Source organism: Erigeron canadensis, chromosome 8 (assembly GCF_010389155.1).
Source record: "Erigeron canadensis isolate Cc75 chromosome 8, C_canadensis_v1, whole genome shotgun sequence".
Taxonomy (NCBI): Eukaryota; Viridiplantae; Streptophyta; class Magnoliopsida; order Asterales; family Asteraceae; genus Erigeron; species Erigeron canadensis.
The window spans coordinates 3,635,156-3,707,244 of record NC_057768.1 but is presented as its reverse complement, the minus strand read 5'-3'; the positions used below and the strand labels follow the sequence as shown (position 1 = coordinate 3,707,244).

General features: G+C 35.1%; 6 protein-coding genes across 7 annotated transcripts; 2 read left to right on the top strand and 4 right to left on the bottom strand.

The window, feature by feature from the left end:
- The first annotated feature begins 21,553 nt into the window (after positions 1 to 21,553).
- LOC122579611 (tRNA-dihydrouridine(16/17) synthase [NAD(P)(+)]-like) lies at positions 21,554 to 27,836 on the top strand. Its single transcript, XM_043751813.1, has 3 exons — positions 21,554 to 22,195; positions 22,292 to 22,398; positions 26,806 to 27,836. Exons 1-3 carry the CDS (start codon positions 21,794 to 21,796, stop codon positions 27,491 to 27,493), a joined length of 1,197 nt encoding a protein of 398 aa, XP_043607748.1. The 5' UTR covers positions 21,554 to 21,793; the 3' UTR covers positions 27,494 to 27,836.
- Positions 27,837 to 33,819: 5,983 nt separating this feature from the next.
- On the bottom strand, positions 33,820 to 36,060 carry LOC122610111. Its single transcript, XM_043783105.1, has one exon. It carries the CDS (start codon positions 36,058 to 36,060, stop codon positions 33,820 to 33,822), a length of 2,241 nt encoding a protein of 746 aa, XP_043639040.1.
- A 2,095-nt stretch (positions 36,061 to 38,155) lies between these two features.
- LOC122578419 (probable 2-oxoglutarate-dependent dioxygenase At3g50210) lies at positions 38,156 to 42,165 on the bottom strand. Of its 2 annotated transcripts, XM_043750376.1 has the most exons (12): positions 41,954 to 42,142; positions 40,947 to 41,062; positions 40,717 to 40,835; positions 40,573 to 40,636; positions 40,400 to 40,467; positions 40,225 to 40,283; positions 39,951 to 40,116; positions 39,785 to 39,804; positions 39,659 to 39,705; positions 39,173 to 39,253; positions 38,994 to 39,083; positions 38,156 to 38,549 (listed from the first exon to the last, which is right to left on the bottom strand). In XM_043750376.1, exons 1-12 carry the CDS (start codon positions 41,985 to 41,987, stop codon positions 38,421 to 38,423), a joined length of 993 nt encoding a protein of 330 aa, XP_043606311.1. In that variant the 5' UTR covers positions 41,988 to 42,142; the 3' UTR covers positions 38,156 to 38,420. The 2 variants fall into 2 exon arrangements, with proteins under 2 accessions (XP_043606311.1, XP_043606313.1); XM_043750378.1 differs by lacking the exon at positions 38,156 to 38,549 and having other exon boundaries at positions 39,010 to 39,099; positions 41,954 to 42,165.
- Positions 42,166 to 45,144: 2,979 nt separating this feature from the next.
- On the bottom strand, positions 45,145 to 47,801 carry LOC122609874. Its single transcript, XM_043782814.1, has 5 exons — positions 47,698 to 47,801; positions 47,492 to 47,596; positions 46,975 to 47,080; positions 45,872 to 45,989; positions 45,145 to 45,340 (listed from the first exon to the last, which is right to left on the bottom strand). The coding sequence occupies exons 1-5, from the start codon at positions 47,719 to 47,721 to the stop codon at positions 45,145 to 45,147; spliced, it is 549 nt and encodes a 182-aa protein (XP_043638749.1). The 5' UTR covers positions 47,722 to 47,801.
- Positions 47,802 to 50,269: 2,468 nt separating this feature from the next.
- LOC122579527 (protein IRX15-LIKE-like) lies at positions 50,270 to 51,412 on the bottom strand. Its single transcript, XM_043751711.1, has one exon. The coding sequence runs from the start codon at positions 51,362 to 51,364 to the stop codon at positions 50,411 to 50,413; it is 954 nt and encodes a 317-aa protein (XP_043607646.1). The 5' UTR covers positions 51,365 to 51,412; the 3' UTR covers positions 50,270 to 50,410.
- Positions 51,413 to 53,991: 2,579 nt separating this feature from the next.
- LOC122579028 lies at positions 53,992 to 61,695 on the top strand. Its single transcript, XM_043751109.1, has 10 exons — positions 53,992 to 54,351; positions 54,450 to 54,512; positions 58,621 to 58,705; positions 58,814 to 58,882; positions 59,116 to 59,188; positions 59,374 to 59,419; positions 59,551 to 59,642; positions 59,734 to 59,803; positions 59,896 to 59,981; positions 60,952 to 61,695. The coding sequence occupies exons 1-10, from the start codon at positions 54,049 to 54,051 to the stop codon at positions 60,995 to 60,997; spliced, it is 933 nt and encodes a 310-aa protein (XP_043607044.1). The 5' UTR covers positions 53,992 to 54,048; the 3' UTR covers positions 60,998 to 61,695.
- Positions 61,696 to 72,089: the final 10,394 nt, after the last annotated feature.

Below are 72,089 nucleotides of genomic sequence, written 5' to 3'. Positions count from 1 at the left end.
ATAATGTCTCAATCTAAACGACATATCAAATCTAAGTTGCTGTTGTCACATCAACGTGCATCTAAACTGGACATGCATGTTCGTAAGTTATAACTTATATTCTAAGTTTGTAACTTATAAACGAAATCTAAGTTCGTTTGGACAGAAACTAACTTCGTAAGCATTGCTAAGAAACTAAGTTCGTTAAGCCTTGCTAAGTTCGTTCCTTATCAACTAAATTCTAAGTTCGTAAGGCATAATCGAAAGCTAACTTCGTTTCTACCAAATCTAACTTCGTTCAAACTAAAATCTAAGTTTGTTTTCACAAATCTAAATTCGTTTGGGTAAACCAGTTTAATGATCACAAGAATATATATATAATCAAAACGAATCAAATCGAAGATATATATAAAACCTAGATCGTTTTTGTGGACGAAAATAAGATCAAAAACTTACTTAGATCACGATTTGCAAAACAAATCAAGGAAACGAAGTAAATAGAGAGAAAAGAAATGATTTTGGGGTTTTTTAGGGTTTTGGTCGTGTGAAAATAAGAGTAATTTTCGTTTGTGAAAAAGAAACGAAGAAAAACCCCTTTATATAGTGAAATAAAAATGGGTTAACTATGGGTCGGGCTAAAATCCATTCACGAAGTTATCCAAACGAAGATAGCCTTCGTTTGAACAAATTAATTTCTAACTATAAGAACGAAGATAACAGTTATCTTCGTAAGAACAAATCAAAGTTAGAAAATATTCCAGATTTCAGCTAAGTTCCTGAAAATTTTTCAGATTTTCATCAAAGCGATCTTCCAAAACACGACCCTTCATTGCAATCTGTACATAGCAAAAACTCGTTAGTAAGTAACCTGTTCATGCCTTGTACTAAAAAGTGCTATCATCCAAATTCATCATCATAATGTAAGTATATAACCGAACATTATAATCTTGAATAAAAACCCATGGTTTAAACACTAACCATCAACAAACCTGAAAATAATCAATTTATATATGAACCTCATTACCAATGACGATTATGACACCGAGAACTTCCTTTGATCATGGATATGCGTGACGGCAAACCATCTTGAAACACTTAAGTCCCATACTAGATGTCGTCTACAAAACTAACAAACAATGAACAATCCAACAAAAATTCACTGAAGAACTTAGTAAAGTTTCCAAAAGTATGTCATAAATCACAGCATGAAATTCAAAGGAAGCTAATATCAAATTTGATTATTTTCATTAAATACATGAATCATAAAGTAAATAACTACTCCAAAAGCAAGTTCATGTATTCATCCTTCACATGCTCAAATCTGCATCACAAATATTATCACTACACACCAAGGATCTTATCGTCATGATATCATCCGTATAAATAACAATGTATTAACAGAAATCAGCACTCCAACTTTATCTTCTTAACCTGAACACTGCACACTTACTACAGAACTCATTAACGCATTGAGAACAAAATAGTATAATGCAGAAAGTTCAAGCTACAAACACACTCAATCAGGGTTAACAAATATGAAATAACTAAAAATCTAACAAAAGATCAAGGGAGGTCATTTCTTGTCAAACCCTAAAATGTCACTAAGTTATTAATCAAATTCTTAACTTGTTACAAATTAAAATTGTGAGATTTCAAATAACTTTGACATTTCACATAACACTTGAAAGATCATTTTCTAAACTTAAACAAATTAATGTCCATATTAGAAAATCTTCTTTGTAAACAAACCACACAATCTCATTAAAAATTCACATGAAGGAATTCAACAAAACATATACTCAGAATTTGAATAGGATCTCTCGTGCAATAAGAACTTATAAAAATACTACTTTGACTCAATAAAAAGAAAAATAACTCAGAATAAAAATTGCAGAATAATAAACTAATCTAAATTCTAATTAACTTGACTTTATACATTATTCACATTATGCTTGATTACTGCTGATTAGATCAGGTATTGTGCAACAGCAATGTTGGTTGAAGAGGAAGCCATTGTTTAACGAAAATGGATGTGAGAAACGAAAATAGTTTTAAATTCGTAAGAGGAGTTGAAACGAAGATAGTTGCTAAATTCGTTAGTTGAAACTTAACGAAAATAGATTTAAATTCGTTTGAAGGAATGGAGCGAAGATAAGGCTATCTTCGTTTGAAGGAATTGAACGAAGATAAGGCTAAATTCGTGAGGTGAAGGTGAACGAAGATAACTTTAAATTCGTTAGAAGGAACGGAACGAAAAAAGCTAAATACGTTTGAAGAGATTGTAAATGAAGATGAGGTTAAGTTCGTTTGCTAAATTCATTTGAGAAAACGAACTTAGTAACTGTTAGGGTTTCGGGAGGTTTTTGAGAGAAAATAATCAAACAAACGATCTCGAACCTTCGATAAGATATCGATTGGATCTGATACCACTTGTGAATCCCTCAATAGCTACAGATCGCTCTCGAGATCGTCTATTGTTATGTCGTGAGTGCAGAATCCTCACGAGACAACTAGTTTGATTAGTTATCGTGTATATCGCTAATTATCAAGTAAATAATCAGCCGTATGATGCTATATTCGTTTCTATAAGCTATAGAACGAACTTAGTCGCCTGGTGTATGTGTATGTCGAATGTGATACCTCAATTTAGGGTATTCATTCGTATATATATGTTTCAGATCGAAACTGGGCTTGCTGGGCTTTGTTCTTATGAACTTAGCAGCCCAGCCCATGTAACGAAGATAAACTTCGTTGTACCAAACGAAGTTTATCTTCGTTTGCCTCTAACCAAGATATTCCTTATCTTCGTTAGATGTAAGACTTGGTTATATTCCTAAATGTTTCATCAACAAGGAATCCTAACACATCTTATGTTGTACTTGTATAACACACAACAAACATCATACATAACATATATATAACACCAAAACATGTAATCGATCATTACCAAAACATAAAGTCCATAATCTATCAATTACATATATATAGATACGACATAAAGTAACATAATGTCTTAATCTAAAAGACAGATCAAATCTAAGTTGCTGTTGTCACATCAACGTGCATCAACAGCCTTCCCATGATAGTTCCTTGGATAGCCTTTATTGAATCCTCCCTGGTTTTGGCCACCTTGGTAATTCCCTTGGTTATAATTTCGGCCTTGGAATGGTTGAAATGGTGCTCCTCCGGTTTGGTTATTTCCTTGAAAATTCAGGTTGAGTTGATTTGAAGAATTTCCATACCGAAGGTTTGGATGGTTTCTCATTCCCGGATGATAAGTGTTGGAGTTCATGTCAAATGGTCTCTTTTCTCCATACACTTGATTAACTTCTTCAACTTGTTCCGCGATCAATGGACATTGCAAAGCCGTATGTCCAAGTTCATTACAACTTTCACAAATCGGGTATTCTTGAGAAACTTGAGCAACACCTTGACTTTCAACTTTCCCCAACTTAGCAAACTTCCGTTCCAAAGCTTCAAGTCGATCTTTGGTGGCTTGATCACTTATAGGTGATGAAGAAGCTATTGGATGCCTTGCTCTCCTATTCGATTGAGCTTGCCTTTTCGAACTCACACTCATTTTTTCCAAGAATTCCCAATCAACATCTTCGGGATTTGTCAAGAAAGTTCCATTGCTAATTGAATTCACATCTCTTTTCTCTTCCGGTAGTAAACCATCATAGAAAGCCGTGATCAACTCCCATTTAGCAATTCCATGATGTGGACAAGTTCTCAACAACTCATTAAACCTCTTGAAAGCTTCATGAAAAGTTTCACCCGATTGTTGCTGAAAAGTTCTTATTGAAGTTCTTGCATCACTAGTCTTTTGCATCGTATAATACTCATCCAAGAATTGTTGTTGCATTTCAGCCCATGTAAAGATACTACCCGATGGCAATGATAAAAAACCATTGCTTTGCTTTATCCTTCAAAGTGAACTGAAATAATACTAGTTTAACTTCGTCCGGAGAAAATACTTGACCTCCAATGGTACCACAAATAGCCTCAAACTCCGACAAATGCAAATAAGGCTCCTCCGTTGCTTTACCATAGAAACTTGGTAAAATACTCAAACATTGAGGTCTAACTTCAAAAGCTCCACCCCTTAACACCGGTGGTACTATAGGCGAAGCATTAACGGCTATGGCGGGTCGGAATTGACTATCAACTCCTTGTGGTGGAGGTTGATAGTTCATATTAGGAATGACACGGTTGTGTGGTTGGTTAATGGGTGGGACTCCACGACGGTAGTGACGTGGTGGTGGTCCTTGAGGAACTCTTGGGTTGATGTATTGAGGTTGGTTAAATTGAGGATATTGAATGTTTTGTGGTTGCCCATAATCATCTCCATCATTCCAATCATATCCATTATCATGATTATCAAACCTCCCATCATTCCAATTATCAACCCTTTCATACACCGATTCCGTATATCGTGATCTTTCTCCAACAAAGGTTGGTGTTCCAGTTCGGTGAGGAGTTGTGAATCCGCTTCTCACGGATCGGGGTGGATGTTGTTGTTGAGGTTGGTTTTGGGGTTGGACATTTTGTTCAAGGTTAGGTTCTTGTTGGGTTCCGGTTGGTTGAATGATTGGTGGTATATTTCCGGGATTACTCATGTTTGCACGGTGAAATACTCGGTTTCTCCTAGCTGTTTTCTCAATTTCTGGATCAAACAACAAAGGTGATTTCTTCTTTGAATACCGCGTATGCATAAACAACCTGTAACCTACACAAATAACACACCTAGCGTAATTCGGAAATACAAAAATGCAAAGAAAATAAACAAACTAATAACAAAACTAAACTAATTCTTTTTGTATTTTCTGAAAATTTTAACAAATTGAAAGCAACTTTAACACTTTGCACACTGATTCCCCGGCAGCGGCGCCAAAATTTGATCGTTGTCGTTGGACCGATCAAAAATAAAACTAATTACCATTAATTAGCTTGAGTAAGTCGAGTATCGTATCCACAAGGAATCAAGGGAAAGTGTTAAACAATTTACAAAGTTAATTAAACTAAACATAAACTTAAAATTGATTGATTGATTGATTTGTTTGATTAAAACTAAAGTTGAGCATAAACTTAACAAAATATTTCAATTAACAAAGTAGACCATTCTCATGCTCCCAATTATGCTTTCAAATATGTAACCTAACTTATATTCGTTGGAAATCACATAGACATGATTCGTTATAATGTTTGGAATGAATGAATTCAAGAACTAAAGTAATCGGTTGTGATGATTCACGATAACGAAAAACCGAGGAATTGACACAACTAGATTTTCAATTCATTAACATAGAATTACAAGTTCATGAGAGATTCTTTCAATAATCCATGATTAACAATAATTTGGAACCAAAAGATGGATGAAATTCATTCAAAGTCATAAACATGTAATCATTCATTCAAATCCAAACAACATTAGATGCAAAACATAATTAAGAATTAAACATCTAATCCAACAAGAATATGAGAAAGGTTGAACATAAAAGTCTTACATAATTGTTCACATGAGAATGATCAAAGAAAACCTAGCCTATAATCTTCATCATTGATTCTTCAATTAAGGCTTTGATCTCCATGAAAATATGAATTGATGATGAAATTGGGGTGTTGTGTGTGTTAGGAAACTGCCCAGGGATGAGAAAATATGAAGTGGTAACTTCCAAATTCGTGTATGAAGGTTATATAAACTGAAAATTAATAAAACCCTTTAAATTCGGAATTTTGATGCAGCTATGGCCATCCCAGATGGTCACCAGGGTGTCCCAGACTGCCTTCCAGAAATGGCAGTTTTCCAGATTTTTGCTTTGACACTTCTTGACTTGATTCTTGACTTTGCTTGACTTCTTAATGATCCATTTAACTTCAATTTGTCACCAAAGACCTGAAACACTTAAACAAACATAAAAACGCCCTAATCGTCTATTAACATTCACAAAACATGTTCGTTTTCATACTTTAAGATTAGACGAATTAGGAGTTTATCACATTCCCCAACTTAACTCTTTTTCGTCCCGAAAAAGACATTCATCATGTGACAAGTCAATTTACAACCCCATAATATATCCTATCACCAAAGAAACACCATATAAGAATTATATCGATTATACATATTTGTAAAACTCAATCTTCAAGCAACCTTCAAAGTACATTTGGGCGAAACTAAGTAATGCAAACCAAACCACATAATACAACCAACTCACAAGACTTACAACTATCAAAAGATTTATGACTAGCAAATAGAAATATATGAATGTGCAATTAAACCTAATAAACCTCAAATTCGCCACAATACATGCATCACACTCTCACAATGTGCACTCCCCTCGGTTCATATTTGAGTGAATTAGCAAAAGATGTGCAAATATATATATATATATAGCTCTCAACTCATTATTGCACACTAAAAGTCATAGGCTAGTACACAAATTGAATCAAGACCTCCTAACTCAAACTATTTCTTCGATATTCATGCAAGATTGATGGAAATATGGAATGAAACACGGTAATGATTCTCAATTGAGCGATTTACTAGAATGATTTTGGAACAATTCACTTTTGGTTCCTTTGAATCAACTTACATGGATAATTGAATTGGATTTCACTTATGACCATATACTTTGACTTTCTTAACCGGATTTTTCAATTTGACTTTGATTTTGTTCTTTCTTTCGATTCATCATCATAAACAACACAACTTTGAACTATTAATGGATTTCATGACGAAGTGAAGTGAACTATGGAGTGATTTGTATGATCGTTTTATGATTTTAAGCACATAATTCAAGCTAGAGGTCTTGACACGGTAAATGCACTAGTTCTAACCTAATGTACAATAATGGTTCACACAATATGATAAGGATCACAAGAACAATGCTACGCTAACAATTTAAATCAATCGTCGACGAGGCGTTTTTTCTCATGAAATTGAAGGATATAACGGATAAATAAGTGTGATACATGCATTGCGACTCACAATTGGCATATTACCCTTATTTGCACATTTTTATGTTTTTACTTGCTAGCAACTCTATCAAGCGGCTCATAAGTCAATCATATCATGCAATCTAGCGTACACCACCTAACCCCACTTACATGTACTCATCCAATCACAAGAAAACCTCATTTTACAAACATATATAACTAATATAACTCGAACATTTTGTCTCTTTGATTCAATTCAATATTACAAGAAAGTAAATCAACATCTAAACTAGAAACATAAATGAAATTAACTAGAAATTAAATCTACCTACGAATTGAAAATGCCAAAAAATATAAAACAAACACAGAAAAGCACATAGTCATACAAGAGAAATAGAAAAATGGATAGAAGGTACCAATCACTGGCGTGGACCCTGAGGTGGTCCAAAGATGGACTCCATCAAACTCCGATACAAAGACTGGCCATCAAATGAATCATGAGCAGCAGTAGAAGAAGAAGCTGCAAAAGATGATGCTGGGGGATCACTCGGACCAGTCTCCATCCAACCTACAAAAGACTGTTGTGGTAACCACTCAGAATCGTGGCTCTGAGGATAAGCGGGATGTTTCTCCTCCTCCTCATAATCTCTTATGGTCTGAAAGTTATAAACCAGAGGAGTCTCGATGAAAGGAAGTCCCGCAGTGTGATCCTCGTGATAGGAATCTTCTCCTGATCTCCAACTCATGAGCATATGCCATTGCTCGCGCATAATCTCTCTGCTCTTGTCGCCTAATTCTTTCTTCTTCAGCTTGTTGAGCAGCCAAATCCCACATACTCTTCTCAAAAGAAGTCCATCGATGGTAGTCATTAAGCCGCTTAATCCCAACATTCGGCCTATTTCCTCCTCTTCCTGCATCTAACACACCAGCACATATCCTTGGTGGTTCTTCCTCATTCCCCACATTATCACCACTAGGCTCACCATGCTCGTCAACATCCATAGGCCCCACCAGCTCCAATTGCGCCTCAACCTCCTCCAAAGTTAATCCATCCTTAGGAGCTATCAAACGCCTCATTGACTTCAAATCCTTTAAAATCCTACATTGAGGCCTATCCTCCAAAGCCCACTCAGTTCCATTCAACAATTTCTTCATGGAAACAACAACTTGATTAACCGGAATTGTGGGTGAGTCAATTGTAGCGGCTTTATGACTCAAGATTAGGCGAGTAATGAGCCTTGGATAAGGAATGATCAATTTAACCTTCTTATTGCGACCCTCCCAAATGTTTGTCATGATAATGTGTCTAAGTGACAAATTCAACTTTCCCGTTACCAAAGCATACAACACTACAACTTCTTGTAACCTTATTGAACCCTTGTCACTACTTCTTGGACAAATATTCCAACTAATAATACTCATGATCAAACGAGGTAACGGTTTCAACCTAGCACGACTCAAGTTCTTGTTTACATTCAAAGCATCTCGAGGATAGGTGAACAACTCGGCTATCATCTCTACCAAGTTCATATCCGGGGCTACCCCATTTAATACATCATCAGACACAAAATCGAATGACTTTTTTGACTTAGGACCTAAATCAAACTTCACTATTTTATCCAAAGTTTCAAAAGACATTGTGACATCTTTACCATCCACCTTACCGACTAACTTGGTGGTCTCGGGAGGTTTCTTACCATCAATTTTTTTCAACGTACCCAACCATTCCATAATACCTTCTAAATTCACTTCGGGATCATCCTTATTATTCCATACTAAGACATTTTTCCAACCAATATTTTCAAAAGCTTCAATGAACCCAAAACCCCTAAAATCTTTCAACGAAACTTTTCTTTCACCCAACAATTGTTTTTTCATATTTTCGCCCGTACCCATTTTATCTTTAAACAATTCACATTGCCATTTATAAGGTAAAGAAGATAAGGGCTTACTACACAGCCATTCGGGCTTTTCTTCTTGTTGTTGAACTTCCATTGCTTGTTCTTGAGTTGTGTCCTCTTCTTCATCATAATTAACCATCTTTCTCCTCCTTTTTTGTTGAGGTTGATTCAAAGAAGTAGGCTCGGTTGATTTGGCTAGAGTTTTCATCAATGCTCCTGCTTTTTTCTTCATCCTGTTAAGAAAAATAACCAAAAAGTTACAAACTTTATTAATGGTTCACAATTAAAAGCAAAAAACAAGAAAACTCTAAAAATTCGTTTCTTGACTCACTTAATTCGAAAAATACAGGTCGAAATTGAACAAACAAAGGTAAGGGTTTTGTAGCTCTCGAAAAATTATGCACTTTTGAATCAAGAATTGTTTGATTTGGTTGAAAATTGAATGAGATATGATGATTTGAAGTTCTAGGGTTTTATAAAAATTAAATGGGGAAGAAAGTATTTGAGAGGGAAAGAGATCGATCGACAGAGAGAGAAAGAGAGAGAGAAACGGTTTGTGTGTGTGACTATAATTAAAAAGGGTTTTTTTTATATATTAAACTACTTAAATAACAATAAATAAAACAAAATAACATAATTAGGTCATTTGACCGGTCAACTTCCAGGCGACCCGACCCAGTTTCGAACACAACCCGACCCAGCATGCTACCAGATTGTCTCCCAGATTCGCTCAGCCAAACACCCTGCACGACCCGACCACCATACCAGATGCTCCGACCCAGTCTAAGCCACCATCTTGCACGCTAACTATTCTTGAAAGGCCGTCGCACACGTAGCACTGCCACCGTCCCAGACGGTGGCCTGGGTTTTGAAGTTCAACCGTCTAGGGACTGTAAGACAGGGGAGGAGGCCGTCTAATGAGCGTGCAGCGTTTCAAGACAATCTGGAGGGCCGTCTAAGATGGTGGTTGACCGTCCCAAGCAGTTTCTGTTCTGGAGCCACCGCCCCGCACGCCACTGCCACCGTCCCAGACGGTGGCCTGGATCTTGGTGTTTTGGCGTTTAGTAGCCGTAAAACAGAAAAGAGGGTCGTGTAGGCACCGTTCGACATTTCAGCACCAATTAGAAGGTAGTCCAAGACGCTGGTCAACCGTCTGACACGCTGACTTTGACTTTTTCTTCTTTTTTTTAATTAAGTACAGCCACAAAACGTATTATATTTGAAACAAGTTTATTTAAAACATATGTAACTTTTAAAAACAAATTTATATTTGAGTAATTTGAAACTTATTTCAAAAACTTATTTCAAGACAATTGCAATTATATAGAAAAATATGAACTCCCTTTCCCAACTTAATCGTACGTTGTCCCCAACGTACACATAAATTAGAGATAAGTTAATCGGCTCAATTAATTGCAAAAACGATCTCATTTTTCACCCAAACCGACCTTCCCCAACTTAATTCTCAAGTGTGAGTTCCGAGAATTATCTAACATGTATAACTATGCGATAAAACAATAAAATGATTAAATAAAATTGCACAAAAGTGAAGACATACTGAAAATGAAGATATAAAACAAACAAACAATGGGTTGCCTCCCGTTTAGCGCTAAGTTTATTGTCCTCAGCCCGACATTACCTCAAATGATTTAAGCAACCTCATATGATGGTGGACTTGAGATGAAGTTCACCATTTCCTGTGTAGCTCCATTGATGTCGGTTGCATCCAAATACGGCTTCAAACGGTGTCCGTTGACCATTTGCTTTACTCCAATTTTCGGATCTTCAATTTCAACTTCACCAAACTTTCCAACTCTTGTAATCACATACGGACCCATCCATTTGCTCTTGAGTTTTCCTGGAAAGAATTTCAATCTTGAATTGTAAAGCCAAACCTTTTGGCCAACTTCAAACACCTTTTTCTTCAACTTTGCATCATGAACCGCTTTCATCTTGTCTTTGTATGTTGATGCACATTCATATGCTTCATTCCTCAATTCTTCCAATTCACATAGTTGCAACTTTCTTTCTTCGCCTGCATTCTCAAAATCCATGTTAACGGCCTTAACGGCCCACAAGCCCTATGTGCAAGCTCAATTAGAAGATGACAACCCTTCCCATAAACCAACCGATATGGTGTGGTTCCAATAGGCGTTTTGAAAGCGGTACGGTAGGCCCATAAAGCATCATTGAGTTTGGTAGACCAATCTTTTCTATCGGGCCTAACCATCTTTTGCAAAATTTCTTTAATTTGCCTATTGAAAACCTCAACTTGACCACTCGTTTGTGGGTGGTAAGGAGTAGCAATTCGGTGGTTTACGCCATACCGTTTGACAAGTTTGCCAAATTGAAAATTTTTAAAATGAGATCCCCCATCACTTATGATCACACGAGGGATTCCAAATCTTGAAAAGATGTTGCTTTGAACAAACTTACACACAACAGTATGATCATTGGTTTTAGTGGCTATGGCTTCTACCCATTTGGAGACATAATCTACGGCCACTAAAATGTAGTAATTACCAAAGGAATTAGGGAAGGGACCCATAAAATCAATGCCCCAAACATCAAAAATATTAACAACTAAAATTGGTTGCATGGGCATTTCGTTCCTCTTGGTTATACTACCTAGTTGTTGACACCTAACACACTTTTTAACAAATTCAGCGGCATCTTTAAAGATACTAGGCCAAAACAAACCACACATAAGAACCTTATAACCTGTCTTTTGGCCGCTGAAGTGACCTCCACATGCAAATGAGTGTGCATGAGTCAAAACCTCTTGAATTTCTTCTTCCGGAACACATCTCCTCACTAATTGATCCGGGCCAACTTTGAACAAATCTGGCTCATCCCAAATGTATTGCTTTGCTTGTGCCAAGAATTGTTGCTTCTTTCTCTTAGGCCAATGTTCCGGTATCTTACTTGCGGACAAAAAATTTACAAAATTTGCATACCAAGGAACAACAGAAACGGTTAGTAAATGTTCATCCGGAAACGTTTCATTGATCTCCTTGGTTGATCCATCATCCATTGATTGAATTCTTGACAAATGATCCGCCACCACGTTCTCACTTCCTTTCTTATCTTGGATTTCCAAATCAAACTCTTGTAGAAGCAACACCCATCGAATTAGCCTTGGCTTGGCATCCTTCTTTTCCATCAAATGCTTCACCGCGCTATGATCTATATACACAATGACCTTGCTACCACAAATGTAAGAACGAAACTTGTCAAGTGCATAAACAACAACAAGCAATTCTTTTTCGGTGGTCGTATAATTCAATTGGGCATCCGATAAAGTTTTGCTTGCATAATAAATCACAACGGGTTTCTTGTCTACCCGTTGTCCCAAAACAGCCCCAATTGCAAAGTCACTTGCATCACACATAATTTCAAAAGGCATGGACCAATTAGGTGATTGCAAAATGGGGGCTTCAACCAATTTCTCTTTCAAAGTTTCAAAAGCTTTTAAACACTCTTCATCAAAAACAAAAGGTACATCTTTTAGTAACAAATTACACAAAGGTTTTGTAATGACACTAAATCCCTTGATGAACCTTCTATAAAACCCAGCATGTCCAAGAAAAGAACGGACACCCTTGACATTGGTTGGAGGGGGTAAAGTAGAAATGACTTTGATTTTGGCTGGGTCAACTTCCATACCTTTGTTTGAAATCACATGACCCAAAACCGTCCCCTCTTGAACCATGAAGTGGCTCTTTTCCCAACTTAAAACCAAATTTGTCTCAACACATCTTTTCAAAACTTTTGTAAGCTCATCAAGACAATTATCAAAGGTTTGGCCAAAAATTGAAAAATCATCCATGAAGATTTCTAGTGAATCACCGACCATATCTGAAAAGATACTCATCATGCACCTTTGAAAGGTGGCTGGAGCATTACACAACCCGAATGGCATTCGCCTAAAGGCAAAAGTCCCATATGGGCATGTAAATGTGGTCTTGTGTTGGTCATCGGGGTGAATAGCAATCTGATTATAACCTGAATAACCATCTAGAAAACAATAAAACTTCTGACCTGCAAGTTTTTCGATGATTTGATCAATGAATGGTAATGGGAAATGATCTTTTGAAGTAGCGGTGTTCAACTTCCGGTAGTCAATGCACACCCTCCACCCGGTGATGGGTCGAGTTGCAATTTGCTCACCACTATCTCCTTTCACCACTTGAATTCCAGCTTTCTTAGGTACCGTTTGTGTTGGACTTACCCATGTGCTATCCAAAATTGGGTAGATAATTCCAGCATCCAACCGTTTTAGTACCTCTTTCTTCACAACTTCACGCATATGAGGATTCAACCTTCTTTGAGCATTACGTGAAGGTTTTGCTTCAGAATCGGTGATTATCTTATGCATCACAATTGATGGACTAATGCCTTTCAAGTCGGCAATTGTCCATCCAATGGCCGCCTTATATTCCTTGAGCACTTTTAACAATGCTTTTTCTTGCACTTCTTCCAAATTAGATGCAATAATCACCGGCAAAGTTTGTTCTTCTCCCAAAAATACATACTTCAAATGAGATGGGAGTTCTTTCAATTCAACTTGTGGTGGACTTTCAATGGAAGGTTTGAGATGAGTATCAATGTGATCCGGTAGACTTTCCACCAAATGAGTCCATGGTGGTCTACCTTCTTGAATTGCCATGATCTCCCAATCCTTCTCTTCCTTCTTCAGTGTCTCACTATGCTCCACAATTAACCTGTCAACCAAAGCACAAGACTCCCGTGTGTCTTCCTCACTTTCATGAGAAATGCACTCGTCAATGACATCCGCCATAAAGCATTCGTCTCTAACTACGGGGTTAGGAACACTAGCAAAAACATTTAATCTAATCTTACGGTTGCCAAAGGTCATTTCAACCGTACCCCGCCTACAATCAATTAATGCATTAGCGGTGGCCAAAAAGGGCCTTCCAATGATGACATTGGGCTGCCTTACATTACCGCTTGGTGCAAAATCAAGAACCAAAAAGTCTACGGGGTAATAAAAGTCCTCCACCTTCACTATGACATCTTGAACAATTCCTCTTGGAAGTTTTAGTGACAAATCAGCCATCACCAAGGTGGTGTCGACTTTTTCCAATGGTCCAAAGTCATATTGATCATACAACATACCTGGTAGGATACTCACACCCGCTCCCATATCCAAAAGTGCCTTATTCATTTTGAAATCACCAACTTGAATTGTAATTAAAGGCGCTCCCGGATCTTGGAGTTTAGGTGGGAGTATACCCATCACAACGGCACTAACTTCCTCATTCAAAACAATCTTCTTTGGAAGTTTATGATGCCATTTTTGGGTACACAACTCCTTAAGATATTTAGCATAGGCCGGAACTTGTTTAATAATGTCAATAAGAGGTATATTGATTTTCACTTGTTTAAAAATTTCCCACATTTCTTCCTCATGGGGACCTCTTTTCTTAAGTGTAGGCCTAAGTTTTGGATCAATCAAAGCCAAAGGAAAAGGAATGGTATTACCCTCCATATCCTTTCCTTGTTTTTCAGAAAATTTTTCACTAGACCTATTGTTTTCTACCTCTTTAAAAGACACTTTTTTACTTGGTTTAGGCAAAACAAATTCCGGTTCATGCTCACTATCTTGGTCATCATCAACATCCTCCACCATACCATCAACAAGTGATGATGGAGGCACAACTTTATTATCATAAACTTTACCACTACGAAGAAGACTTACATTGTTTATCTCCACATTCTTGACATTCTTCGGACCACCACTTTGATGTTGTGAATTGATCTTCGTGTCACTTGGTAGCTTTCCCAGATTCTTCCTCGATTCGGACACCTCTTCCGCCAATTGACCTACTTGCTTTTGCAAACTCTCAACCGTCTTGTCCCGAATCTCATTCTTCCTATCCATCTCTTTCAAATACTCCATAATCTCCCCGGTTGATACTTCATTGCTTCCCGAAGGTCCACCTTGGATATTACCTTGTTGATAGTTCCTTGGATAGCCTTTATTGAATCCTCCCTGGTTTTGGCCACCTTGGTAATTCCCTTGGTTATAATTTCGGCCTTGGAATGGTTGAAATGGTGCTCCTCCGGTTTGGTTATTTCCTTGAAAATTCGGGTTGAGTTGATTTGAAGAATTTCCATACCGAAGGTTTGGATGGTTTCTCATTCCCGGATGATAAGTGTTGGAGTTCATGTCAAATGGTCTCTTTTCTCCATACACTTGATTAACTTCTTCAACTTGTTCCGGGATCAATGGACATTGCAAAGCCGTATGTCCAAGTTCATTACAACTTTCACAAATCGGGTATTCTTGAGAAACTTGAGCAACACCTTGACTTTCAACTTTCCGCAACTTAGCAAACTTCCGTTCTAAAGCTTCAAGTCGATCTTTGGTGGCTTGATCACTTATAGATGATGAAGAAGCTATTGGATGCCTTGCTCTCCTATTCGATTGAGCTTGCCTTTTCGAATTCACACTCATTTTTTCCAAGAATTCCCAATCAACATCTTCGGGATTTGTCAAGAAAGTTCCATTGCTAATTGAATTCACATCTCTTTTCTCTTCCGGTAGTAAACCATCATAGAAAGCCGTGATCAACTCCCATTTAGCAATTCCATGATGTGGACAAGTTCTCAACAACTCATTAAACCTCTTGAAAGCTTCATGAAAAGTTTCACCCGATTGTTGCTGAAAAGTTCTTATTGAAGTTCTTGCATCACTAGTCTTTTGCATCGTATAATACTCATCCAAGAATTGTTGTTGCATTTCAGCCCATGTAAAGATACTACCCGATGGCAATGATAAAAAACCATTGCTTTGCTTTATCCTTCAAAGTGAACTGAAATAATACTAGTTTAACTTCGTCCGGAGAAAATACTTGACCTCCAATGGTACCACAAATAGCCTCAAACTCCGACAAATGCAAATAAGGCTCCTCCGTTGCTTTACCATAGAAACTTGGTAAAATACTCAAACATTGAGGTCTAACTTCAAAAGCTCTACCCCTTAACACCGATGGTACTATAGGCGAAGCATTAACGGCTATGGCGGGTCGGAATTGACTATCAACTCCTTGTGGTGGAGGTTGATAGTTCATATTAGGAATGACACAGTTGTGTGGTTGGTTAATGGGTGGGACTCCACGACGGTAGTGACGTGGTGGTGGTCCTTGAGGAACTCTTGGGTTGATGTATTGAGGTTGGTTAAATTGAGGATATTGAATGTTTTGTGGTTGCCCATAATCATCTCCATCATTCCAATCATATCCATTATCATGATTATCAAACCTCCCATCATTCCAATTATCAACCCTTTCATACACCGATTCCGTATATCGTGATCTTTCTCCAACAAAGGTTGGTGTTCCAGTTCGGTGAGGAGTTGTGAATCCGCTTCTCACGGATCGGGGTGGATGTTGTTGTTGAGGTTGGTTTTGGGGTTGGACATTTTGTTCAAGGTTAGGTTCTTGTTGGGTTCCGGTTGGTTGAATGATTGGTGGTATATTTCCGGGATTACTCATGTTTGCACGGTGAAATACTCGGTTTCTCCTAGCTGTTTTCTCAATTTCTGGATCAAACAACAAAGGTGATTTCTTCTTTGAATACCGCGTATGCATAAACAACCTGTAACCTACACAAATAACACACCTAGCGTAATTCGGAAATACAAAAATGCAAAGAAAATAAACAAACTAATAACAAAACTAAACTAATTCTTTTTGTATTTTCTGAAAATTTTAACAAATTGAAAGCAACTTTAACACTTTGCACACTGATTCCCCGGCAGCGGCGCCAAAATTTGATCGTTGTCGTTGGACCGATCAAAAATAAAACTAATTACCATTAATTAGCTTGAGTAAGTCGAGTATCGTATCCACAAGGAATCAAGGGAAAGTGTTAAACAATTTACAAAGTTAATTAAACTAAACATAAACTTAAAATTGATTGATTGATTGATTTGTTTGATTAAAACTAAAGTTGAGCATAAACTTAACAAAATATTTCAATTAACAAAGTAGACCATTCTCATGCTCCCAATTATGCTTTCAAATATGTAACCTAACTTATATTCGTTGGAAATCACATAGACATGATTCGTTATAATGTTTGGAATGAATGAATTCAAGAACTAAAGTAATCGGTTGTGATGATTCACGATAACGAAAAACCGAGGAATTGACACAACTAGATTTTCAATTCATTAACATAGAATTACAAGTTCATGAGAGATTCTTTCAATAATCCATGATTAACAATAATTTGGAACCAAAAGATGGATGAAATTCATTCAAAGTCATAAACATGTAATCATTCATTCAAATCCAAACAACATTAGATGCAAAACATAATTAAGAATTAAACATCTAATCCAACAAGAATATGAGAAAGGTTGAACATAAAAGTCTTACATAATTGTTCACATGAGAATGATCAAAGAAAACCTAGCCTATAATCTTCATCATTGATTCTTGACTTTGCTTGACTTCTTAATGATCCATTTAACTTCAATTTGTCACCAAAGACCTGAAACACTTAAACAAACATAAAAACGCCCTAATCGTCTATTAACATTCACAAAACATGTTCGTTTTCATACTTTAAGATTAGACGAATTAGGCGTTTATCAAGTATCTTAATATTAATCTTAATCTTAATATATACTATAAGACAGTTGAACTAATGATTTATTAACCAATTAAATCGTTCAATTTCATCAAACCGACTCTCGCTTATGTCATCATTTAGATTAACATAAATTAAAAATTTTAATAATCATTATCCAAATATATTATTATATTAGTATTTATATTAATTTGCAGAAAAAGTTTTAATTTACACATTTTTGTTTTTTATCAATAATTTATACTTTTTAACTTTGAAACTTAATTTATATTTATTTTTAACCATCAATTTGAGAGAATGAAAATTTGTGATTTGTGAAATGACTACGGTAAACAATTCCATCAATATGTCTCAGTTAATAATGACAGTGATGAACCTATGATCATTGTACTATAATTTGCAAAATATAACACTTAGAACTGTACATCTTCAAAATTATAAACTTTTATGATTTAAATGTATGAAAATCTAATATTGATAATATCGTAAACCCCGTGTCCAGTGTTAGACACTGGTCTAAAATCTAGTTAATTATTAAAATAAAGGTTTAGAGTGTAAATTAATTTATTAAGGGCAAATTTGGTATTTTATAAAAACTCTTTCCAGATTGGGTGTTTATTAAGGGTAATTTAGTAATTCCGTATGTAACTATTGTGTAACTATTTCTAGAAATAGATGGTGCGATAATTTTTATAAAGGAGTATGGATATCCATTTCTATTTCTTTTCCATTCCTTTCCGCGTAAGAATATGAATAATTTACCACTTTCTTTCCTTTTTCTTTTAGTTTCCATATAACTAAAGAATGTAGATAAGACAACTATTTCTCTTTTCTTTAACTCTTTATTCTCTTCCTTCCCTTCCTTTTCTACATACTTTAAACTCGACAATACAGTGATAGGGATTATGACCTCTGAGTGTAACTAAATATGACAAAATATCTATGTAATGATCTCGCAAAATGTTTATTAATGTAATTAACTACTAATTTTGTCCGAAAAATATAATGGGTGACTTGCTAAAAAGGTTGCAGGTTACCATTATATTTTTATTAATTTTAAAAATCTAACATGGCTGCTAGGGGTTAGCAAAAACCGAACCAAAAACCAAAAAGTCCATAAACACCAAAAAATCCAAACCGAAATATCCAAAAACTGAAAAAACCAATGGTTTTTGGTTTTGGTTTTTTGAAACCGAAAGTTATGGTTTGGTCATATCAAAAACCGAACCATAAAAACCGATCGAAGCTCTGGCACCGCTATATTTACCGGAAAAACATAAAAACATTTTGGCAAGCACTTTTAGTTACCGGAGAAATAATGAAGAAACATATAGCAAGACATATTTAATGCCCCATTTTCAAAATATCGTATTTTGTTTTTAGTATGGTGTGTTTTCTTAATCCTTTATAAATTTTATTGTGGTACGATTGCGTAGATAGACATTCCAATTAAGAGCATTAAAAGTGAGAACAAACGTGAGAGTTTGAATATTGAATTTCTTGGATTGGGGTTGTTGGGATTTATAATGTGTTTGTTGTTTTATGCATGTATATACATGTGGTGGTATGTGTTTTGTGTATATGGATGTGTTATGTCCCAGAGGTGTAACAGAATACCAAAGTATCATGTACACAAATAGTTGTAGAGGGGGGGGGGGGTGAATTCAACCTTTCGTTTTTCCTTAACTAATTTTTAAGAAAATGGTTTTAGAGATTCAGAAAGATAGATATAACTTAATGCAGTAAGTAGGAATCAATAAAACAGTAAAGCAAAATAAACATTCTTGAACACAAATTGCGTTTTCAAATGTAATCCTTTATTAAGATTTAATCTATACAAATAGTTACAGGGTTGTTGCGGAAATAAGATAACCTAGAATATCTAAACAACCCTATGAAATGACAAACAACAATCAGAAAATTCTGGCTCAAGAGAAGCAGCCTAGGCTGACTTCTCACAGACGAAGCTGTGTATAAGAGCACAGAGAACTTTTGTGAAGAAGATTTAAAAGAAAAATGTGCTTCATATGCCTTCAAGTATTGAAGCTTTTATAGGCGAAAGCTTCAATTACTCTTGGTGTCCAAATATGCCACATATATAAATTTTGTTGGATGATCAGGGAATATTGGAACGTGCCTTCATCGTACTTGTGGTCCCCAAAACCTGCATCACATCATTTTGATCCTCCAATGAGAGTATGGACATGCATATGTAAATAAACCACCAACCCAGATTCTAGGAACCTTCCTAGTCACGTCATACGTCCTTATCAACAAATCCAAGCTGTAATCTTCACTGATTGTTAGATACAGATTGCTCGTTTGTCAAGAGCAAATTCGTCTAAGTGTTTCCAAGCTGACTACTAATCCCAAGCTGTCTTCCACCTACAACTTGATCTTCTATCTTCAATCCTCCTCTTTGACTTGGACTGAATGCTATGACCATTTGATGCAGCTTGAATAACACTTGCTTCCATAAGATATGACAATTACAAAGTATGAAGCGTAATCTGGGTCAGTTACAGATCGCAAGCTGTGTCAGCTTAGTTTGACCCAGATTAGATTACAAGAACCAAAAGATTACTAAGTGTTTATATATCAGATTTGTCATCACCAAATTTACAAATAGCATTGGGACTCAACAAGATGGATGATCAAAGTTCTAACAAATTTGTTTTTTTGGTGGTATTTGTTGATAGAAGTTTTGATGATGATAATATATATATATATATATATAGTGAATTGGGTGGTAAAGATGGAGATGAGTTAGCAGGGAAACATAAGTAATTTTTTCCAAGTCAGCAGCCATATTTGATTAAATGGCGAGTCAGTGCTGCTACGTAAGCATTTTGACCGGTTTGGCCGGTAGCTTACATTGCTTACACATATTTTGTAGCTTGATTACATTGCATAAATATTTTACAAGATTGTTACATAACATAGACATTTGGTCAGACTTAGTAGCATTCACAAGTAATAATCTCTATCTTTTATCTTGTACATGATGGAGTATGCTTCAAATTAATGGTCCTAGAGACCTCTTATCTACCTCAAAAGAAACTAATCTTACACATAAAACCTTTAGAAGCATCTGAGGATATAATATTCAGATTTTCATATTATGTGGAGTTATATTTCTAAGTAAGCTCTTAGGTCAAGGTAGCAGTACAATTTCATAGAAAGTATGTATTTATGTATGTTCCCTTGGTATGGGTTCCACTGTTGATGGTGGTCAGAGATGCTGGTCTGATGAGAGACGGTGGTCGCTGCCAGAATTGAGAGAGAAAAAGATTGTGCGTGTGACTGTGAGTTATGGTCGGGTGGGGGAAAGAAAAAAGATTGCGACTGTGTGAGATTGATTTTTTTCTTTTTTACCAGAAGACCAAAACACCCCTATGGGTATATTTTTTTAAGATGGTAATATCAAATCTAGACCATAGATTACTTTTATCTAATGACCCAAAAATTATCTCTTGATTTCCACATAAATTTTGATTTGTAAATGAATACACCATATTATTTCATTCACTCAAATTTGAGCTTTCACACTTTTAATTTTACCAATTATGTTCATCTCTGTGACACTTGCTACAGGTTTTTGTTTACTTCGAATGACAACCAAGCTAACAATGAGCTTATTCGCGCTAAGTGACAAAAAAAAAGTGATGAGAAAAAGATGTATTGTGTAAGCATTTCAACCACGGAACGAATTAAATGATCAGATGAAGTATAAATAAGAGTATAACAACCTTAACCTCAATTTAGAGATTGTCCTTATACAATCCGTCCTATTCTCGATACCAACATAAACCGATCCCCAAAATACCCAAAACATAGTATCAATCCCATTCCCCAATGATACCTTGATACTACTTTAATTTGGCACACAACAATTGGGTCGGACTCGGTCCAACACAACAATTTTGTAACCCTTTTTTGCCTCCAAAACTCATCACTGGGGCGATCAAAGTAGATCAACTTTAAATGATGAGAACAAGTATAAATCAAAGTAGATCAACCTTAACCTCAATTTAAAGATTGTCGTTATACCATCTTTTACTCATCCTGATACCAATATAAACCGACCCTCAAAATACCCAAAACATAATATCAATCCCATTTCCCAAATGGTATTATATCTTGATACTACGAGGAACGTGACAATACCCGAATAGAATTTGGTGCTCATCTCTACTCTACTTTAATTTTCTAAACACAGGGACACAGCAATTCGGCTGGACCCGGTCCAACAACATATCACATTCTTCATCAACAGCCCCAAACCGTTGTTTTTTAACCCCTTTTTTGCCTCCAAAACTCATTACGGCGGCGATGGGCGTCACCACCACCACCAAATGAAATTCAAATTCATTTTCAAATCCCCGACCACCACAATATCCCATCTTTCCACCAACCACCCACTAATCATGCCTTTCTCTACTCTAACCGAAACCCTAAATTCCGTCGCCAACACTGCCGACAATCTCTGCTCAGAAACACCCCCTCCACCACCTGAACAACCTCCATTTCTAAACCCAGTTATGACCCGAGAAGACCGGGTCGAAAAAGCCTGGTCTCAGTGGCTAAAAATCGGTGAACCCAAATTCATAGTTGCACCAATGGTTGATAATTCCGAACTTCCGTTTCGTATTTTGTGTCGAAAATATGGAGCTCAAGCTGCTTATACACCTATGCTTCATTCTCGTATATTTTCCGAAAACCATAAGTATAGGTCTCAGGAATTTACTACCTGCAAGGTAGTGACTCTGACTACATTTTACATTTATGTTAAATGTTTTATGTTTTTTTGTATGGTGTGGTTTGTTAATGTAATAATGTTGTTACGTATGCAGGAAGACCGACCGTTGTTCGTTCAGTTTTGTGCTAATGATCCCGAGACGTTGTTAGAAGCAGCGCGACGAGTGGAGGCTTATTGTGATTATGTTGACATCAATTTGGGGTAACTTATATCAGTTTCTTTTTCTTATCTTTTTTTTTTGTAATTAGCTCAATTTGAAGTATGATTTTGTTAGACTTTGAGTTGAGATTTTAACCCGACCCATATTGGAAGTTGCCTAAGTAGAACTTCAAATGCCCTTGCAGTATGGACAAGTTAGAATTCTATTGTTCATAGGCCACAACCCAGTAGGTCTTTTTCTGGCGTATTACCCTTTTTGGTTATTAAATATTCGATGCCAAGGCCCAGTGGATTCGACTAGTCACACCTATCGGCAATCAAAACATTTAATAAAATTTGCTTTGTTGCATAACACATTTAAATATATAGGCCATAGGCGACTTTTAACCTCTTTAACCCGGTTATTTTTAATTTCTATTTTAGGCATTTGTGACCATTTTGAGAATAACATCTCAATTTTAACATAAATGTTCTGAAATGGCCATCTCTAGTTTTCATATGATTACCTAGTGAAAAGTGTATTTCTCTAAGATTTTTTATTGAACAGCATACTTTATATATTAAAAACAAGCAGGAAGCTTGATATACAAAGCTTGAAACTAAAAACTTTGAATCAAAAGTTGCAGAAAGTTTAAAAATTAAAAGAAGACCAATCATTTCTATCCAAGGATCCAAACTTTGATCTCGTAGACAACCACATGACGGAGATATCTTTGATTTCTTCAAATATCCATTGCCCGGGTCGGTTACACCGTTAAAAATGCGATCATTCTGTGCTTTCCGTATATGCCAACATGCACAAACAATTATGAGTTGGATAGTATTCCGTTTTTTAGGCGATGATTGTAAGTGATTGTGAATCTGCAAAAGGTCTCGAACTTGAAAGGCATAGATTTGGGGTATCCTGCACCAGCAACTAATGAAATTCCAAATCTGAGAGGCAAATGAGTAGACGATCGGTAGTCTCTTCTCTTTCTCCACAACATGAGCAAGAAATGTCAAGTAAATGGATGTTTTGGGTTTGAAGGGCTGTTTTAGTTGGGATTCTGTTCATCTCAGCCCTCCAAATGAACACATTTGCTTTTAGAGGGATCCATTTATTCCATTGAAGTATCCAAGTTGTTGGGCCTATTCGTGATTCTTGGATAGCCTTTCTAACCGACTTCATTGTAAAAAGCCCAAATCAGCTTTCCATTTCCATTCATCACTTTCTTCTGAGAATTGTACAGTTGAAATAAGGCAAGAAAGTTGTGTAAACTGTGATATTTCTACATCCGAAGAGAGCGCAGTTGCCCATCCCCAATTCCAATGGGCTGATTGTGCTTAGAGAGGACGCCAGTCTTTAAGTAAGCAACCTTTATTGGCTTCAAGAAGGAATAATGCTAAGTGTATCCAAAAACGTATAAGACTCCCATCTTGGGGGGTACCTGTAATGTTTTTTTATGAACCGAAAACAAATAACTTATTTATAAGCTAAGTGTAGAACTCACTCTCAAAAGCTAGCTCAAAGGAGGAGGGACACCTTGACTTATAAACCACCAACCAATCTCATACTTGGCCGATGTGGGATCGTAACATACTCTGAGAGCGAGCCATAAGATTTAATTAAACTATTGTGGCCCATGTACCTAATGTCTTTCTAGCAAGAGGTAGTAGTGAGCTGTCTCTAGAATTAGAATGAATTGATAAAACAACTCGGCACCACAAACTATTTGGTTCGGTTTTTAGACCCCACCACCATTTACTCAAAAGAGGGAGATTGATATCCTTTAGCTTACCCAACCCCAATCCGAGACCTCCTTAAGATATGGGATTAGTGATATGATCCCAAGTAACCCAATTGATGTGACGCTTTTCGGAATTACCATACGAAAAGAAATTCCTCCTTATGGCTTCGAGGGAGTCGAGTACCTTTGCTGGAGCTTTGAATAGGGAAAAGAAGTAACAGGTAAGTTATCAAGCACAGACTTGATTGAAGTGATTCGGCCACCAACCGAGAGTTTGGTTGCTTTCCAACGTGATAACCTTTTTACAGAGGTTTGTATCACCAGTTTCCCATTCCTTACAGGGTTCATCTTTCCCCCGACAGTTAAGCCTAAATAGCTAAAAGGTAAAGCTCCAACTGAAAGTTTGAGTGTAGAGGCTGTTGTTTGAACTCGTAATTAATCAACCCCGAGCCGAAGTAGGCTTGATTTGTTCAAATTTATCCTAAGGCCCGAAGCAAGTCATGAGTCTGAAGATATTAGTGATACCTGTTTCTGACCATCGCCCCATAAGCAACACGTCATCAGCAAATAGTAGGTGAGATAGAATTGGTCCGTTTGAGGGTAATTTTAGACCGGCGAATATCCCCATAGTGACAGCCCTATCTATCATTGCTGCAAATGACTCCATGACAGGAATGAATAGGAACGGTGACAGTGGATCTCCTTGTGGTATGCCTCGCGAGCAGTTAAATTCCTTTGTTGGTGCACCATTGACGAGAATAGATGTACAGGTGGATCGAAGGATTCCTCAAATCCAAAGGCGCAACCTGTCAAGGAATGCCATTTGCTGTAGAACAGAATCGATAAAGGACCAACTGATTGAATCAAAAGCTTTCTCGAAATCGATTTTAAGTAGAAATGTATCTCTTTTTCCCTTTTTTAATCCAAGATAAAGATTCATTCACAATTAAAGGCCCGGTCAATATGTTACGCCCCGATAGAAAAGCTGATTGGTTCGGTGATATTAGCGATCCAATAACTGATTTCAGGCGGTTTGCAAGTACTTTAGAAATGACTTTTTAGATGCACCCAATTAACGTAATAGGCTGAAAGTCATCTAGGGTTGAAGGGTTTGAGGTTTTTGGGACAAGAGTCATGAAACACGACCCACAACCATTACTGATCTGACCAGTATGGTAGAATTCCAGTAAAACTGCAAAGAAATCAAATTTAAGAGTTCCCAGTAGCGTTTTATAAATGAGAAGTTGAAACCATCCGGACCCGGGACACGGTCGCTGCTGCAATCCCATGTGGCATTTTTAACTTCATTTATGGTGAAAGGACTAACCAGATGGTCCGCAGCTGACTGGTTAAGGGTTTTTATATCAAAACATCTCATATAAGGTCTGCTGGTCATTTGTTCAGTAAATTTGGCTTCAAAATAGTTATGAACCTCCGTTTTGATGCGCGTGGGATCTCTTCACCAAATATTGTTGATTAGCAAACCATTAAACCTTGATTTTGAGACCCGACTGTTTATAAAACCATGGAAGAAGGCGTTTTCATCCCCCTGTCGTGCCCACTTGTACTGTGTTATTCGTTTTTCATCAGAGAGTTTTGAGTTTTCCATTCTCGTTAGAGCTTCCTCTAAATCAAACCTTTCAGAACTTTCAGAAATTGTCAGAGGCCGTTGATCCAAAATATCTTCGAAAACTTTTAGTTTGTCTTGGGCTTCAGTAAGATCCTTCTTCTCATCTTGTACCTTTTTGATCTAATTTTTTATTTGTTCCATTAGCTTTCCTAACTTTTGGGCTAGAATTTGATCTGGCCTTTCATAAAAAATGCGTCCTGAAAGGTGGGAATGGACCAGTTCAACGAGTTCCGGTTTAGCGAACCAAGAGTTAAAAAATCTAAATGGTGACGGCCCGAAATCAAAAGAAGCTTTTTTTTAGTATAATTGGGCTATGGTCAGATTCTTCTTTAGGAAGAACAAAAGAAGAAGCCTTTGGCCATTTATTGATGAATTCTGATGAGATGAGTGCTCGATCAATTTGACTTCTTTTTATCCCAGTTGCTTGTGATGTAGGTGGATTACCCCCATGACATATTCGTGCAAGTTGTTGAATTCCGAGCTATACCTTTCATCTAGGTTTAGAACAGAATTTAAGTCGCCTATAAAATCCATATACCTTCGTTCAAGTTTTTTAGTTCAGCAAGTTTTTCCCAAAGAGCTCTTTTAGAAGGTATATCTTGTAGAGCGTAAAATGTTTATGGGATCTGGGCAGCCACAAATTGAACCAGAAATGTGAAGAAAATTTTGGCTAAAAGATGAAGAATATTTTATGAAGACGGATGGATCCCAAATTATTAAAAGCCCACCTGAGCGCCCGTTGGAGTTGACTCATTGATGCTCAGAAACATAATTTCCTCAAAAATTTCTAATAGTAAAGTTGGTACCATTCTGCTGTAAAGTCTCTTATATGTACGCAAACTGAATATCATTAGAATGCACAGGATTCTTAATATACTTGGCTTTCTTAGGATCACTCGTGCCCCGAATGTTGATGGAAAGAAAATTCATTACTCATGGTTTGTATCCCGGTTTGTGATTACAATTCCTTCAGTATCTTTAAAAAAGCCATTTAGTTGGAACCCGGCAAGTTCCCCAACCAGATACATTTATTGATTGTTTTTGTACAAATGTGTTGAAATTCTCACCAATATATGTTGATCCGATATGCAGGTGCCCTCAGCGTATTGCCAGGCGGGGAAATTATGGAGCCTTCCTAATGGATAATCTTCCTGTTATCAAATCCTTGGTGGAAAAACTAGCCGTTAACCTTAGTGTACCTGTTTCTTGCAAAATCAGAATCTTCCCAGACTTGCAAGACACTCTAAACTATGCAAAAATGCTAGAAGATGCAGGTTGCTCTCTTCTTGCAGTCCATGGACGCACTAGAGATGAAAAAGATGGGAGAAAAATTAGAGCAAATTGGGATGCAATACGGGCAGTTAAAATGGCTCTTAAAATCCCGGTTCTTGCAAATGGCAATATCCGTCATATGGATGATGTCCAAAATTGCTTAGACCAAACTGGTGCTGATGGAGTACTCTCAGCCGAATCTCTTCTTGAAAATCCTGCTCTCTTTGCTGGATTCAGAACTGTTGATTTGCTGTCTGGTATTCAAAATGGTAATCATGATGGGAATCTGGATCAGGGTGATTTAGTGGTTGAATATTTGAAGCTATGTGAGAAATATCCTGTGCCATGGAGGATGATTGCATCCCATGTTCATAAGATGTTGGGAGAGTGGTTTAGGGTTCATCCACATGTAAGGGAGGATCTTAATAAACAATCCAAACTAAGCTTTGAGTTCATGTATGATATGGTTAATCGTCTCCGGGATCTTGGTGTTACAAAACCTCTTTAGGAGGCAAGTTCGTTGGAAAATGTATCTGCCAACAACGATTGCTTAGAGAGGTAACAAATGCTTAATATTGGTCTACGACTTCCAATACTGGTATGCGACTTCTAATACTTAACTTCACCATCTTGGGTTGGTTTTAATATTTGAGCTGGTGGTGACTGTCTTATTGTAGTTAATATTCATAAGCAGAATATGTATTTACTGGAATCACACAACATTTTCAGTTGAGGGTGAATTCCGGTTACAATTTTGTCCATTTCTTACTTATACATGATTTTAATGTATTAGATATGATTACAGAAGAAACTGTTACTGGTGACATAATATATAGTTTGTGTTTGTGATACTGAAAACATTCATAAGGACCCGATGTAATGTTGAGTCATAAAGAATTCATAAAGACCATTTGTTAGAATCTGCAATTAAACAATGCGTCAGAGGATAATTTGTACTAGAGTTTAGCGCGATAAATTATCCAGAGAGCATCTAAAGGTGTTGTACATAGTTACAACTTACAACATATTACCGATATTGCAGATATATGCGTCTAGGTATACGCCAAAAATGTTCCCCTGACCTTCACAAAGTCCAGCGGTAATAGTCAAAAGTAATTGCAATTGGGCGTATTAAGCCATAACAGTTATAATTAGATCACATTTCTGATCCAAAATTAGCGTTCCGAAATTTTAGTTGATACGAACAGGGAGAAGACGACCTTGCTTTCAAAAATCAAGTAAGCGAATGTTTATATTACTACACCATATACACATGTGATTATGAAATGAAATGTTCGTTATGTGATATCACTTCCCGTTAAAATAATGAACATGTAGTTTTTGACATCCCCTGGGTTATATATTCGACAATTCTATGCATCCGTTGATTTGGGTTATATTTATGTGTAACAAATTAATTACTCGTAATACCAAAATAACACGTAATCGATCGGTACTTGGATTGAAAGCAAATACTGTATTATTCTTAATTTTGTAAAAGAAGTTATATAATTAATATGATCAGTTGTAGAGAAGTAAAAACTTAAGCCATCCCACATCGTCCAAAGGAAAAACAAGTTACATGTTTTTGGTGAATCAAAATTGCCGGGCTTGGTAGCGTGAGCCTATGACCCGAGAGGGGGCATCAAGGTTATATGAAGGTTGAGGAGCTAGGGGCCAGCTTTTGAGGCTCGAGCCTTAATTGGCTCGTGGAGTCTGCAAGGATTCCCGATGAGATGACTTTGGTGCTCTTGTGCTTGGTGCGCATAGCGTAATGCTTTGTGTTCACATGTGGTCTTCACCGGCTTGGTTTAGTTATTGGCTTCCGGTATGTGACTAATGCTTGCCCTCGCTCATGATCAAGGTTGAGACCCCTTCCAATTCTAACAATAATCTTTTAATTTTTATTATCACTGCTTACGATAGTACAATCAAACAACACCACTTTGAAATTATTTAGCTCTCTCTTGGAAAAATGTGATCAACGAAATTGCCACCATAATATATGTAGATGAGATATGCAGGTGCCAACGTATTGAAAGCTGATAGCCAGATAGGCGCGCAAACTATGGAGCCTTCCTAATAGATAAACTACGTGTACCTGTTTATTATCATTATTATTATTCATTGTATTATTATTTTTACTATTTATGAAAGTGCTTATTATTATTATTATTATTATTATTATTATTATTATTATTATTATTATTATTATTATTATTATTATTAAGCAGCATGGTTGGATCAGTGGTAAACACCCGTGCCTCTGGAGACAGAGGTCATGGGTTCGATCCTCATCCCATGCAAAGGTTGGAGGGCCTTACTGAAAGTAGTCTCTCTACTTAAGTAGAGTTAAGGTCTACCTACATCATAACCTCCCCCATACACCGTCGGGGTATTGGGGCTCAAAACCCGCGGAAGGCGGCACTGAGCAGTTACTTACTTATTATTATTATTATTATTATTATTATTATTATTATTATTATTATTATTATTATTATTATTAACATTGTTAATTCTGTGAATTCATCCAAAGTTCAATTCTAATTCTGTGAACTAAAAATTAAACTGACACGTCAGCAGGTTACCAGGTCAAATGTTATTTTTTCTGCTAATAAACAAAAGATGATTTCTAAAAAGTAAAACTTTCAAAGTATATTGCTAATTTCGTGAAATCGATGAAAGTTCATTTCTATTTTCTGCAGTTATCCCTTACAAATGCGTACCTATTTGATCCCGTAAATGCCGTAAACAAACCTGTTCATGTGAAATCCCATAACCAGAACAACAGCAACAACATAAGTAAATGACTTGGATTGGAACCAAAATTGTGTAATCATTTTCGGAACAAACCAAGTCATTTACTTATGTTGTTGTTCGGGTTACGGGATTTCACATGAACAGGTTTGTTTACGGCATTTACGGGATCAAATAGGTACGCATTTCTAACATATCCCCAACAAAGAACAAACCAATTTGGTGGTAATTTGATTCCGTTTTGTGTTTGTAACTTGTTCGTAAGTTGCGGTTTTGGTTTTGAATTTTACGATTGAACATGGCATGTTAAAAATTTCCAAGCAGAACCCATGCAATTAAAAATTTGAATATTCAATTGAAGTTTCCGTGTAATTAAACCTTTAATGTATTTACGGTATTGTGTTCAAAATTTATGGTGAATGGGTTGGATTTGGAATTTCAAATCACACAAAAGTAGTTCCCTGTGGACAGAATTGGACGAAGGAAGTCTCACTTGAACATTATCAATTTGGAATACTAGTTTTGATTAGTTTTGTTGGTTCGCCATGCTCGCCTTAGATGTTATCTGTGAAATTGTAGCGTTATCATTGTTGATGAACACTAAAATAGATTACATTGTGGGACACTTTAATGAATTGGATAGTCTGCATGACTAAAAATCAATTCATCGAAATAAGGTTCCAAGTAAATTGTGGTGTATATATTTGAAAATGCATATTCAGATTTGTTAATTTATATTAATATTAAACACATTTTAATTATCGTAAAGTGTTAACAACATTTGTTGTGCATGACCGAATAGGCATATGGTTTTGTGTGCGGAATATTAGAACATCACTTTAGTTCGGTTTCTATATCGATTATCCTTCAGATTTGACACTTTGATTTAGAAACACAGTTTTGGAACAATATTGATGTTCGGAACAAACGGATTTTCAGTGGATTTGTTGCGAACTACATTTCTGGGCTCATTTTGAAGTTGTACAAATCCTTATTGACTAAATGTTGAAACATTTTGTGGTGTAATTCAAAATGTAGGTTATATGGATTATGCAATTTGGTTTTGGTTCTTTAAAGCCTTTTGCATATTTGGAGTTAATTATTTTGAGATCACTCCACTAATCTTTTAAATCTGTTTGATCCATTGACTACGAGAATACTATCGTGATTGTCAAGTACGTTTGACAAACGGTAAAGTTTGACGGACAACGTGTCAATTTTTGAAAAAGGAAGATGTACTTCTGCAAACGACTTGAAAGAAACATATGGTATGTCTACTTTCATGTACATATGAAAAGGTATTTCAAGTAAGAAATTTAAATTTCTTGTCACATTATAAAATGTTTTATTTGCACAACATGATCTGAAATTGGATGAGTCAATTGTGGTATCATAAGATGTTGGGAGTGGCTTAAAAAGAAATCCAAAACTGAGCTTTGAGTTTATGTATGATATGGTTAATCGGCTCTGGAATCGTGCGTTACAAAACCTCTTTGCGAGGTAAGTTCTTTCAAAATTATATCTGCCAACAAAGATTGAGTGCTCATTTGATTGCTTATAGAGTTAACAAATGCATTTAAACTCTTAAAAGATTGAAATACAGGTTCTAATACTTTACACCCTTAGTCCTTAGATAACAGGATAGCATTCATCTTTTTATTCATAGTTGAAAGCTCATATTACAGTAAAACCTCTATAAATTAATAATGTCAGGACTAGGATATTTTATCAATTTAACGTGATATTATTATAATGATAAATTAATAATTTATTAATTTAAAGAGGTTTTAAAATATAAGTTGTGGAGAAGACATTCGTAAGCTTGAGAACTTGTATAAGTATGCATTATCAACACAAAATGGTTGTGAATCACTTGTTTATTCATCGTAATGTAAATAATGAAGGTTATGAGGTTCAAAGAATTAAAGAATTTTGTTGCAATACAAAAAAAACAATGCCGCAACTTTTCAGTAATAAGAAAATTTATAGATAAACTTAATATAGATCTGAAGTTTAAACAAAAAAACGAGCGGCTTTTTACTAAGCAATCTTAAATTTTGGAAACTTCTAATAATTACGTATTAACTTATATTTCCGTTGGGACCATTATAAATACACTGGGATTTCAATAAAATTATTGTTTTATTATTTTATCGATTGAGGTCCCATTTTGTACTGATTCCAAGTTAGGACCGAACAAATTATTAGTTTTATCGAGATTATTAATTTATCGAGTATCAATTTATAGAGGTTCGAGTGTACTTTATTAAAAGAATAGACCACTACCAATCTACCATACAGATGAGATACTTGTTAAAATACAAGTTAACAAATAGCTTGATTGCCGGTTGGAGTATCCCACGTTGCGTGTGTTACACCCTTGAGCATCATTTTGGTAATCTCAAATAACATTTACAACAAATTACTAAGCTTTTTATTCCTGAGTTGGTTACACCCTTGAGCTAATGTACAAGAAGCAAAAGAAATAGAAAATAACATGAATGACAGTATCAATATGCAAAATTATTCACAACTTTACCAACTAGATGCCCCCCATAGATTGCTGTTCCAAATTTCTTGTTTCCACCACTCTTCTTCATACACATATCCAAGGGACTTATGCAGCATTGAAATTCGTCAGCTTGCAATACGAAAATGGGCATTTATTTTATCTTTTAAACCATCATGCTTTTAGTATTTCTAAGCCCTCGTGTGTTGCCGGCATCTACACATGTGGAAACCCCTTAGTCCCATATACTATCTTAACAATTATAATCTATACACGTGTAACTTGAATATCAAAGCAAATTTGTCTTGTAATGATTGAAAATAAGCAATCCCAAGAAAATAAATTGAATATTTTATTCATTTTAGATAGTATAAGACAATGTTTTTATATAAAATATGATTCATCAAGTATTAGATTAGAAGCAGGGGATTTAATTTGAAATCTTAAGTGTTTGTTCATGAAATAAGTAATAACAAACGAAAGAAGTTGCTAGAATTATGACTTAAAATTATGGAAATTAATTAGTTTATATATACCGAATATGTATTAAATATAGATAGCAAAACTAATAATGTATCAAATATTCTTAAAAATGTACCAGTGCACATTTTGGTATGGTATGTATATGAGTATATCACAATATTTAATTTCGAAACTCAGGTTGGATAGATAGGGTGTAGGTTTATTGTTTAAAATTATCAGCGTCATTTTTATGCATTCTAACTACATTCATGATTAATTGAAGCCTTCATTCTATTAAAACTGACATGTAGTCTGAAAAACAATCAGACAAGTTATAATTTTAATAGCAACATTTCAATTTGGTTGCTGTTCTTTTATGAATTTCAACCTATTACTGACATCTATGTTAAAATAGTACAGCATATTTAGCACGCCAAGATAAACAACGTGCTCGTTGTAATGGGTAACTAACAAATAAGTAATGACGGGAAGCGAGTTTATATACATAAATCATCCTAACATAAAAGCCATATAACAAGATAGACATCAGCTCAATGCAAACATGAAAAACAGCAGTAAAAACCTTAATTTTCACCTATTTTGCAGGAGGTTTTATGTGACAGGTTCTTTGGTAGTCTGTTACAGTCTCACAGATCTAAACTTATTATTTATTTATCTATTTTTATTTTTTTGCCCTGTTTTTTATCATGAATGAATAAAGTAACTGGTTTCTCTTGTTCTTAATCTTGAGTGATGTTTCTAAAAGTGGCTAATAAGGACAATTGTTACCTTAGATGTTACAAATGATAATTAGTTGAGTGTACTTTATATTTTATAAGTATGACTAGTTATGCAGACTAAGGTAATAATTCTATTCTCATTTGGAATACCAAAATAAATCATTTACTGTTTATGGAGTATAATCACATCAAAAACCAAAAACTAAATATTTTTGACAACTTTTACAACCTAGTAAACAAAGAAATGGTACAAGTGGTTTCTGGATGCTAATCATGCAGATTAACTTTCTAAAGGAGCATATAGAAAATTACATACCAACAATATGAGCTTACTTCTCTAATTACCTGAAATACCAACGTGTTTTTTTAAGGAACATCACTACTCTTGTAATAAGCAACCCATTTGTTGAAAAATGGCATGTCACTTCGGTTGATGTTTGGAAGATCGCTTTGTTGAAGTATTTTGATTAATTGTTCCGTCTCACCTAGAAGTAAGGCTGCACCTTTGACACTGTCCTCCCTTTCCTCTGCCACACTAGGATTGCATTTTTTTATTATAACTTGCTGTAAGTTGGTGAGACAAGCAGCTATTGTGTCCGCAATAATTGATGATAAGCTGTCAAATAATTTCTGCTGACTAGCGAACACGTTGTCACCGTCCCAAGCATTGGGATTAAGGATACCTTCAGATAAATAGCGCATTACAACGATACAAAGTTCCCTTTCATCCTCATCTCTAACTGTTGCAGTAATATTGCTGGTCTCCCAACTTGTGTTTCTAGCTGTATCCTTGAACCATTCAACAACCTGTTGAGCTGGAATCAATTGAGAAGGATAATCCAGTAGCTTGTTTTCTAACCACTTTTTGGAGACATCAACACCTTTCCACAAGACTTTAACCATCTTTTGAATATGGTGAGAAGTATTACTGAAGGATTCGTCCACAAGCATGACATATGGTAAACATTCCCTCACACTTCTCAACAGACAATCAACTTCATTCTTTCCAATTTCAGGAAGAGAACAAGCAATTGTTGCTAGGGTTACCACCTGCAAGCTCCAATAAGTGTCATATTTTGAAAGGTTAGAATACCTTTTAGTACGCTCTAACCTTCCAACTTCATGAAAACCAGGAGTAGACTTTTTCAGTAGTTCAATGTAGGGTTGATTTCTTTTACCTTTTTGGAAGAACTGCTTCACGAGTTTTTTAAGGCGGTCATACATTCTACGATTGACATGCCACTCAGATAAATAGTCCTCAACTAAAGTACTGATGTCAATTTGTATATCTCGGTCCAAGTTGTTAGATGAAGTAAACACGGTCTTTAACAACCTCTTGACACAAAACGGAAAGTAATTCAGGCTTAAGGCTATTATGCTGCACACCACCAGAACTAGCACATGTAAAACTATACAAAAACGGAGAATTAGCCATTTGAAAGACTGCATAACGGCCTCAAGCAGGTGATATCTCCAAAAATATGACTTCCCCATCCAGCCTAGAAGCGTAACGATATTATCGAAAATTGAAGTTACATTGAAGCTTAAAACGGGTGCAAAACATCTACATAGTGGTGCAACTGTACCAATCATGACCCCAATAAGTTGTAAAATGACAATTACTATCATGGACCAACTATAATCAGAATCATAGTCCTTGGCCAACATAGCTTCAAAAGTCCATGATACGGTAAGAATGTGTAAGATAGTCACAACAACACATATTACCCCAGAAGCACATGTCATCTGAAAGCAACCTGTAAATATGAATTGGGAGCTGCTACTTCCTGCCATGAACCAATGAGTTTCGACATACTCTTTTAGCTTCTGAAATGTTGAACATCTTCCTGATGAATCTAAATACATGCGGGAACATTGATTATTAAAATTTGGGTAATGGGATTTTATTTTCTCTTTGGATGTTAGAAGAGCGAAAAATGAAGATGCATATAGAATCAACAACACGAGTAACAACGCCACATAAATGGTTGGTAACATGGTATAGATTTTAGGGAGTGCTACAACATCATGTTTAGATGAAACAAGGGCAGTAATACGGGGATCTTTATTATAGGTTGATGCGGACACAACACCCGTTTTTATCTGAATGAAAACATTCACAACCATGGTGATGACAAAAACACTCAAAGCTGCCATGTTTGAATAAAGGTCATTGTCATCCATGGTTGCTAAACAAGGGAGTAAATTAGCCATTACGGTACACATAAAGGCCATGCTTCCAACCTTTGCCATTTGGTCCACAACACCAGGCATCGAACCAGTTAGATCCACTGGTAACTTCATTGCAACCGCTATCACGGTAAGATAAAAAGAGTTAATTTTAAAATACTTGCACGGAAACCATAGCTTTCTGCTATGAAGACCATGTACTAAATCAGCCGCCATGGCAAGGATGCAAACGAGAGATGCAAACGCGATGTACAGACCAATCAATAACATAGGTGCGCTAAAACTGTTTTCAATTTCTGATCGATATATAGACTTTGTGTATCCCGACAAGGAATCGAGAATATTTTTAGGAACATGATAGCCTCCAAGTTCATGCAAAAGCTTAAGATACTCATTTGTTGAGACGTTGTAAGCCATTTGTTAAGAAAGACGTACTTCAATATATAAATTAGTTGTTGTATTTCTAACCTGCACGAATATAATGTTGTTATATAATTAATTGTAATTGTAAATCTAGTTTAAGAACAACAATAACTAAGCAGATCTACATCTTAGATTCAGCAAAACAAGGTTTATCTAACAATGTTAACTAACAGCGTAAGTTTAAAGAAACATACATTCAAACTGCTAAACAATCTTGAAACCGGAAGTACTCGGATCCGAAGTGTAGTAGTAGTAGTAGTAGTAGTAGACTAGTAGTAGTAGTATTATATAGGAGACTAGGAGTGTACTCAGTGAATGAAAGTTGAAAGTGTGCGCTTGACTTTGACTTTGACTTTGACTTGAAACATGAAACTAAAACCGTGTGGATTAGAAGTTAGAAGTTAGGACTTAAAACCCTAAACCTATTTAGTTGGTGTTGGGCCAAGTTAATACGGAGGATTATAATTGGGCTTAAAATGGTTGGTACTGTATTAAAAGAAATACACATATCTTAAATCTTTAAAAATAAAATAAGTCATTAGCAAAGGAATAACTTAATTAATGAAGTATAATAAAAGGTATATTGAAGGAGATTTCGAAAAACAAAAAATAGTTTATGAGGAGGTTATATGTTTGTGTGTGTATTGACTGCAGTTTCATTTGAAATAGAAAACTAACACTATTTTAGGTATACGGGCATGGTACTCGCGCAATGCGGCGGCAGTAGTGGGGAAGACGGTTTAAAGGTGTCGATGATGGTACTATTCGTGGTGGTGGTGGTGTCAAATGGTGTAGGTTGATGTAATTATGATAGTGAAAGTTTTTAGAAGATACGGGCTTAAAGTGTATATTATTAAAATAAAGGTTTAGATTGTAAATTAATTCATTAAGGGCTAAACATAAAAAGTTAAGAGCAATTCTGGTAATTCAAAAATAGAATTACCTAAAATAAAAAGGGGTTTTTTTCTTTATAAAGGAATATAGATATAAATATAGATATAGATATAGATTTTTATAGATTCTTGTAAAGTTGTTGATGCAAGCAACATGGTCAACCATTAAATAAGAACTTCATACTGAAGCAGTATGTAAAAATATATGTTTTGTAATTTGACAAAACCCAAACTTTTTGACAAGTCAGGAAACAAATATATTTGACAGAGAACACAACCCAATCTTTTTAGTTTTTTATTTCTTCTGTGTTTGACAAGTCATGAAACAAATACAGTTAGAACGGATGGGTTATATAAATGTGTTAAAATTCCCACCATAATATAGTTGACCCGGTATGCAGGTGCCCTCATCGTATTGCCAAGCGGGGAAACTATGGGATCTAATCATCCTTCTTGTACCTGTTTCTTGCAAAATTCAAATCTTCCCAGACTTGCAAGACACTCTAAACTATGTAATAGTGCTTGAACATGCAGGTTGCTCTCTTCTTGCAGTCCATGGACCCAGAAGAAATGAAAATATGGGAGAAAAATTAGAGAAAATTGGGTTGCAATACGGGCCGTTAATATTGCTCTTAAAATCCCAGTTCTTGCAAATAGAAATATCCGTAATAAGGATGATGTTCAAAATTGCTCAGACCCACCCAACCGTCACCAATGGAGTACCCTCAGCCAAATTCCTTCTTGAAAATCCCGCTCTCTTTGCTGGATTCACAACCGTCAATTTGTTGTCTGGTATTCAAAATGGATCGTTTTGGGAATCTGGATATGGGTGATTTACTGGTCGAACATTTGAAGTTTTGTGAGAAACACCCTTGTGCCGTGAAGAATGATTAGATCCCATGTTTATAAGATGTTTGGGTGTGGCTTAATAAGCAATCTAAAACTGAGCTTTGAGTTTATGTATGATATGGTTAATCGGCTCTGGAATCATGGCGTTACAAAACCTCTTTACAAGGTAAGTTCTATCAAAAATGTATCTGCCATTCTGCCAACAAAGATCTAGTGCTCATTTGATTGCTTATAGAGTTAACAAATGTATTTAAACTTTTCAAGATCGGTACAGGCACTAATACTTTACACCCTTAGATAACAGGATAGCATTCAAAGATCTTTTTATTCATAGTTGAAAGCTCATATTACTTTATTAAAAGAATAAACCACTACCATACAGATGAGATACTTGTTAGTAAAATACAAATTAACAAATGGCTTGATTGCCGGTTGGAGTATCCCACGTTGCGTGTGTTGATGTCCTGTACTCCAACAACTTGATGAGCAACATTTTGGTAATCTCAAATCACATTTATAAAAAATTACTAAGCTTTTTATTCCTGAGGTGGTTACACCCTTGAGCTAATGTACAAGAAGCAATAGAAATAGACAATAACATCAATGACAGTATCAATATGCAAAATTATTCACAACTTTACCAACTAGATGCTCCCCATATATTGCTGTTCCAAACTTCTTGTTTCCACCACTCTTCTTCATACACATATCCAAGGGACTTATTGCAGCATTGAAATTCGTCTGCTTGCAATACGAAAATGGGCAAGAAGATCAATTAAGACAGAGAAATGGTAGATGTGGCAAATTTGTCCTATACTCCTATTAAGTTGAACTACATTTAATCTTTAACTAGTCAAACGGGGTTGTAAAAAGTTGGTTAAAAAGGAAAGAAAGGTCGAATTTCAATATAAGTGTCAAAGTGTACAACTTCCTAAAATTGTTCTATTTAACAAGTTAGATTATTATTGCGGTGAAATAACTCTTGCAATGTTGCTTAACACATTAACTAATAGCTATAAATCGAGTGTGTGTTTGTCACCCAACCAAACTCCAAACCGCACTTAAAACTTGCCCATTTTGACTGAAGTCTGTTTTGATTTTTGAACAATTACCTATTCTGCTAAACTTGCCACCTCATCAAAACAAAGAAGAAATGCATCAATGTAAGTAAAAAGAGAGCCTAACCTCATAAAAATAAGCCACACAAACTCTGTACTTAGGAGAGTTGTTGATGACCCGATGCAATGTCGATTCATAAAGACCATTTGTTAGAATCTGCAATAACTCAACACTTAAGAGGATAAGTTGTAGTGAAGTTTAGTGCATTAAACTATCCAGGGAGTATCTTGAGCTTCTGTATATACCTTTAACATATCACCGATATTGCAGACGAATGTTCCAGGGATGGGAACTGCTGATATCCATTCACCAGAAAGGTTCCTCACCTTCACAACCCAGTGGTAAGTCATAACAAGTAATTGCAATTTGGCGTTTTGAAACATTAGAGTTACAGTTAGATCACATATCTGACCAAAAATTAACGTTCCCAGATTTTAGTTGATACAAAAAGGTGAAGACAACTTTGCTTACATATACAGAGAACTACCAACACTTCAAATATATAATATATTAATATATGTTTAATCTAAAGCAAAATACATTGATGGTAAGTTCATTCAACCTAAAACACATCTTTTGAAGGAAAAATCAAATTTAGATGTATGGATGCCTATATCACTAACTAAAACCACAAAACGGATAACAAAAGTAAATAAAGTTTTTTTGACACAGTGTATAGCATTTCGAGAAAGCTTTCGGAGAAACTTTAGAATATTACAGAAAGAGATTACCTGAAGGGCAGTTATGCCGTCATCCTGATTAACCAATGTCAATAGACCTGCAACATCAGATATAAAATTACACCTGATGAACACTAGATAAATCAGGGAATATACGGTTGAAATTAAGAAACTTACCGTAATCAGTGTGAGCCCCACTGGATTTATTTGGACAAGAAATGACAACATAGCAAGAACGGAAGTCAGAAAAAAAGGGAGAAGAAAGTCTAAGCTGGATCCATAAACAGATATACAGAATTATTGAAGGTGACAAATGGGCACGTAGGGAGGCACTCGGAATTACCATCCAACATCATTCTTTGGCAAGCCATCATCGCTTATTAATGAAGCACCTGGGTAACCTATTATACGCAACACCCAAAATGGATCACCGGCTATTTTGCCTTCAAATACATCAACTGGGCCACCAAGTGCCAGAGCAATCCCCCGCATGATTTTTCTTGACAGATCTACGAGTAACGAGTAATTAGTGACAAATGATGCATGAAAACAGGAATATGTGAATCAAAATGATCAGACATCTGGTAGTTACACAAAAATAGATTGAAGTAAGATACCCGTGCAAAGAATAAGATACTCCTCCATCAGTTCTTTAAAATTTAAAGGTTCTGTTGGCCTGTGGGAAGACAACAGGTCAATAACAATCTAAAGTTGTAACCTCTGAGAATGACATGAGTACTTATTACATAGTCATACGAATATCAGAATACAAATATACAATGTTTCACATACCACTTGTTGCTTCCTACTAATGGGTCAGCATAGTCTCCATACATCCCTTTGTTTAGTTCTTTATAACACTGTTGGAACAATACAGAGCTTAAATATAAAAAACCGTGAAACTATAGTAAATCGTAATATATAAAGACCTATATAAATAATAATGTGTGAAGCAAGAAAGTTACATCAATAGCTTCGTGTATATCGGGTACGCCTTTAGTTATATTTTGACCAACCTGCTGGTATCCTCTGCATTTTAAGCCTCAAATGAAATTGGGTAGATCTCACGTAAAGATATTAATTTAATGGGGAAAGGAAATAAAAAAAACCTGTATCCAGTTGCATCCGATAATTTGATTTTGATTTTTTCCTCGTAAGGTAGATCGAAAAACTTGTGTGTCATATCTCGAACTTTTTTGATAAGAGAATCAGGAATACCATGACCTTTCTGTTCATATAATTTCCATCACAAGTAGCAAATCAAAAGACGCAACATACCATAGGCCAAAAACATATTATATAGAAATCGTGTTATCAATTATCAAAATTAGCCACTCACCACGTAAAAGAATCCAGCTTCTCGACAAGCCTGGTCTAAATGTCTTACGACTTGTGCAACATCATTGTACTCGGCAACATTCGGATCATCACATTTGGCTACCAGAGGACTTATGTCTGTTTCATAAGCAAATAAAAAATATGAATAATTTTGTATATTGATTAATCAAAAATTTCATATATTAGATAGCTGCATTTGATAAAATTAATTTAAGCTTGGATTTTTTTTTTTTTTCTTTTATAAATATAGCATATATTAACTAAACTTTTTAGTTAAGTTTAATCATTTTTTTTAACAGCTAGTGTTAGATGTTAATGGTTCGAACCCAGCGGTGACATCCAAGGTGGGGCAGTATTCTGGAAGTTGGACCCGCGCACTACTACAGAACAGGTATGCCCACACGCTCAACAGGTAAATGCCCAAAACCACAAGGAATCAAGATTCAATCCTGGGTCCCCAAGCCAACATCCCCTCCGCTAGCCACTTGATCTAAGACCGAGTGGTTTTAGTTTAATCATTTAACTTTCAACTTTCTGGAGTTTCAACGCCGAGGCGTTTTTTCCATGAGTTAATCGGCTAAATTTGTGTCAAAAAGGGTACACTGTTAAAACTTTGAAAGTTAATGGGATCGAATTTATAAGGGCAATTGCCAACCCAATAAAAGTGGGGTCAAATTTGTATTTTTTTCAAGTGCAAACATGAAATAACTCCTTAAATAGTCAAAACATCAAAATATGAAGATAAAACCATTATTAATCCCCCTCATTGAGAACAAATCATATAAGAGTAAATGAGTAATGGTTGTTATATATATGATAGTGACAGACAGACACACAGACAGTAGTTAAGGAGTTGCTACATAAATGTCAACTCTTTGCAGCTGACTGGCACCTTAAAAAACGAAATCCCAAATAACTCGTTACATATTACATCTAATCTAATCTAATAATGCAAGTTATAAGATTCAGATAATAGAACTTGATGGGATTCAGATGGAAATTAATTACCGATTAGAGGGATGGATTGAAAGTCGGTAGACATGGTGGGCCGGAGTTTACGATGCTGTCGGACGTTCACTGTCTCTGTGGTGGTGTACTGGTGGTGGAAAACTTACTTGTGAAATGATGGTCTAAATTCTAAAAGTTACCTTTTACTTTTTCTTTTTATAGATGAAAAATCTGCATTACGCTTTTGGTTTTAACTGGTTGGTTGCTTGGTAAATTTTTAATTTTTAATATAGGTGGACTATAAAAATTAAAATGCCTTTAATTGCAAAAACACTACCGATGAAGGAAAAGGTATCCGAACCCGATAATGAGAAAAAAAAAAAAATAATACTCCAAACCAATAAAGAAATTATATTCGAATCCGACCAAATACATATGAGGGCCAATTTTAATTTTTTTAAATAAAAATTCTAGGATATTAGTATATATTTACCAAAATGACTAATTTGGAAAACTTAATTACAAAAATGATGTATTTTAGAAACTTTTTATTAAAAATAGCGTTTTTTTAAATAAAAAAAACGAGAGAAGTACTCGAGCGTTGCGGCGGTGAGATGGTAGGGTGATAGGTCATAGGAGGTCATATGTCATAGAGTGTCATAGCCAAATGCTTTAGTCGTACAGGTGTCACCTTCGGATTTAAAAATTCGTCGAAAGTATATCGAATGACATCTCTAATGAAAGAGCATGAAATTTTAAGAATACTCGCATAATTTTTATAATTTATCGATATACGGTTTTTGAGATAAAAGATTTTGAATAAATTAGAGGAATAAATTGATTTATAGAGGAAAGAAAAAATAAATGAATGGTTAAGAATTGAGATTTGAGGGGGGAGAGAGAGAGAGAGAAATGAGTGGTTGGTATTTAAAGGTATTAGGTATATTAGGTAGAGATGTTTATATTAGTGAATAAAGAAGGGGGGTAATTTCGGTAGCTCAAATCATCTTTTGAGATTTTAATAAATGGCAAAATGTTGAATAAGATAGTATAGATATACATATTTATCTATATCTATACTATATTATAAAGCAAATCCATTTTTCAACTTTCAACATTCAATTTCAACAATATACACATATTAATACATGATGTACCATACATCAATGCATACAACTTTCTCTCTCCTCCATAAATCATTTTATTTCTCTAATTCTTTCAAAATATTTTATCTCAAAAATCGTACATCGATAAATTATAAAAATTATATGGGTGTTCTTAAAATTTAACTCTTTCATTAGAGATGTCATTCGATATACTTTCGACGAATTTTTAAATCCGAGGGTGGCGCCCGTACGACTAAGGCATTTGGCTATGACACTCTATGACATATAACCTCCTATGACTTATCACACTTTATGACCTATCACCCTCATCATTTTACCGTCGCAACGCACAGGTACTTGCTCTCGTATTTACCAAAATGATATGAACTCTTGGGATTAGACTAAACCTATAAAAACGTCTCTCTTGGTTTTTCCGTCTATAAATTTGCCCACTGGGGGGTCTAACAACATCAGTCATAAACTCATAATTATGTACAATCTATCCGAGTTTTGTTGTGCCGGACCATACTATCAGACCATCAAATAATTGCATACACACTTCTCATGTTTATTGCTATGTGTAATATACCTATCCAGTAGAGAACACAAAATTACATACAAAAATTAAAGAATAAGTTCTTGCCTAGATAAAATAAACTGAAGTATTAAAGTAGTATATAAATGGTTTGAAATGAAGAATTGTTAACTGACTTTCACTTATTACAAGATTCTATCTACAAATGAACTAATGCAAGCAAATACATTTCATTGTCCTATTTCGTGCATAATATGGCATAGTGATCAAATGTACATGAGGTTCCTGTGGTAACTCCTCAATGAGTCACCTGTTGGGGAGTTACAGTACGTAGGGGCATCCAGGTTTTATAATACAGCCGAACTCCATAACCAAGTCAGCTTTGGTACTAAAGTTATAAGCTTGATTTTGCGAAAGAAGTTATAGTTCTATTTGTGTTTTAACATGATTCTATCATTCCTCAGCTGATGTTCTTTATCGTGCCCAATATGTAATGTGAATATGTTTATGCATATACCAACGTATGCCATCTTTTCGTCCAAGATATGATCACAATGTCTCAGGGATCCACTATTTAAACCGACACTTGATTGCACCCTAACACTCAGAAAAGTAATAAGGGGCTAGGAGTCGCAGGCCAAAAAATGATACAACTTTTTTCCCCCAAATGAATTACGGATATTAAAACACTATGAATTATACCTCTATGCACAAATGCATCGTTTACCTTTGTATACAGTGTAGTAACATAGGATATGCAAAGATGGTGCACAAGCAATCATTCAACCTTACGCATCCATTAACTCCATCTATAAAATTGTAAGCAAACAGAGGGCAAACAAAATATACTTCTTAGTTCATACATCTTTATAAGATTATAAATTTCTTAATTAGAGCAAAATAATACTTCATTTGAAATTGCTTCGATGGTGCATAGACGACTTTGCCGGTGCGAAAGCAATTGACATGAAATACATGACCAATAAAGAACCAGAAATTGATAATTCAACAGAACCTAGAGAAATACTAGTAACAATATACCAAATGATAACACAGCCCTCTTTCAAAACACCTGTGACAAACAAGATCAACAACACTTCTTGTTTGCTGACCTTTAATTCTCTTAGTGCTTTAAATTTGAATTGAGGCCTGGGCCTGGCCTTCTAGTAGTTTCTACGGCATCAGACTTCTAAGATAATATCTTTTCTTGAATCAAATTGATGCTACTAAAACTTCAAAGGATCTAAATTCCTGGGCTTTGGCCTTGGTACCAACTAGCATTCAAAGGACTAAAACATTAGAATGTGAGAACATGTCAGCATTACAACTAACAAGTCATTCATACACTAGCAGAAATTTAACAAATTCATATGTCAGCATAGCAAGTCATTCATACACTAGCAGAAAGTTAACAAATTCATGGAGGGACAAGATAAGGCGGATACTAGTGTGATAATAACAAATCGAATACAGTAACAATTAAGCAACACGCACAAAGACAGCTTCCAACTTCACCTTTCATTATCTCCACTATCACAGGGGCAGCAGCTTCCAACTTCACCTTTTCTTGTTTTTGTCATTTTTCTTTCTGAGATAACGGAGATTATTTTTTAATATAGTCTTGGACAGGATGTCGCAAACAGAAGCTCCTCCCTCTTATATTGGAATTTCTCACGTGGTACCCTATTGTACAAGCGTAACATGTCCTGTTCCAATACAAAGAAATTGACAACATTCAAAATGATATCCTTTTCTTTGAGCATCAACCCCACTAGCCTCACATCTTCCATACGCAGATTAATAGAACTAGCATCACAGAAACACAATTACTTGATTAGCGAAAGCGTGCACACACACATATAAACATATACCTAACTAAAACAGGATAGAAGAAATTTTAAAAAGACGTGCAAGACTGGTTTTTAATGCCGCAAGTCAATTCGGTCTCGCCAAATTTATCAGTTTCAATTTTAGTACCTAATAATCAATTTATTACATAATGTATCTGATTTTGGGTACGAGTGCTATCCCATTTACATCTTAATTAACAAAATCTATGAACATGTAAATTACTATAATGTAGAATGGAAACTGCATACTGGACTCAATCATAAACTCTGTTCCACAAAGAGGGCCTTAGTTATTCCCAATTGCAAATCCACTTTCCACTTCCAGTTAAATAAAAATCGTTATGTCATAAAGATGCATCTAAATCTATCAATACATCTAAAACAGGATTGGAAAATTTTCAAAACACCAGATAAAACTATTACAGTATATATAAATGTGTGTATATATATATATATTGCTGAAACAACTAAGCATGGAATTACATACGTTCCAACAAACACAAGTAACCTCTTTTTCATATTTGAAGAGCGCCATCCAGGAAAAGCCAATATATCTTTTACCGCATCTTGAAAATCCACCACACCGCCACAATGAGAAGCTAGACCTGAGAAGCACATATACCTCGTATAAGCAAGATGCACTGTGGGTTGATAGTTTATAAGCAACAGTAATGATGATTATGGTATAAACCAGATTTAGAAATAAACTTTGTAAACTAAAGTTAGTACACGCAGCAATGGGTGACTGTGATCACTGCTAGCGTCCGACTGGCTTGGGGTCCAAAGAAAAGATGCACAAAAAATGGATTTGCAAATGGATAAGTAAAATAGAAATCAATCTAGCAACAAGGCAGTGAATTATTAGTTCACCAACTTCCAAAATTAATTTAAACGAAATCAATCTAAAGCATTTGTCAGGGATTATTAGTTCACCAACTTCCAAAATAATTTAAACGAAATCAATCTAAAGTGGTAATCAAACTATAAATAGCTAGAAAGGTAAACAAAGAAGGTAAAGATTCGGGTTTGCTCGTTTCATCTTAGTTGGAAACATCATAGAGTTCGAAAACAGATTGAATCAGATTTGGGTTAGAAACTTTCATCTTAAGATTAACATTGCCGAGGATGAGAAATCTTTCACATCCATCAAATTTTCATCACCGAATAATAAGGAATGTTTTACCACAAACAATCTGCAACATAACTTCAATCAATTGAAATCAAGGCAGACAAGAACGTCTTCGAGTTTAGAGTTCCCTCATCGTTGAATGATTATGAAGTTGTCATTATAAACAAGAAACGCAAAACATGCAATAGTTCATGTAAACAAAAAACAAAGTGTAGGTTGTATTGACTGAATCTTTTGATTCAAATGGGAACAAAGATGTCGAAAAGGTGAGATGTCCCCTGATGTTTATGGCAAGAAACAACCAACCATTCTCAGTAGTTAAGTAGCCGGAAATGGTAATTCTGATGTTCAAAACAAGGTACAGGGGCAGTATAATAAAATTGATATATTCTTATAAATACAGACAGTAAGACATAAAAAAAAAAGAGTAAACAGCCAATTAAAAATAGAAGAAAGCCGACCTTCAACGCAAAGAAGGATTTCTTTAAGATTATTAGTAGGAGAAAGCTCAAATCCATCATAGCCTTCAGTCATCCTATATATGCCCACACGATTCTTTGGATTACACTGTAAAAAAACAATTAGCTTCAATATGAAGCAAAAATGTTTAGCAAAAATAAAGGCATGTCGTAAAAGGACAGGATGGTCAAGGTTGTAAATATCGCTTTTTGGTGTCGTCTCAGTCTACCACCAAGAAGTGATATATCAGTTACAGAGCCCTTGTCTCTGGAGACAGGGATCATGGGTTCGATCCTCATGCCCAGCAAGGCAGGATGTCCTTTTCTACCTAGAAGCAACTCTCTCTACCGGTGATAGGGGTAAAACTGTCTACGTCTCAACTTCCGCACCATCCAACACGGTATTCAAGATTTGCATGTTTTACATATATTTCTACTTGTTAACAACACAAACACACAATACTATGTTTATTTTGTCACAATCCAAACAACAACATATAAAATCATAAACAAAAATTACCTGCAATTTAACGTCGGCATAATGTTTAATAGCCTCCATCTGAGCCTTAACAAAGGGGTGGCTCCCGTACAGAAAGAAACCAGTGTCGATACCGATGACTGTAGTCTGAGATATACATACATACATACATACATACATATATATATAGTTAGTTATGAAATTTAATTAATAGCAAAAAGAAAGAAAAAAGAATAAGATGAAAATACCTCAGCGGCCGTCGGCGTCGCCATGAATATTCAACGTACGGAATCTGAAAATGAATACTAAGCCCTAAAAACCCTAGAATTTGGGGAAAAGGAATTGTGCTAAAATTTTGAGTATTTCCTTTTGGGGAATGGAACTAATAATATGGCGAAGGCATGTAAGGAGTGGGGGTGGCCATGGCCCACTTCCCTACACTCTATATTGTACGTCAAATGCCATATTTGATGAAATGTGTTACTCTACTTAAACTACCTTCATTTTCCAGAAACTATTAAAAGTTATCCTCAAAGTTTACTAAAGATACCATAACTATCCCCTTTACTAAGATCAAGATTCAAGATAAAATAAAATAATACTCAATGTCGTTTTTATGAGTTTTAGGTTTTAATACCGTATATCTAAAGTAATTATCTTATTATTGTTATGAAAATTAATTAAACTTGGATTGTTAATGAACTAAATAAAAGAGATTTGGTTTGTGTTCGAGAAACAACTATAAATTTTGGTCATTCTAATCTAAAATCTTGCCTCCCCTTCCGTCCATACTGATAATGATTAACTAGTGAACAATGCCGATAAGAAAGAAAACTTCGCTCAGGATGAGAAGAGGAAAATATTGCACTTTGAATTTAAATCAAGGATCAAGATTTAAAAATGATTCTTGAATCTTGATCATTGATTTTAACCTAAAGATTAAGAGGTTTCCAACCTGAGGAAATCCCCTCTCGGTGTGATAATACAATTTGTGCCCATTTTGCAGGATATAACATTACCAAGTATAGTGAAATGAAACATAATATCATGAGAATGAGGAGGAAATTTGGTTTACAAATGTTTTAACTAATAGTAATGGGATTTACTTCTTCAAATTTGATTGTAATGAGAGTTTGGATTACTTGATTGAAAAATGGGCCAAGGATGATAAATAACAAACCACCCTCTAATGTCAAAAGGCAAATTTTAACAAGTTTTGGTAAGAAAATTTGGCCAAGAGAAATACGACATGTTTCCACGCTAATACTTGCCAAAAATAAGGTGTGAAATGCTAAAACTTGTCAATGATTGGAAAACTATTGACAGTAAAAATATAGCAGCAACAATAACCAACAACCTCAAAAATGGGTTACCGAAAAACATTAACAAATAACAATGGTCTGTGATGAAAAGAACTCTCAAACAAGGAAAAGATACATGCAAACCCTCAAACCCGACGGCCTTGTAAACCCTCAAACGGAGAACAAAAATCGCCGAAAAACAATAAAGAGGGTTTTAGATCTTGTGGGAATAAGGGTGAACGTTTAAAACATCGGCACATCGGTATTCCGATAATAGAAGTCAAGAAAAACACAAAATTTGCCTCAAAATTGATAACCCTCAAAAAAAGTTAGGTTTACAGTGATAATTAAACAACGGTGGACCAATCCCTAAAAAAACACTGGTCACATAGCACGCTCCCATCATAAGCAATGATCGACACCATAAAGCCGGTATATATAACGATGATAGTTTTCATTTTTTACCGATAAGTGGGAAAAAAGGAAACCGGAGTTCCAAAATGGTGCCGAGGGGGAGACCGATGGAAAAGAACTGACTATTTCTTTCATCCCAATAATTCAAAAGTGGACTCCTTAGGTGGCTATTGATAGGAGTGAACATAAGAAACTGTCTCTCTCTATATATAACGATTAGGAATGTGCCTCTTGAAGCATGGAATAATATGTGGATTAGCTAGCTAGTAGAGTAAGGAGGCCGGTTTTAGGATAGGCTAAATTTGTTAGTTTTAGTGAATTTGCTATAGGCAAAATAAAGTTTTACTAATAAGATAAAAGTCAACTATTTAGATGAAAATAGTTGGATTAAAAACGTGAAGTAATTTGAAGATGTTGAATATGCCTGAAAACTTGTTATGTGCAAACAATGTGAAGTATTTGGACATGGTTATGAGGGATGCAATAGGAAAAATAATGATGCTACATGAGCTTAAAGTATAAACTAAATTATTGAAATTTTCAAGGAGGTTAATCAATAGAAAGACAAAGACATAGTCATTTCAGACCATTACTAGCTTGATACAGCCCATTTGATCTCATCTCAACCCATTCCATAAGTTTCTTGACTTCTTCTTAATTAACCTACCTATGTATGTGCCAATTTGACCCATTTAAGATGTACAAAATTTGACACGGCCTATATATTTGATCCATTTCTCATTTAACATTTTTTTATGTTCGTTGATTTAGCTGTCTTCAAAACTCACAGGCCAAACATAGACAGAATCAACGAGGATTGACTGAGGACATAAAGACCGTTTCCTTTATGTGGTGCTCCTCTATATGCTAATGCTTATTTGGTGTACCTTAATTGTTCCTTTGAACTTCAGTTTTGGTACAATCTTCGCCATTAGCTTTAGTTTTACTCTTCGTATTAAGATATTTGGGTTATAATATACTATTTTATAATTTATTATAACACCATATATTAAAACGAAAGCTATGAGACTAGTAAAAGAGTTAAGTAGTTGCAAATTGAAGGGTGATGTATATAATATATGATCAATGACGTCGTTTATACAAATTTTTGAAAAAAAATTTATTGAAAACCTGACCACCGGCCAAAATTTCAAATCTTGATAATAAATAACCAAATTTTACATCGTCTATCATATTTAAACACACATTTGCAATAACACCGGAAAAGTGGAAAACATTATTATCTCTACTTCGCCGTCACAGAATGATTCCGGCAGAACTTCCGTCCCCCGGCGTTACTCTCCTCAGCCATTCTTTCCACCATATAATGCGCCAACAAATCCTTAGAAGACTTGACCAAATTCTCTTTACACAAAAACTCATCACTCGAAACCCTCTCAACTTCCCTCTTATAATCATGAACAAAAACATGCGTTTTTCGATTTCCACCTTTCTTACTTCTAGCCAACACCCCGGCGGTAAATATCGCCGACATCCTTCCGGGCCCTTCGGGCCAATACCCACGTGGCCCATCAACTAAAATAATGTCCCAATCCAATTCATATAATTGGTTTGGAAGATCATTTAAACCGATTTTACAATCCGAAAATAATAAGTTTTGTACTGGCCTACATTCATTATGTAGTTGTTCTCTAATAGATGTTATTAACTCATGAAGCTCACTAATTTTAGTTGTGTATTGTACATCATATGCTTCAATTTCTGGATGTTTTTCTTCAATGTAGGCAGCATAGTAACGATTTTCATCTATAAAAACCGTTCTTCCACGATGATTTAATGCATTCCATAATAGTGTTTCTGGGGTTAGTCCAAAAACAAGAAAGTTACATGGGGAAGGACATTGTCTTAACACATCCGATATTTGTTTAATATCGGTATGTGACATGCGGTCAGTGGAATTTGCACTGGCCGCATAGTGAATCAGGGCTTTTGTGACTGATTTTGGAATGTCGAGAGTACTAATTGTGGTCATCGTTGTGATTGAAGTCGCGGTTGAGGTTGTTATGTTGGAAGTTAATGATTCTCGAGTGTAGACAAAGGTGAGAAGAGAGGCGACTGCAAAAATGGAGACCGCGGCTATGAGCCAATAAAGGCGGGTTGATGATCCGGCTTGTTTGTGGATGTAAGGGTGGAGAAGGATGAGCTTTGTGCCACCATTGTTGTTAATGTTGTTCTTCATTGTATTATGTTTTTTTTTTTTTTGGTTTTTTGTAAAATGTAAGATGATTTTGGAGTGGTTTTAAAGAAGGATAAGATGGATTGAGTAACAATTAAAGGTTTGAAGCAAAAGGGATTGATGGAGACATAACAATGGGTCTATGGCACCTTATTTGATTGTGAGATATCATCTTCTTATTATGTATGTTGATATGTACACCACCAAATTAGAAAATTACAATTAGTATTAGTAATACTATACATAAGAGTATTTAGAAGCTACTAATGGTTTTATATACAGTAGTCAGTATATACAATATCTAATCTTTTGGCTAAAAGAAATTGTATGAAACTATGAATAGCTAGCACAACGGATATGATTGGCAATTACCTACCTACCGTCAAGAAATGAAATTGATATTGGAGAAACCGGACTAGCTAGATTTTGAGTGGTTTAAGTTTGGTAGTGTAGATATGGTACTTGGTCTTAGTTTATAATATACGGTGACTCTATCACCAATGTCTTAAAAACCGGTATTTTAATCATACCGGTGTGGAAAAAAATTCCGGTATTATCGGCCGGTACGACTATTTTAGTTTATTTTGTTATTATTCTACAAAATTTGTTACAATTTAACGAAAATAGACAAAAAAATAATAATTATAATTCACTCAAAAATCATACCAAATAGATATTTCATAACAAAATAATAGGTTTAAAGTTCACAAATAGCAAAAACTAACATTAAAGTATCATAAAAAAATATTTAAAATAATTTCAAAAAATAAAAAATAAAAATACAGGAAATAGCGGAGTGGTATTACCGGAAAATACCTGGAATACCGGAAATACCGGCCGGTATGAAATAGTGAAAATATCAAAAAAAATACCGGGATTAAAATATCGGAGTAGCCTCAAATACCGGTAATACTGGTCGGTATATATTGGTATTTAAAACATTCTTATCACCGATCTTGCTTTTTCTTTTTTTTTTCTCACTTTGTCCGGTGCACAATGAGGAAAATTTTGCACGACTACCATAAAATTTAAGAGTTATGGTGTTTATAGGAACGTAGCTGAAAATTTTTGACATCCTTATCTGTGTACATTATAGAACTAGTATTAATATTCGCCTCATACATGATTTGTGATTATGAAATAAATTGTGGTTAAAGTAAAATTGATAATTAAAGCTAAATTATAATAAACAGTAATGATAAATATAATATATATTTAGTTAGAGTTTTTGATTTACCTTAAACTTTTAAAATCACATCATAATCGAAACTTGTAAAAATAGAGAATGACGACAAATAGTCTTGCTAAATGCATTTTGCTCACACAAAGATTTGAACGCAAAACCTCTCAGTCTCAGACTCCACCATATACCAATCTATCAATTGATAAGTGATAGGAGTTGAAAAATTGAAAAAGAAAAAGAAAATTTATTATTGAGAAACTTTTTGTATTAATAAGTCAAGCGTTAGAGTTTAATTCTAAGTCTAATAAGAAAATTGAATCTATATATAATTATAAAAGCTAATTTAATAAAATAAATAAATTAATAGGATACGTGTTGATCAAGGATTACGCCACGTGTCATTTGAAGAGTATCTTAATCCTGTTTTAGTTTATTGGTAGATACCAACCAAATAGTTAACTATGTGCTTGCCGTTAATACTTGTTACAAACACTTGTCCCAAACATAACATGGAAGAAAACGGTGACTTATTCCTCCATTCACTTAATTGAATGTTTAACCTAAAAAAATAAAAGAAAAAAAAAACCCAAAATCAAACCGAATTGGAAAATCAAAAATCCAAACCAAGCTAAAACCGAATCTAACGGTTTATGCTTTTCAACAACCGAAGTTTCGATTCGGTTTTTAGTTTTAGCCAAAAACTGAGTCAAACCTAATCATGCTAAACTAAAGTATTAGAAAATTCGTCTTACCGATCTTTGAAAAATTTTATTTTATTTTGTCAACCTCACAATTTGAAAACCCACTTTAATAAATCACAATCTCAAAAAATAAGACGTATATTTATCTATAATACCTTATAAAGTAAACTCGATTCCTCCCTTAGCTTAATTAAAAACCTGATAAGACAAAAATCCTTTTAAATAATCTTCCTTGCTAAGCACCCTCTCACGTGATATACCAACTATGCCCTTCAACCATTTTCGTCTCTAGCAAAGTAAAACCCTATCAACGCCACCACCAGATTGTCTTTCCCACCACCGCCGCATTGCGCGGGTACCATGCTTGTAACTTACTTACACTAACGAGCTTAATAAGTTAATCTATAATACCTTATAAAGGAAACTGGGTTCCTCCCCTTTACTTAATTAAGAACCTGATAAGACAAAAATACCCTTAAATAATCTTCCTTGCTAGGCACCTTCTCATGTGATATACCAACTATGACCGTCTTTCCCACCACCACCGCCGCATTGCGCGGGTACCATGCTCGTAACATATAGTCCAAACATTATTTTGTGTTTTGTGTTAATTAAAAAGGCCAAGGGACCGTAAATGTGTTTTTCAAAAATTAAGGACAACATTTATAAAATAGAAATAACTGCAATTCAACAATCTTTACAATAGAAACCCAAAATTTTTTATAAAAAACAATTTTGAAAAACAAAAAAATTAGGGCAAAAATAAATAAAATTCACAAAGAGAAAACACAAACTGGTAAATAATGGACGAATTGGTAGCATACTACCTACCACAACCACCACCGGCGGTCCAATACTCATACCACCAGCCACCACCACCACCGCCGGGAGCGACATATCCACCGTACAACCACCACCAACCACCACCAGCAGCAGCGGTAGCACAGCCTGCTATATATACGACGTCGTTTCAAGATGAAGTTAGAACGTTATTTATAGCAGGACTACCAGAAGACGTAAAAGCTCGTGAAATATATAATTTGTTTCGTGAATTTCCTGGTTATGAATCTTGTCATCTCCGTAGCCCTACACCTACTCAAATTCAGGTTTTTTTTTTTTTTTTTAAATTTAATTCTATTTAATTACATTCTTTAATTAATTGATTTTTAAGTATTTAATTAATGTTTATTCCGGTGATAAACAGCCGTTTGGATTTGCGGTATTCATCGATCAGCCGTCTGCTATTGCAGCATTGCACGCTTTAAATGTAAGAATTTTTTTTACTGATATTAAAGCAAAATGTGAAATCACACTAACTGCATATAATTTAATAATAATGCTTTAGAATCTCGATAGCAACTCGACGGACGAGCGTTGTTGTTAAGAAGTTCAGATTGCTCGTCGATATGAATAATGTAGTTACTTATTAAGAATATATATACACATGGAAGCTTAGCAATACATTCAGCTTTAGAATCGTTAACTACTAGTTAAGATCGAGAGTTTAGTTGGATAATCGTTAAAGCAGGAAAGGTTGCATAATAGTTTGTAATATTTGGATTGTAAAATGCGTCAAAAAGAGTTGTGTACTCGTGTATAGTATGTTTAATGACGTTGATGTTTTTGCTCTTGTGTTCTACTTCCAAATAATAGCCTTTTGAATGAAATATCACTAAAGGTCTTACATGACTGCATTTTGATAGAGTTTTTTTTAGCAATGAGGCGCCTTCTACCTAAGGAGAGAGTGCCTTTCTATGATATAAAGTTAAGTGAATAGGCCCCGCTGTTATTATTCTCGAGATTTGTTGAATAACATGTTGTGAGTAGAACTTATGTAATTAGCTGAAAAAGGTTATTATGAGTAGAAAATGGCAATAAATCAGTATTGGATTTTGACTTTGTGTGATGTTAGGATTAAGCTGTAGGTGCTTATTTAATACACACACAATTTAATGTGGTATCTCACACTAACCTGTGTGAACTAAATCATGGGGGGTAAACAGGTTTTCTATTGATTTCCATACAAATACATGTACAAGAGATGTGTTTATATAGGCTACACAACTAGGGTTTCTAAACTTGCTCCCCAAGTTTCCTAAAACTGGACTAGGCCTATGTAGTGGGGCTGGCTGCTCAGCCTAAACAAATCAGGCCTACAGTGTGATATGTTCTCCCAAAATTATAAAGGATATGGAGGAAAAATTGACTTAATTAGTGGTTATTCAAAGTAAGAAGTGAATTATTAATCAATGATGTTGAGAGAATGATTTTTTGAATGGTTGAGAGTACAATAGCAACAAATTAATTTGGATATGAATTGATAAACTCACTATTTTTCCTGAATTCTGGAGCTATTAATAGTATCTTACGAGCTTGACCCTTTTCTCGCCTAAACTACAATCTTAACTAGTCATGTTAGCTTAAGGCTTTAAACACACGTGAGCTTAACAAAAGCTCACCTGTGTTATGTCATGTGCCAGTAAATGAATACATATCACTACCACTGTCCCACATTCGTTGAGTGCTTAGCCATATCGTGTATAGTTACCATTAAAAGCTTGAGTACCTTGTTGTAAAGGAATTTTGTGATCATGAGTTTTAATATGTCACAAACTAGTGAGTATGGCGAAGACATCTCGATATTCTTATAATACTTAATTAGTCAAAGGATGTGTTGCCATACCTGTCGATGAATGTCACTTGTTATCATGTTGAGCTACCCGGTGGTTCATATCTTGTTGAAACTTTTCTTCCAACCGCTGCAGTGGTGATCTTGGAATACCACTTAAGGTCAATCTATTTTCCTTATATGAAGACTCCATTCTTAACTTCTTAGAGTTCCAACAGATATCTGCTAATGTATATAACTATTGAACCCCCCTCACAAGTTCACATTTCCTTAAAGAGTTAAAGGTAGAACTGACATTACTTGAGAAAGTCACACGATTGAATTTCAATGTAAATCTTATATCATGTATGTACCAGCCATATGGTTCCCATCAGCCACTAACTGATATAGGATAAGTGATTTTGATCCCGCATCCTAGTCTTCTTACATTTATCAAATCCAAATTGTCTACAAACAGAATCCTCCAATACGTGTACTCGTGTCGTATGGAACTATGGATCTGTCTACATTATCAGTAAACTTTATCATTTGGCAAGTTTTTTACTCCTGACCTATGTGGAAATATGAAGGATTATATTTTGTTGAAATATTTCTGAATGCTTTCATTAATTTCTCTTTCGTCAACCTCACATACTTCTTCGCAGCCACTACTTCTAAAGCATGCTTTGGCCCGGGGGAGTATGGTTAATCATAAGAAAAGTTTAAGTTTAATGCCCTTTCTTTTGCAATTTGTTTTTGGGTGAACAGTTTTCTTTGTGGAACTGCTATTGAGGATTTTGACTTGTTAACCTGACTATTTGGAGTGGTGGCAATGCCAATGAAGGCTCGCGTGCTGATAGTGGTAGTGCAGATGCCGCCACATTTATAGATCGACTAGTGTACAAATTAGAAGTTCCATTTTGCTGTGTAGCTACTAAATGAGACTTGCCCTTACCTTTCTGGTATGCATTTGTCCCTATTGCTGCTTCTTGGACTCTAGCGTAACAACAAGTATCAGCCAATGTTTTGGTTTAAACATTCTCAAAACCATTACCATCCTGATGGAGGGTCTCCAATGAAAAAGACTCAGAAGATTCCTCGTTTAACTAATCTGTTTGATAAAGCCGCAAATGCATCCTGTTACTCCTGAACAGTATCATCTCTTTTAAGTTCTTGATTTCAGATAGAGTCATCATATACACTTCCAATTGTTAGCATAATAGCATCTCTGTAGTCTGTATACTTCCCAATTTACATTTTCACTATGCTCTTTTACAAAAGTCTAATGCCACAATAAACCCCTACCAAATAATTCCAAAGCAATAAATACCTTTTGCCTTTTGGTCTTCAGTAAAATTATACACCTTAGCAGTGTTCAATAACGGCCTTAACGGCCGTTATAACGGTAGCGGAGGTCCAGCGTTACGTTAAGGGGGTTGGAGGGTAAATTTGAAGGTCTGAGTCTAGAAAGGTAAAATAACTGATTTAACGGCCGTTATAACGGGATTTAACGGTCAGATAACGGGATTTAACGGTCAAATAACGGATTTAACGGTCAAAGGACATCCTTTTTGACTAATTTTGTTAGGATATTGCTAATATATATATATATTTTTATATAAATTCCTTCATATTTTATAGTCTCCAACGCCGTTATAACTCCGCAAAATGAGATTTAACCTTAAAGGTGGTCGACCGCCGAGTGACCGCCGAGCGTTATCTACAACCTTGCACCTTAGAAAAATGGCTCAAGCCTAGAACTTTGGAAACACCACCTTTAGATCTTTGCATGCCGTTGATGATTTAATCTAGCTCTGTAACCTTCAAACCAATTTCCTCTTCTCACTTTAGTAGCTAAGTTGTTTTGCTGCAGACTAATACCATTCACTTGATCCCTTACGTCTACAATATTTCTTCTCACATCAGCTTTAACTTTTGTCATTCCTTTGTCCATTTGTACTTTCCATAATGGAAGACTGTAAAGACACTACAAATGCATCAGCAATAAATTTGTTGGTGTAATGACTTTATGCCGTCATTGTTCTTGTTCTAGTTATCATCAGAACTAAAAGTAGCGTACTGTACGTAGGAACCCTAATTTCACAGCCGAGTTACCTTTAAAGAACTCTGATACCAATCTATATGCCCTCCCAATTTCACAGATTAATTAGACTAAAGCTAACCTAATTAACAATTCAAAGCAAGAAGTGAATTCCGAATCAGTTAGATTGAGAGAAAATTACTAACATTTTCAAGAAAGTAGATATAATTTAATATTCAAACTAGTTTCGCCAAGTCTAAAGCTAATAACAGTCAATACAAGCTTAACCCCTTTTCCCCCTAAAGCACACTCTTAACTAATTCAGTTCGCCTAACAATTGCAAGACACATAAGCATTAACAACTAGGCCACACGTGCAGGTCATATGCCACTAAATGAACACATATCATGATGTTGTTAAATGACCCACTAATTATTATCTTTTCCTTCATAAGTAGTATGAGTTGAAGAAAGGGCTATGTTTACTACTGATTTAGGGAATGCTTATTGGGTATCATAATTTAAATGTAATCTAAAACCTTTCAAAGATATGTCAGAATTTTCGTGTGAGCTCTTTAATAGAAATTCATATTAATTAGATTATTTTGATCTTTTCTTTCAATGACTAATTATTACAAAGGTTAATTGCTCATGCTTCTTGGAATTTTAATTGTACAGCGATAAGTTAAGGTTTTATTTATTTACTATGATTTATATTGGTGTGCAGGGTATGGTTTTTGATCTTGAGAAGGGTTCTAAGTTATTTATTGATCTTGCAAAGTCAAATTCAAGGTCTAAACGTTCAAGACCTGGTATAGTGTTATCTTTGTTATTTCTCGAACCCCGACTGCCAGATATGCCTAACTTTGGAACTCGTATGGCAAATTAATGTATTTGATTTTTATCAACTTTGCCACTAGATGATGAAAGACATGGATTTGACAAAAGGGCAAAGGGAACTTCTGCATTTTCAAGGGCTTCTGATCCTGGTGAGACTTCTGTTAATAGCTTAAAAAAGATGCTCCTAATCGCTAAGGACACACATGTAGTAGTTTACACAACTTTTAAGTAGATATTGTAAAATTGCTACTCTTTAAGATGTTAGCCGTGCAGTTATTTTCTGATATATATGTGATGGGAGATGATAGCGAGTTAGTGAGGGGTGTGCACATTATTTTAGAAGCTCACATTGCACATGTTTTGCACGCTTGGGCACTAGCAGGTGTTGGCAGCGTTCACGTACCTGGATTGAATAATTCTGCTTACAGCATGATTGGTTATCCTTCTGCACAAAGGTCATCTGCACACAATTTCATTACTTTGATTAAAAAGAGGTTTTTTATGGTAAACTTGCACATGTCCTTACATGAGTGTTTGTTGAAACTTGAAAGGTTAAAGAGGGCTTAAGTAGTGCACATGTGTCATCCTGTAGATTTTAGAACTTTTCTAATATCATACCCTATATTTTTTAATTGTTCAGTCATGGAAGCTTCAATAGTAGAGCTGTGAACACTAGTGCAAGACCGGTACGTTTTATACGCTCCTTTTTTTCTTAAGATGCCATAGTGATAACCAATTAATTAAATCATGATATGACACATTCAATCAAATCATGATACAACATGCTAAAATATAATTATTACACATCTATGATCAGAGAAACTCAACCGCACCCCCATGTCCAACAATATTTGTGGCTAATTTGGGACCAACTTGTACTGACCAGGAGCTAACTCAAGTATTTTCAAGGTTCGGCAAAATTTTCCTTTTTGGTTTTTTATATTTAATGATGGAACTTGGCCCAACTTCTATGTTTTTTACAATTAGAGTCATTTTTCAGATGCCGAGGATTTCTCAAGTTAAAGGTGCAGAGTACATATGGGACACCGGTGGCATTTGTTGACTTTGTGGTATATTTTTATAAAACTTATTGTATGAAATTTCAGCATTAGGCCGATATTCCAAGTTGTACATGGCAATAATATGGAATTTTTTTTTGCAGGATACGGCGTGTTCAACTGACGCGTTAAATCATTTACAAGGCACTGTTTTATACTCATCAGTATCCGGCGAAGGAATGCGGTTAGAGTATCCTTTGAATCTGTAGTTGCATTTTGTTCATATGTATTATTAGCAAAACTCATTGGGTTTTTGGGTTTCGTGAAGAGTTCAGAGGTGGCAAATTTGGTGGGCAGGTGAGGCAGGTTGAGTAATGGGATAAAACGGGCTCAGGCCAAAAAGGTCAACTTCTGTTACATGTCATAGTGGGTTGGGTTGGGTTGGGTTGAATCTCAAAGCACTTGAAGTCCAAAATATTTTCTTCTATAGATGATTATCATGCAAGTATGATTAAGATAATTCAGGAGGGTTAAATGCATTAAAGCTACACTTCAGGTGACTTTCGAGTTTTGACCTTCACTGTTTCTTTTTGAGCTGTTTTTGATTTGTTAGAGGTATAACCAGAATGGGTGGAGTTTATGGTTTATGCCATAATCAGATTCAACCTAAATGAGCTTACTTCCAGTTTCATGCGATCCTCTTAGGATAGCTTTACAACCAATAACAAGTAGATATGAACTTATTGGTGCTCAATCCCAATCGCGTAATTAGGACTGTAAACGAACTGAACGTTCAACGAGCCATTCATGAACAATTCTTAAACGAACAAACATGAACAAAAATTTCATTTGCTTAATTAAATGAACAAACATGAACATAGCTCTTGTTCATCTGTTTATGTTCACGCATCTATATTTGTTTGACATTTAGAATTCCTTTTTTGAACTATCTAGAATTTGTATATATTGTAATGTATAACTCACATCATAAAGTTTCTAGTTATATATTAAATGATTTGAATGAACTTGAACACAACTCTATGTTCGGCTATTGTTTGTGAATCGTTTCTTGAATTAAATTATCAAACATCGGCTATCGTTCGGTTCGTTTACAACCCTACATGTATTATTTTCCCAAATTTCATAATCTGTTGGTTCTTTTTTTTTTTTTGTTATAATTGTATATATTTGTATAAGTTTATGCTTAACCAAAAATCTAGATTTGCTAAATCGCGGATGGGAATGCGAAGTAAGAAGTCTAGGTAAATACAAAAGTTTACTTTGCCATCGGAAGTAAGTAATGAAGTCAAGTCGAACTCTCTGTAATGTCATGCTGCATTCTGTTCCTAAATTAACAACATTTTTTCCCCCTTTTTTTGTTTCATTTTTAATATAGAGAGTGAATGCCTTGTCCCCTCTTGTATTGTTCTTCTCATATTCACTCTTGATTGTTACTCTGGGTATTAGACTGTTAGTATTATGGTTTAGCGTAGTTGGCACAATATAATTAGGTATGTTACATATATTGATTCCGACAATTTCCTTTTGTTTATTATACCTATATTGTACCCCTAAATGCATTCATCATGTCCATTTGGTTGCTAACATATGTCCCCCAAGCTCTTGGAGACTGTCAGCATGCGGATATGAGACACTTAAGCAATCCCAGATGTCAATTATCGGGATCGTTTAATCTGGCAAAATGCATCTGCAGGGAATTTACTCTCAGTTAGTTTTAATTATAGGAAGAGTGCCTTGAAGATTAATGGCTCACACCCCATGTTGAAAATGTTTACTAAACTAGAATTAGCAAAATTGGTTAAAGTAATGTCTTTTTACACGCACTACGCATTTGTATAATAATATTTTGAGGATATGAGGCGTCTAGGTCCCTGGGATGTCTTTTCATACTGTTGTGGAAGTGTTGTAAAGTGATTTACTAAATTATTAAGATCTTAAGTGAACTACTTGTGTACTAATGTCTTCATTTTATGTAGTACTAGTTGATTGATTCCAACTTCATATTTCTTTCAGGGTTCTGTACTTCTTTTGCTTTATTTAAACTTTGAAAGGGGCCATGTTTCTTATTTCATTATTTTGTCAGTTTATTATTCACTTCTCTGTTTAAACTGATATATCTAGACCTAAAACTGTTGCTGAATAAACTTTAAAGCATGCTGAAGGGACCAGTTTAGTGGAGAGGCTGTAGGTCCTAGTCCGTCGGTGAATAAGTTTTATATCGGTATTTGTGGTCTGTGGTCCTGTGGATCTGTGTGGAATCCATATTTTAATTACTAAAAACTTTGGAAGCATATCTTATTTTTATTTAGTAGAGTCTGTCTATTTTCTAGTTATCCAATGTCGATCAGATATAAGTTGAAGGTTTTTCCAAATTGTATTAGATATAATGAAGATATATATTCCAGTTATAATTACTTTAAAAAATTTATTGTAGCTGGCCAATGTTAGTCCAGTTGATAAAAGTTTTGCCTGTTGAGATAAAAGTCTAAAGTTTTAGATTTGTTGTTTAAGAAAAACTGATTGTAGCTAAATAATCATTCTTACTCTTCCGTGATAGTCTTAAATATTGTTTTATCAGCAGGCAGTTGAATTGACTATAATCTTGTGGTCCATAATATTTTCTATTCACCGGGTTATTTTGACAATTGACAATGTAACAGGTTGTTTTCATTAATGCAGTTCACATACATATATGCATATATATATATATATATATATATATAATGTATAAAGACAAGATCTGTTACTTCTTGAATCATCATCATTATGTAAATTATAATATAATAATGAATGAATATGAGAACTGTTTGAGCGGCATAAAATATGTTCAATTCAAAGCTCCAATAATAATTACACTATAAGAGTCAATGGCTGAACTCTATAATTTTTATTTTTGAATTCAAGTCTATTTATTTCTCTGTTGTTTCCTCCGCCTACTGTGTTGACTTTCTTCAAATCAGGTTGGTTTACATCAATGTTTTAAAAACCGTATTGAACGCTGAACCGGTTTTACAATTTTTTTATACCATACCGAACACTGAACCGGTTTTACAGTATTTTACAGAGATTTCTATTCAAAATAAATAATTATTGTTAATTTAGGAGCACAATGCAACATGACATTACAGAGATTTCGATTCTACTTCATTACTTACTTCCGATGGCAAAGTAAAATTTGGTATTTACCTAGACTTCTTACTTCGCATTCCCATCCGTGATTCAGCAAATCTGTTGTTTCTCTGTTGTTTCATCCGCCTACTTTTTTTTTTATACTTTTTTCAAATCACGTTGGTTTCCATAACCAGCCATACTTCATTTTTAGAATTTTAGTTTAGTCATTTGTCTATTTTTCAATTAGACTGCTTTCATTTTAAATTATTTGGAATGACTAATTTCATTAAAACACGTAATCACAAATACAAACACCAAGGTAGACTGTTTTTTATTAGACTGTGATATGAGTGTTTGTGACCAAACATTGTTGTGGTTTGTCAGTTGTCACTAGACGACACTAGCTACAAACTTACAATACAATTTCATATAATATCCTTGTGGTTCTGCACTTCTGCCAATGTAAAACATGGTCATATACTATTAGAGAATGTTTAATGGCGAACATGATCCAATAACAAATAGGAATTTTACTTTTTTTTTTTTTTTTGGAAAGGCAAATTTCATTCAACAACAAGAAGAATAAATAGGAATTTTACTTTTTCAAATCTGTCAAAACTAATAATTCATATGTATACAATTCATAAAGTTAAATATTAATATGTTTACACTTATTAAAGTAAATATATATACTTGAATAATATACAATAGATCAATTAATACAAGACTTGTTACATTTATGCGATGGATGGGAGTGATTCTTTATTCGGTGGTGTTCCTTGCATGTTCGTTTTTGTGATACACGCATTTTCCGGAAATGAGCTTTTGAGTTTTTCCACTCATTTCGAGCTTATGTCTTTTTGTGGACTGGAAACTACTATTTGGATTTCGAAAGATAATAATGATTCTCCATTCAGCTACATACACATTATGCTAAAAGGAAGAGTAGTTGATTTGTGAATTTACAACATTTGAGTAATGTAAAATAATTATCTTATCGCTTAAGGTGGTCACGAACAATCGAGTGTGGATTGAACTGGGTCTGAAACGAACCGTTAGGATGTGTCGACTAATTCTCAAATTTGCTAAACTAGTATAAGCTAGGGAAGTTAAACATAAAACCCAAATGAATGAAAGATGAACTAATTATATGAAAACAAATTGTTTCCGTTTTTCCTTTTTGTCTAATTTTAGAAATTGAGATTTGGATTTTGATAATGATAATGACCTCCTTCAAAACTGTCATTATTTTTAGTTCCAAAACTGTCATTACTGAAAGACTTGTGCTTGCTTTTTTTTTTATACGTGCCATAAGTTCTTATTGAATTTTCACAACTAAAACATTTATTTGACTAGACGAGGTTCATTCATAATTTAAGGCAAAATAGAGAGCCGTAACGCGTTTATTTAAAAAGGCAAAATACCGATCAATACATATATATTTTATCAGAAAAACTTACTTCTATTCTACTATATACAGATTATTTCCATGCTCAAGATCGAATTAAAGATCTCTTCTCTAAAGGATATGAGCATCTAACAAATATGCTTACCTCTTTACATGTTTTTCATATGTGTATGCTAAAATGATTTATCTTAGAAGTTAGAATGGGTTAAGGGAGTTTTACCTTCCGATATTTCAAATTCAAATCTTGACATGGTAGAGTTTTTTTCTTTGATGATATAAGAAATCTGCTAGTCGAATGGCTCTTTAACGGGATATCGGTTTTAAAATAAAAATATGCACCACCCACGCATTTAATATTTTAGTATCATGGCCTCATTGAAGGTATCACTTCCTTGTCCTATTGACCTAATTTTTGCTTTATAAAACAACCATCATATCCAAAATTTACTTGCTCACTCACTCTCATGCCCCCATACTGTGAGTGTAACTAACGATAGCTCTTTTTCTTTTCTTTATATTATTTAGTATTAGAAAAAAACCAACAAGCCTTAAAGCTAATCGTACTACAAAGAACAAAAAGATATTTAAAAACTAGTCTTGTTTATTAACCAAGTGATTTTCGATTTACATTGAGATAACGGGGTGTCTCAAATCAGCCTCCCCCCTCCTCCTTTTATAGAGAAGGAGGAACATCCTAGTCTAATAATAATATGGAAACTTTCCTAGACGTACTTTCTATAAACCGTTTTTCCTCGTCTTGCACTCCAAGCAAAACGGTTTCCTAATTCTAGTCTTATAACATTACCATATATAATTACCATATAAAAGTCTACTCTTACATGAATAATAAATTTACTAATATTATTTTACAATATCCACTTTATTAGCAAATTTTCATGTAGCATCAGCTAACTTCAATCCTCGCATCTTCAACCAACGCGAGCCCTTGAATCCTGGAAAGAACCTTTAAGTCACACTCATCCTGTCTACACGTCCAGCTTCCCATGATTGCTTCCTATAGATGTCTTTCTCCAAGTCTTGTCCCTTGTCTTTCCATCCACTTCCAATCAAATCCATGTAGTCTTTTTATCCCCGTGTTTATCTCCAGAAGTCTTTATCTCGAGTTCACCTTCTGTTTTTTCCACACCACAAGCCACTACATCAATACTTTTCTTTTTAGACCGTGTAAACATCGCCACTTGCTTTCCTCGTCTATTCAAAACAAGTTGATCTTGACGACCTTGAGATGCCTTATGTCTGACCCTACATACTTGACCATTCTTGAGCTCATGATCAACCTCAGGTAGCTCCACCTCAAGCGGAACATGTTTGTTACCGTGCACACCTTGAACACTTGTACCGTTCACCTGTACACCAAACGCTAGTGCCTTTCCATCCAATGTATACACATTGTTTTCCTCCAGAGTTCTTGTTAGCACAACCAAGAAACTCTTGATCACCTATAACATGTCGTCTAGCATCCTCACAGTTTCCTTGTAAATCGTATACATTTAGAAAGAAATTTTTTTTGAAACAGTCATATTTCAAGGGTGTTTTGTCAAACAAGTTTTCGAAAAAAAAATTATAGAACCGGGTAAACCGGTATTAGAAATACCGGTTTCAAATATTTGGCTTGAAACCAGTATTTGCACTACCGGTTTCAGAAAAAGGACACTTGAAGCCGGTGATTGCATTACTGGTTTTAGACTTCGTACAGTGATGTGACAGGGAATCTTGACTGGAACAGTGTTTGCACATGAAGCCTGAAACTGGTAATTGTAATACCGGTTTCGGAGAAACCCTAACACGTGTCGCTACCTGGTGAAATCCTAATTCGTCATGTAAACCTAATTCAATATTTATCTATATATAGTATTTGATGTATCTTGTAGCATTATCAGTATTTCAAACAAATATTTTCAGATAACATTTAAAACACTTTCATAGTTATATTTTCCAAAAAAAAAATGGCATCTTCATCATTCAACCCAGTTGTAGTTCAGTTAATATGGGATGATTGTGTATCATTCGTAAATGGGATCCTTCAAAATGCAGATCCATCAAAAAGAAGAAGTTTTCCTGTTTTTCACGAAATGACTTATTCTGAAATTTGTGATATCACTTACAGTTGTTTTGGTGTTTCAAAACAAAAGTTCAAACTGCAATTATATTTATGGTATGAATTTAAGGGTGTTTCTTTTAGAAGTTTAATTACGGATAACAATACTTTGGCAATGATTTATCATCTGGGTGAAACGCAATTTGAAGTGAAGTTCGAGCCTACTTTTACAAACCAGTTGTTAAGCTTGACTCAAAGCCAATGTTTTTTTCAAGGGAGTAACCAACCACAAGATAACGAAGATGATGAAGATAACAAAGATGATGAAGACAATGACGATGATGAAGACAATGACAATGAAGAAGAATAGCATGTTCAAGATGATGAAATTGACCCAATGGGTGATGGATCAAGTGACGAGGCACCTTATACAAGCGATGATACAATTGACGAATATAGCGTTGATGGGATGTATCTGGAGATGAAGAAGAAGAAGGCCCCCATGCAATTAGGGCATTCCAACGTTGTATTCCAGTGATATTTGTCGATGGCACTCATTTGAAAGGCAGCTACAAGGGTAAGTTGCTAACTGTAGTGACGAAGAACGCCAATGGACAACTATTGCCGGTCGCTTTTGCCTTGGTTGATGAAGAGTCTAATGAAAGTTGGGGATGGTTTCTAAATCTCTTTCAAGAGCATGTCGGATCGCAACGGCAGGGTGATTTGTGTATCATTTCAGACCGTCACCAAGGCATACTTAATGCAGTAAACCAAATTGACGGGTGGCATCATCGGTATTGTTTGAGGCACGTTTGTAGCAATGTGAACCCACTCTTCAAGAATAGAAGAATCAAAAATCTGGCTTGGGTTATACTTGGGCGGTGAATCAAGTCAAAGGTGAAGATGTTGTTGTTTGGCCGTATTTGAGAAACATTGGTTTGGATAAGTGGACTCTAAGGCACGACTCGGGGCTTCATCCTTGGGGTAACTTAAGGACAAACATTGCCAATTGCCAAAACAATATCCTTGGTAAGGATCGAATGCTACCTATTAGAGCTTTAATTGAGACCACTTTTACTTGGACAAAAGACCATTTTGTCAGCCAATACCGGAAGGCTAGCAGTTGGAACCCACCACTAGCTCGTAAAATGTGGGAGGTTTATCAGATGCGTGAAAGAGCCTCAACAAGCCATAGGGTGGAAATGTATGATGACCAAACAGGAAATTACACGGTCATAACAAACCAAAGAAATGCACAAGGCGAGTACACATGCAATGTTGTCATGGCGGAGAATAGGAAAAAATGTTCTTGTGGAGCTTGGCAGCATCAAAGGTTTCCATGTTCTCATGCCATTGCTGTTTGCGGATATAGAGAAAAGAGAGTTGCTAATCTTTCCTAGTAAGAGGTACACAACTAGGATGTGGATAAATCAGTATAATGCCGCACTTGCTCCCCTCCGAGACGTGAATTACTGGGCACAGGTAGATTGGCAGATCCAGGGAGACCCGGAAAAACTGGTCACGCAAAGGGGTAGGAAATGCACCAGACGATACCGGAACGAGAAGGATGAGAGTTCTACCAGCAGATCTTCAACCTCAAGACAACAAGCTAGATGTGGCGTTTGCGGCGGATTGGGCCATAACCGGAAGACATGCCCTGAACTTTGAATATGACAATAATGTTGTCGCTTATCTATTTCCGTTATTGTGTGTTGTTTTAATCCGTTTATTATCTGAATTCCTAGGCGTTTTAATGTAAGTTGATGTTGTTTTAATCTGTTTTTTTTATGCAACTTTCAATATGAAATTTATGTTTGTTTTTTCTTAGTAGGTATCCTTTTCTCACTTATTTTAAAACAAAGCAACATTAAAAACATTATAAAACGAAAACGATTACATAAAAAACATACAAAACAACATTAAAAACTAATTAAACTTATTTTATTTAAAACGAAAACAATTACAAAAATCCTAACAATTAAAGGTTGCAATCGTTACGGTGAACCGAATAATATGGCGAACCAAATCGGGAATCTGAAGAGGACACGTCACTGTCACCATCATTACGGTGAATGTATTCATCGGGCTTATAGTCAGGTGAGGCTTCAGCTTCGGGGTCTTCTGTTGCGTATTCCTCTCCCGGATCAGTCACGTAACCGTCAGGCCGCCTATCCACCTGGCCAAATTCAGGTTGAAACCGATGCGCATCCTCAAGTTGATTCCTTATTGAGATGTCAGCATGAGTAAGATTGTTAATGGTTAGTTCTATCCATTGGACCTGAGACTGCAGATACATCAAGTACCTGTAATGTGACAACTTTTTAATATCAATTTTCTGTTTGTTCTTTATATAATCAAAAACATATAAAACAACATTAAAAACTAATAAAAAGAGTTACTTTATTCAAAACTTAAAACGATTACATAAAACAATTACATAAAACGAATAAATAAAATGATTATTTGGGAAACAAGCCAATATTATCAATATCAACAAAACGTGCATCCATGGAGTCCCATTCTTCTTCCTAACCCAAGTTTTTAGCCCGTTTACCAACATTGCGAACATCACTTAAAGCGGTAAATGCGTGCTGCCTCGTGCTCTTTACTGTAGACTCGACAAAAGTAAGATGGTTAATAGTTAGTTGCAACCATTCGACCTTCTGTTGCAAATACGTCACGTACCTTCTGTCTATTTTCTTTGGATTGATCACTGTGTTACGTTCTGCAATTTCGGCCTCGTAGGCCGACTTTCTTTGTTTTAAACCATCCATTATACCTGCCACGTCCGATTGAACCTTGTAATCAACAGCCATGTGAGACTCAATGGAGTTCAAGCTCCAACCCTAGTAATATGTGGGTATGCACCACTACTAGAAGATGCTTGACCTGCCATTTGCTTATTTTTTTTGAGAATATGTGTGAACTGATATCAACAAATATGCATGTATATATATTTAAACGAATGTTTACCTGCTACGTTATAGTTTTTTTTTGTCGCGATGTCTGAACCCGGTTTTTCAAATACCGGGTTCGAGTGTCTTGTCACATCATGCTGTCCATCCACTGCATGCTCCTCTGGTTCTTACTGTGTCTCTGTACGAAGTCTGAAACCGGTAATGCAATTACCGGCTTCAAGTGTCCCTTTTTAGAAACCGGTAATGCAAATACCGGTTTCGAGCCAAATATTTGAAACCGGTATTTCTAATACCGGTTTACCCGGTTCTGTAATTTTTTTTTGAAAACTTGTTTGACAAAACACCCTTGAAATATGACTGTTTCAAAAAAAAATTTCCATTTAGAAAACCCTAGAAACGATTATACAAGCACCCCAATCACCTTCTTGTTTACTTTGCGGATCAAGTTAACAACTCCCCAAGAACACCTTCAAGAAACCAAGAACTCTACAATCGATTAAAACCTTAAATAAACCTTCAAGATCGATTACATACCAAATTCTCAAACCCGTATTCTTGAAGCTTTGAAGTTTCACCTATCAATTCCGTTTGAAGCTTGAACCTTGTCGAATTAAACCTTTTGCTATTCCAACCTTGATAAACCCAAGAATCTTGCAAAAATTCCCAACAAACATAAGCCTTCAAACCCTTAAAAAACTGCTTCAAACCGAAATTCACAGATTCTGGACAGCAACTTAGACAGCTTGTATCTCTCTCTTGAAACCTACGATCGAAAATCCCTCCGGTCTGAATCTAGATCTATGTGTCTTCAACCTCCAGTTAAAAAAGCGCAACGATCGAACGGTTAACGAATCTGCAACAACGATTTTCCCGCAGCTGCGCAGAAACCGATGAACCAAAACAAGAGAATACAAATTGTAGGGATTGTCTACCTTTGAGTCAATCTAGCTTCAAGACACCAACGTAACGAGGCTCTAATACCAATTGTTGGGAAAAAAAAACAACAGACCTTAAATCTAATCAAACTACAAAGAACAAAAAGATACCCAAAAACTAGCTTTGTTTATTAACCAAGTGATTTTCGGTTTTACATTGAGATGATGGGGTGTCTCAAATCAGCCTCCCCCTCCTCCTTTCCTTTTATAGAGGAGGGGGAACATCCTAGTCTAATAATAATATGGAAACTTTCCTAGACTTTCTATAAATCGCTTTTCCTTGTCTTGCACTCAAAGCAAAACGATTTCCTAATTATAGTCTTATAACATTACCATATATAAATCCTATGAATAATAAATTTACTAATATTATTTTACATTCCATATTATATGAAAACGGGAAATCGGAAGTACCATTTGATCCCCGATACAACAATGATATTAACATGTAGAGGTCACACAGCATACGTTACAGCTAAAAATCTACACCCAATACACTACAATTGACCAAATACATATATATTTCTCAATTATATTTGCAAACGAGATAAACCTGCGTCACTTAATGAACAACTAGATTTTAGACCCGTGTCCGATTTATGATATTATCTGTATTAGATCTTCATCCATTTAAATCATAAAAGCTTAGAATTTTGAAGATATATGGTTCTAAATGTTCTATTTTGCAAGTTGTAGTACAATAATTACAGGTTCGTCACTGTCATAATTAGCTGAGACATATTGATGGAATTGTTTGCCGTAGTCTTTCCATGGCACATGCTACAATAATTTTCCTGTTATAGAATTTTTTGAAACCAGTTATACTCATAATGTGATGTTATTATGAAAGATAATTAAGAATTAAAATATAAACACACTTGCGATCATGTACTTAACATTCAAATATATGTATTTGATCATGATACGGACCCATAACACGAATAAGTTTATTTTCAATCGCATGTCATATGATAATTAGATAACAATTATGATTGTTTTCATATTCTTCGTTAACAATTAAGACTTTTGATTTGAGTGATAACTGTAATTTTAAAAAATTAAATATAAATACTTTTCGTTACTTCTTTTTTATTTTTAAAATCTTCTCATATTGATGGTTAAAATTAAATATAAATTAAGTATTCAGGGCTAAAAAGTGTAAGTTATTGATTGAAAACAAAAAAAATGTAACATAATGAGACTCTTTCACAAATTAATATAAATACTATACTAATATAATAATATATTTGGATAATGATTATTAGGAATTTTAATTTATAATTAATCTAAATGATGACATAAGCGAAAGCCAATTTGATAAAATTGAGCGATTTGATTGGTTAATAAGTCATTAATTCAATTGACTTATAGTATATATTAAGATTAAGATTAATATAATATTAAGATTAAAATTAAGATTAACTTTTAATGCTCAAAAACAATATCAGATGTAGTTTTCAACGGATAAATTCTAACCCTGTGATTTGAAAGGATTATCTCTGCTTCGTTTAGTTTGACCCCCTGCTTTTAGCATTCCTTAGACTAGCCTTGTGCCCGTGCGTTGCTGCGGTTTAGGGGAAAACGATCGTCTGAGAAAGCTAGGGTTTTTTTTTGTGTGTGTGTGATAGAGATAGATTTGGGAGACAAAATTGGGGGCGTAAAGTTTTCGTAAAGGTAGTTTAGTCCAACTGTAGGGGTGGATATAAAAAGATATATTAAGTTCAGAGACATTTTAGACTTATTAGGTTTTTAATTACTTAAAGCTAGTTTCCTTTATAACGGAGTATAAATTTATTAGTCGACTAAATCTAAAATAATTTCAAATATATTTAATAACACAATTATTGACTTTTTGATTCCACGTTAATTTTTCCTCATCATCACCTCAAGTCTTGCCATATGCTTT

What these genes read in the sequence shown, in the direction of transcription:
- LOC122579028 (XM_043751109.1), top strand. Translation starts at nt 54,049, where the DNA reads ATGGACGAATTGGTAGCATACTACCTACCACAACCACCACCGGCGGTC. An exon ending in CTACACCTACTCAAATTCAG is followed by an intron (nt 54,352 to 54,449) that starts GTTTTTTTTTTT and finishes GGTGATAAACAG; the next exon opens with CCGTTTGGATTTGCGGTATT. An exon ending in TTCAAGGGCTTCTGATCCTG is followed by an intron (nt 58,883 to 59,115) that starts GTGAGACTTCTG and finishes GGGCACTAGCAG; the next exon opens with GTGTTGGCAGCGTTCACGTA.
- LOC122579611 (XM_043751813.1), top strand. Translation starts at nt 21,794, where the DNA reads ATGAAATTCAAATTCATTTTCAAATCCCCGACCACCACAATATCCCAT. An exon ending in AGGAATTTACTACCTGCAAG is followed by an intron (nt 22,196 to 22,291) that starts GTAGTGACTCTG and finishes TTACGTATGCAG; the next exon opens with GAAGACCGACCGTTGTTCGT. An exon ending in TATGTTGACATCAATTTGGG is followed by an intron (nt 22,399 to 26,805) that starts GTAACTTATATC and finishes TCCGATATGCAG; the next exon opens with GTGCCCTCAGCGTATTGCCA.
- LOC122579527 (XM_043751711.1), bottom strand. Translation starts at nt 51,364, where the DNA reads ATGAAGAACAACATTAACAACAATGGTGGCACAAAGCTCATCCTTCTC.
- LOC122610111 (XM_043783105.1), bottom strand. Translation starts at nt 36,060, where the DNA reads ATGGCTTACAACGTCTCAACAAATGAGTATCTTAAGCTTTTGCATGAA.
- LOC122609874 (XM_043782814.1), bottom strand. Translation starts at nt 47,721, where the DNA reads ATGGCGACGCCGACGGCCGCTGAG. An exon ending in ATGCCGACGTTAAATTGCAG is followed by an intron (nt 47,081 to 47,491) that starts GTAATTTTTGTT and finishes GTTTTTTTACAG; the next exon opens with TGTAATCCAAAGAATCGTGT. An exon ending in AATCCTTCTTTGCGTTGAAG is followed by an intron (nt 45,990 to 46,974) that starts GTCGGCTTTCTT and finishes TGTGCTTCTCAG; the next exon opens with GTCTAGCTTCTCATTGTGGC.
- LOC122578419 (XM_043750376.1), bottom strand. Translation starts at nt 41,987, where the DNA reads ATGTCTACCGACTTTCAATCCATCCCTCTAATCG. An exon ending in ATATACACGAAGCTATTGAT is followed by an intron (nt 40,468 to 40,572) that starts GTAACTTTCTTG and finishes TTGTTCCAACAG; the next exon opens with TGTTATAAAGAACTAAACAA. An exon ending in ACGGCATAACTGCCCTTCAG is followed by an intron (nt 39,254 to 39,658) that starts GTAATCTCTTTC and finishes TGGGTTGTGAAG; the next exon opens with GTGAGGAACCTTTCTGGTGA.